At 37.7% G+C, this 60,948-nt stretch overlaps 2 protein-coding genes across 2 annotated transcripts in view; both read left to right on the forward strand.

The window, feature by feature from the left end:
• Nucleotides 1–5,247, forward strand: part of LOC146002019 (dehydrogenase/reductase SDR family member 11-like) — a 16,053-nt gene extending 10,806 nt beyond the window's left edge. Inside the window, exons 4-6 of the mRNA XM_083139727.1 lie at nucleotides 43–172; nucleotides 2,775–2,936; nucleotides 5,039–5,247. Coding sequence (XP_082995853.1) covers nucleotides 43–172; nucleotides 2,775–2,936; nucleotides 5,039–5,086 — 340 coding nt within the window. The 3' untranslated portion in view covers nucleotides 5,087–5,247. The remainder of the gene's footprint in view (nucleotides 1–42; nucleotides 173–2,774; nucleotides 2,937–5,038) is intronic.
• Nucleotides 5,248–16,631: 11,384 nt separating this feature from the next.
• On the forward strand, nucleotides 16,632–60,707 carry LOC146002219 (dehydrogenase/reductase SDR family member 11-like). Its single transcript, XM_083139937.1, has 6 exons — nucleotides 16,632–16,795; nucleotides 38,062–38,233; nucleotides 50,047–50,176; nucleotides 53,450–53,579; nucleotides 56,734–56,895; nucleotides 60,327–60,707. Exons 1-6 carry the CDS (start codon nucleotides 16,655–16,657, stop codon nucleotides 60,372–60,374), a joined length of 783 nt encoding a protein of 260 aa, XP_082996063.1. The 5' UTR covers nucleotides 16,632–16,654; the 3' UTR covers nucleotides 60,375–60,707.
• Nucleotides 60,708–60,948: the final 241 nt, after the last annotated feature.

Here is a 60,948-nt window from a genome sequence, read left to right on the forward strand (position 1 = left end):
TTGCAACCTCTAAATATGCCTGTGAAATTTGGTTTCATCCAGTGTTGGAGGACATTATGTCCAACCTTTGATAACAGCCCACTTCTACATCGGAACAAAGCATGCAGTGAGAGCCTTCACAGAGGGACTGAGGCAGGAGCTGGCTGCTGCTGGAAGCAATAATCGAATCACGGTTAGTTAATTTTGAATTTGAATTTGAATTTAAAATTTTGGGTGCGTCAGCACTAAGGCTATTTTGCACCCGTCACATTATACGGGGTCCAGCCCCTTATCGTTACACATAACAACTCTAACGTTGCAGAACTAAAATCACAAAATATTAAAATCTTCTGACTTTTGTTAAAAGCTGAGGCTGTAAAGAAGCACTCAGCACAAATAAGGACAAAACACAGGACAACACAAACAAAATTATACTGGCCATGGGGCCAGTCGTCGGAGACTCGTTAGTCTGCAGTCTAGGGTGTACTACGTGGATGTGAGGTTGACTATTGGGTGCACTACGTGGAAGGAGTACCCCTTACACCCCTCACGGTTAGACAAATGATATTCAATCTACTGAAGACATTCATAAAATGTTCATTGCAACCAAACATGTCAACACTTCCATTACATAATAAGTTATTTTGACCTTTCCTTTCTCCGTCAACTGGTCTAGCAAGTTAAAATCTTCAACCTTTGAGTTGAAAATTGAAGGTGGCTCTGGAAACTTAACCAATAAACTTTCCACGTGCTTTTTTCTTAGTTACACCCATCTTGTTCCAAATTCTCCTTGGTTTCTGTTCAATTTCATATTTGCGAAGTAAATACATAAGATAGACAGGGAGAAGCATCAACATAGGAGAGCCATTAAAGAGTAAGATCGAAGAACAACATTGAGTGAGCATATGTTGACATATGGGCACAGGATTAAGAAAGTATAAATGAAAGAGAAGTGGGAAAATGGAATAGAGAGAAAAGTGGCAGAGACAAAGCATATCTGCATAAACAGGGGAGAGAAAATGAACAAGAATGAAGGGGAAATTGAAACAAAATGAGTGGAGCTAATAAAAAAGCATGTGGAAAGTAAATTGGAGAAGAGGAGGGAAGACAAGAAGAGTAGTCACAGGATGGAGGGGAGGGGAAGAAACAGCCAGTTATGACACCTGGTAGGTACAGGAAGGTGGGAAAACAAAAAAACGCAATGTGCTTACCAGGGCAGAATTTATTTTATTTTAAAACATAGAACTAAACGTTACATTTCTTCTTCAGACTTTGTACCAAATACAAATTAAATAAGGTATAAAACAGGAAGATATATATATATATACACACAAAAATCACTCCCTCCAGAGACAAGGTTATTAGAAAGTTGTTTATCTGGAAGATTTTTTTCCAGGTGTTCCAGCAGGTGGCCTTCTCCTGTCAACTGTTGTTTCACCTGACAGGCGATTTAGATAAACTTTTCCTTTCATCTGGAACGTGGTTGGACTTCTTAACTCGTGCTCTTTTTCCTTATCCTTTCTATCTTCATTCTTCATCCTTCTTTTCTCCTCCTTCGCTCCTGTCCTTTCCACTCTATCTAACACCTTCTTCCATTCCCTGTTTATCGTCAGTCCCCCATTCCAGTCCATTGTGTCTTATTCCCCTTTCTTTTCTATTTCCTTGGCCTCCTTCCATTTTCTCACTAGTGCTGTCTTCTCCCTTCCTATCTGCTTAGCCTCATCCCACTCTAAGTAATGTCTTGTTTCTATCGTGTGCTTAATTATCGCATTTCTCGTCACAGAAAGCTGCATGTTTGAAACAAGCTTGCATCAAACTTGCCGTAATCAACTAGATTTAATGAGCTTCAAGCTTGCTATCTTAAGCTTGACAACAAACTTTCGTGCTATCTTGCCAGTTAGGAGGTGATGTGATCAGCACCACACTCTGGTCACCTTTACCTCCCCTCCCCACAGGGTTGCCCCCAGGTACAAATTGATTTGAGGCTGCATGAGCCCCAGAGCCGCTTTATGCGAGAAGATGGCCAGAAAAATTCCGACCTTTCTGATTTGATTTAATTTATTTGCGTCCAAGCAGGGGTGCCCACCGGGAGGGATTCATGACGCGCCTGTGACATGGGATTTTTTGGGGGGATCATTTTGTTTGATTGAATTGTTATTGATTTTTAATTATGGTTATTATGTACAGTTTTTTCTACTCTACCTATCTGTGGGTGATCGTGGTGATGTGATTGAAATGAAACGCCACCTCCTTACAATCGGTTTGGAATGAGGGGGAGGGGTTTGCAAAAATAAAAGTGAGCCTAAATTACCTAAAGTAAACATATATTGCTTAAATTTTATGTCAGTATTCTATTGTTCTGCAAATTTTGTCTAACCAAAATAATTTTACTAAATAATTTGGCATGAAGGGGGAGCGGGAGGAATATTCTACCTTTTTGGAGGGAGTGCGTCATAGATCTTGGGGGAGAGAGGGGATTGGCACACCTGCATCCAAGGACTACAGGTTTTGTACAATTAGTTCAAATCTTAGTTCACCCACCCGGCGAATTGAACCTGGGTCTCCCTTGTGGCAGTCAGTCCTACCGATTAGACCACAGCAGCTCTGACAGTGTTGTGTTATACGTACACAGATTACACCTCTCTGTCCAGTGTAGTCATTGGGTATCACTGTACTACCTACGAGTAATAAATGGTGGACCATGAGTTGTGGTAAATTCTAAATTGTAAATGATATTGTATACTTTCGTGTAAGTTTTCCTCAGTTTATATGATGTCGTACTTTTCTTTGCACAGGCTATAAGCCCTGGAATGACGAGGACAGGATTACTTGACCAGCTCCAGGAGGCTGGAATAAAGATGGGAGACGTGGAATTCAGCAAAGCTAAAACTATCATGGAGTCCAAAGACATTGCTGATGCAGTCGTCTACGTGCTGTCTACACCTCCAACTGTTCAGGTACGACTTTCATAGAGGTGAAAGGATAGTCAAAGAGTCAAAATTACTGACATAACTGACTGAATACTAATTATTTTTTATGGTTGTAACATGCACAAAAACACAGCTTTGTTGTGACGTTTCAGGAGAACACACGCTCCCTTCATCAGACATTTAATTTTAGTGTGATTAAGGATACAGTTATGACAATGGTTAAGAATTTTTAACAAAGAAGAACCAGTTTAACAATGGATCTTGTCAATGTGACATTGTTGTAACGTAGCAACTTAACTGTGAAACAAGCAGTCTGTTTTATTATTATTTTACACGAAAATTTTTATCACGTTTTAAAATTATAAATCCCAAATATTGCAGGCAATTCAAAATCATGATTACAGAGATTCTTGATGCTTTCCCTTAAATTTTATAAATGGTGCCCTAACCCACTTGCGTTCTCCTGAAAAATCACAACAAGAAACTGTGTTTTTATGTGTGTAGACTGCAAGAGAAATAATTCTACAATTCAAGCAATGGTTGCATACAAGACAAATGAATACTAATTGCTGACCAATTTGATTACTACATATTATTTTAAAAGTGAAATTGAGATTTTTTTAAAAAAAAAAATAGAAAGTATTATCTGGCATCTGACAACCCCATAGATAGTCATGGTACAACTTTTTACTGAACACAAAACTGACATTTTTGTAAATTCAAGACAGTGTTTTCATTATTGTACAATACGCTTTCATTTTATACTAATGAATCAATAGTAATACACTGTAAATAAATGCGACTTGCCAACATAACATGACTAACGTAGTGGAAGCCAGAGAAAGTAGAATAAGTCCTCCAATGGTAATATTTGAATATTCAGCAATAACAGGAAGCAAATGCACAAGAAATATTCTCACAACTGTGATTCTTTATCAATACACATATTTACTATTATGTTAGAAAAAATGAGGAGAAGGTGTCTTATTTCTAATTGAACTGAGAAGTTGCTACTTACCCCTGAAAAGTGCGATAACAAAAAGAAAAAAGAAATCACAAATTGTAGTTATGAACATAATGTTTCAGCTTTAATAACGAAGCTTATTAAACAAATTGTAACTTGAGCATTATTAACTTATGTAGAAAATGACTCATTGAAAAAATCTTTTAGCCTCTTGAATGCTTAATTACTGAAGATGAAAAACCACTACATCAAATTTTAGAATCGTTTCTAAAATGTCAACAGAATCAACGTGGAATGGAAGTCCTTGAGATCTGTCCTAATCAACACATGTGTATAATTCCAATCAATGGCACATATTGTGTCATTATTGTCATATACTGTATAGGGACTATCATAAAGTTAGCTACTATCAGCTGACTCAAAGTAACGCTTTGTGGACTTAGTACTATTTCAGGACTGTCAGATAACTTTTGAAGAGGTGTAAAATTGTAGCATCTTAGTGGACACGACTTGGAAGTATAAACTCATTTAATGTCCGTCTAAATTTAATTGCGTGTCATCAGAAATAATGATTTCCAAGAATATGTTTCATATTCACACAGAAAAGCCTACTGTTTTCAGTTGATGAAATGTACTGCTAATGTTTTCTACTGTTTTTAGTAGTTCAACTGTGTCTCCTGTCTTAAGTATCTGAGCTGCACTCTTGATGTTTTCAGTAATATAATTGTACAACTAACATCTCTTATTGTGTTCAATATATTGCTATGTGAAAACATTACTATTATAAGTAGTGAAAACAGTACACATCAATAATGAAAAACTATCTATTTCTGGAGTTAATATATGATCTTATAACATATTGTAGCAAGTATTATGCATTATTATTCACATTGTTTTTCAGTAGAGTAGCCTTACTGTTGACGTACAGTAGCTGTACAGTAGAACTACAATTTGTTTTCAGTACATTTCATAGTACACAGTAGAAGGCATTAGAGAAAGTAGAATTTGTCTACTGTAAACAGTAGACATTTCCTGCAGGGAAGAATTATTTTAAATTAAACTCAACTTAATATTTTAGTCCAGCACAGAGCGTCTTGTCACAGGAATACATATTCAGCGGTGAAAGGATTAAGACAAACTAATTGACATTGTATTTTATTTTCAGGTTCATGACATTATAATACGGCCCACTCGTGATCCTTCAGTGAATTGACTTTATTTTTTGGCCGACGTTCAGCTGTTGCTATCCCCGAAGAACAAATCAAGATAATGATAAGGGAAGATGAAGAAGGAGTTTAACTTTATCTTAGGCAAGAGGTGTATACTAGAAAATATAGTTGTTTTCTCTTGTGAAGATAAATAAACATATTTTGACCAGAATTTGTTATTATGACCTTTTTTTCTCTGTATTAAATTAATGGTTTTCTTACATAGAAATATGTTGTTATACATTATAGAACAAATTTCGTGTGTAGCCACAACCTAAGAACTATAGCCCGGGCAATGGCGTATGCTGGTTTTAACGAGTGGGTAATCTTCGATCCGATTCATCCACACATGCTCCTGAAGTTTCCCTGCAAATTTACCTCACCATCTCTACCGGATTTATGAATATTGTGTGGAATATTTATCTTATTTTGGCGACCACTATCAATTAACTCTTCTGATCGGAGTTAATATATGTGTATAGTTTCAAATAATAAAACGAGAAAGTATCACAAAGCTACGAAAGTATAAAATGCAATATGAAAGGCATGTATTAGTGAAATAAAATCCCTCAGTATTACCTTGTTTCCCAAGTACCCAGTGAGTTCATCATTCCCGATTTTTGTTTTTAGACACGGAAAGATAAGTTAAAGACCTGTGGATCAAGAGAGAGTACTGGCCTACCTGCATTGACAATTTGCTATTCCTCTGGAAAAGATCTCGTTCCAAATGGTTTCACATGCAAATCTTCTATTATATCCATTGTCTTCAGCTTCGTAAACACAGCACAACTAATAAACCACTAACATCTAAACAAATAAAACTTTTCGATCGACAATATAGGAACACCACCTACCACACGCATTCAATTGGTTGCTAAAATCTTCTGTTGTGTTCCTTCCTGGGTGAAAATGAAATTCCCTGTGAATGCTAAAAAATGTCCTCTCCCAGCTTGAAATTCCCTGCGATGCCCGAGGTCCTACTAACTAGAATCATTGTGTTTGTTCTTTATATATTTTCCTTCATTCATCGTCCATCTTCATCATCATTATTAATCTAAAAAGGGGGAAAAGCCACTTCGGAATATTTTCTTTTCTTATACCTTTCCCTTTAAAAATTATTCAGTTCCATGAAAGATGTTCTCTCGCAGCTTGCGAAGGTTACAAAGAGAAAATAATCACGCATATTTAAATACAGAAATAAAGGAATGCAGCAAATAAATAGCTTAATTATTTCATTTATCCATTTATTGAATTAGGTTATTTTACGTCGTTTCTCTGCCACTTTTGGCTATGCGCGACGATGAGTATGAGTGATGATATGATGAAATTGATGAAGGAATATTCACAAAGAACATCCATGCCCAGGCCGTGATTTTAAACCGGGACCTATGACGTCGTAGCACAGCATCAACATCTTCAATGTATAAACCTTTCCATTTGACACAAAATAATTTCCTACCATTAAGAGGCCTAGTGCACTTTCTAACTGGACCGTATGTAAAGAGATTTGGGAAAAGGGAAACCGACAGGTGTCCGACGTGCATGAATGAAGTTGACACTCAGGAACACCGAGTGTATTTTTGCCCAGCGGCCGACTAGAAAATTGTGCTAGCCAGGCAAGCTTTACCGGACACGAACACCTTCCGATTGCTGCTTGCTCAGCACAAGCACAAGCTCAATGATCTAGCCGACCTGGTCTCGCAAGCTGAGTTACAACGATACATGAAAGAACAAAAAAGACGACCGTTACCGCCACCCTCGACCACACAAGGAAGCCAAGCAGAAGAGGAGGAAGCACCGGAGGGAGCGTCGCGACGTCGGGATTTCACCGCGTCTAAGGGGATACAGCGTAACGGGGAGACAGGAAGCGGGGGCTAGAGGGAGAACCTGAACACCACGTCTACCTGGAGAAGAGCACCAGCGTTACATTTAATAGATTCGGCCCAGATAAAACTAATTAAAAATTAAATAAATTAAACTAACAAGCATGTTTAAAAATTTAGAGTTTCTTGGGATAAAAATTTAAAAAATTAAACAAAGTAGCCACAAAAATAATACAAATACATGCAGACCCTCTATTATTTCGTATTTAAACAAATTTACTTCTAACTCCCGAAGAACGAAAATACTTTTTTCAATAGAGAGAACATTACACTGCCATAAAACATCCCAGACCAGATGCTGCAGAATACCGTTTTTTTCCAAGAGAATTAAACTCAAGTTAAATAATGTTCGAATCATATTGAAATATATCATTAAACTGATATATATTCGCCCACCCAGCGTCGAATAACATGGGTACCTGGGGAAAACCTGGGGGGTAAAGGCGGTCAGGGGCGTGATGCTGATCACATCACCCCCACTCACGACCGGATCAAGAAAGTGTGGGGCGTTACCCCCACACCCCCTATACGCCTTCATGGCGTGGTGCTATGCACAGGGGAACACTTTACCTTTTTACCTTTATCATTAAACTGAGTAACCAAGTAACAGTAACTTAAATGAGTGCTCGTTGTATTTCATTCATGTAATTATTACAGCTATTTAGTGTAATTATATTCTTTGTATCATCATTCTGCAATATTAGACATAATTTTATCTATTTAAACTCAGATGTTAATATCTTATGCAAAATGTACGCAAATAATATACACCTCTAATATTAAAAATATATAATATCAATTTACAAATGTCATAAATCAATAAATATGACTCGTTCTGGACACCAGAATAGTCTGGACAATCTTATACAAAAAAAGAAATAAAAATAATAATAGACAGAGAGAGATTATAACTAAATAATATATGTAACTGAATTATCTATTCTTATACATATATATACTAACTAAACTAACTCTCTAGCCTTCTTAAACCCGAAGGTTCATGGCTGCAGCAACACAGGCCTTCCATCTTTTCCTATCTTGAGCAAGATCTATATACTCTTTTCCATCCCTACCGATTTCCTTTAGGTCCATCTCAAAGTTGTCCCTCCATCTTCGTCTTGGCCTTCCTACAGGTCTCTTACCATCAGGTTTCCCAACAAGAATTCTGTAAACTCCTCTTTCCTCTCCCATTCGTGCCACATGGCCTGCCCACCTAAGTCTTCTTGATTTAATTATTCTAATAATATCTGGACATGAATACAAATTATGTAGTTCTAAATTATGTAACCTCCTCCATTCACCTGTCTCCTCATCCCTTTAAGGTCCAAAGATTTTCCTAAGGATCTTATTTTCAAATACTCTCAATTTATGTTCCTCTTTCAATGTAAGGGACCAAGTTTCACATCCATATAATACTACAGGCAAAATTAGTGTTTTGTATATTTTAACTTTTAGTTTCTTAGATATTAAACGAGAAGACAAAAGTATATGAAGAGAGAAGTAACATGCATTTCCTGAATTAAGCCTACTTTTTATTTCCTCTTTAATATAATTTTCATTTTTTAATATTACTCCTAAGTATTTGAATTTGGAAACTGGTTCAAACGAGTTGTTATCAATAATTAGATTTTCATTATTACCTAACACTTGGTTTCGGTCTGTAAGCATATATTTAGTTTTCTCTTTGTTAACTTCCAAACCTATTTCTTTAGCAGTTTTGAAAAATATTTTAGCGTTATTCTTAATTGTATTCACATCTTCCCCCAGTAAGTCTACATCATCTGCATATGCTAACAACTGAGTCACACCATTTAATTTTAGTCCTTCTTTAGTTTCTTTTACCTTCCTAACAGCATATTCTAAGGCAAAATTAAAGAGCAATGGAGATAATGCATCTCCTTGTTTTAACCCATACATATTAATGCCCACACGAATTTTACTTTCTGTTTCACTGGTGCATATTTTTATCATACTAACAAGCTTCTTAGGTATTCCAAACTCTACTAATATATTATATTATATTATTTATCTCTTTTGACCGAATCATATGCTTTTCTGAAATCAATGAATAGCTGATGGACATTTTGATTATATTCCCACTTTTTTTCAAGTGTCTGTCTAATGTGAAAAATTTGATCTGTAGTTGATCTGTTACTTTTAAATCCACATTGATAATCACCTATAATTTCATTAGCATATGGGGTTAGTCTTGTTAAAAGAATGTTAGACAATATTTTGTATGTTGTTGAGAGTAGAGAAATTCCACGGTAATTATTGCAGTTCATTTTATCACCTTTTTTAAACACAGGAACAATTATGGATTCTTTCCACTGTTGAGGGATTTCTTCTTTATTCCATATTAAACAAATTAATTTATGAATTTGACATATTAATGAATTTCCAACATATTTAATTAACTCAACTGGTATTAAATCAATGCCAGGTGCTTTGTTATTATTCAGCCTTTTAATAGCATCTTTAACTTCAGTCAAGTTAGGTTCTGGAACTAAAGGTTCTGCTGTGTGTACTTCATTTACTTCTGATTTATCTCCTACATGGGCATTTAAGAGGTCAATAAAGTAGTTCTTCCATCTATTTAGAATATCGCTTGGGTCAGTTAGAAAATCACCGTCTTTATCTTTTATCAAGTTTACTTTCGGTAATTACTTTACACCGCTTTCTAAACTCATTAACACCTTTATATAAATATCTGATATTTTTATTTTTGCTGTTTGTTTCAATTTCGTTAATTTTGCTTTTCAAACAATCTCTTTTTTTACTTCTAAACGTGCGGTTAACTTCTCGCTTTATTCTATTATAATTGTTTAGTTTGTATCATCAGAGTTATTTAACCACCTAAGTCTAGCCTGATTTCTTATTTCTATTAGATTATGACATTCATTATCAAACCATGGCTTACTTTTTCTCGGTTTATGGTATCCTATACTTTCTTTAGCTGCTGATTCTATTGCATTACGTATGTGCTCCCAATTCTTATTTACGTCTGTTTCATTTATATTTTCATCATCATTTAAATCCTGCAAAACATCAAATCTATTTGACAGTTTAATTTGGTAATCTTTCTTAATTCTTTCATCAGTAAACTTTCCTGTATCAAATTTTAGAACTTTTAGATTTTGTTGCTTATGATTTATCACTGAGAGTCTTTCTCTTAATTTAGCAATTACTAAATAATGGTCACTGGCACAGTCAGCACCTCTATGTGTACGAACGTCAATTATACTAGTATGCCTTATCTTATCAATGAGAATATGATCTATCTGATTATGAGTTTTACCATCTGGAGAAGACCAGGTATATTTATGGATATCTTTATGTTTAAAAGTGGTACTTTTCACAATAAAATTCTTTGAGGTTGCAAAAATAATCAATCTTATACCATTATCATTACTTAATTCATGAAGACTTTCTTTACCAATCGTGGGTTTAAATGTATCTTCTTTGCCAATCCGTGCATTACAGTCACCTAACAGAATTTTCATATCATACTGAGAAAATTTATCAAAGACCTGTTCTAACTCTGTATAAAAATCATTTTTAGTATTATCATCTTCATCTTCCGTTGGTGCATGTATGTTTATTAAAATAATTTTACACCGCCTACCCTGTAAAACTGCATATGATATCCTATCATTAATAAATTCTACTGTTTTAAGAGCCGAGATAATTCTATTATTTATGAAAAAGCCTGTTCCAAAATTATGATTTTCAGTACCACCATAGAAAAAACTATAATTTTTAGTTTTACAATTCCCTTCTCCTGGCCACCTAACTTCCTGGACAGCTACTACATCTAATTTATACTTAACTATCTCATTAACTGTACACTGAAATGCCCCAGGCCGGTAAAGGCTCAGAACATTCCAGGTGCCTAATTTAATATCCTTATTCCTAATGTAGATCTTATCCTTAGTTTAGGGACCTCCCAAAGTAGTCCCCACCCGGAGATCCGAACGGGGGACTATTTTACCTCTGGAATATTTTACCTTGGGAACATCCATGGCCTTATATTGCTGTTTCTTGACATTTTTTTACAGTGCAGAGTTGTCAGCTCTACGCCTAACCCCCAATATATATATATATATATATATATATATATATATATATATATATATATATATATATATATATATATATATATATATATTTCTTTTGTTTTGTTTGATGTACGTGTATGTATTATACGTATTATAAATAAAGAACAATAAAGAAAGCGGGGGAACAGATCAATTCGGAGCAAGAGACGTTCTAGTTTATTTAAAGACACCAGGACAAAAGCAGCGCATACCCTCGAATGTATGAGGGTGGAGGCGGGCCTACTTCGGGGGTTTCCACCCTTTAGTTCCGTTGCCATTATAAATAATCAAACATAACTCTGAAACCACATGACATAGAGCAGGACGGTTTCTTGCAAATTGTTCTACAGCTCAAAAAGTTTATTTGTTGTTGTCATTTGTGTTCTAGACCCATTTTTCTTAATTGAGGACTGATTACAGGGAACATTTACTGCTATATGGTTCAACAGTACCTACTCCAGGTAGAGGAGTTGCAGCCATTCATTATTTTCGAACGAGGTGGAGCACCCCCACATTGGTCTCATGATGTTCTGGATATTCCGGATAGACATTGCCCTGGAAGATGGATAAATCGTGACTGACCAATCGCCTGGTCCCACAATCTGCTGATATCTGCTGGATTTTTTCCTTTGGGGTTACATCAAGGATTGTGTACACCAAACCTCTGTTACAGATCTTGTTACACTTCGCAGAAGGATGGATCATTGCAGCTATGCAAACAGTTGATGCTGATATGCTGCAGTGTGTATGTATAGGAGTAGAATAGCGCATTGACATCCTGATGGCAACCGACGAGGTACTGACGTACAAGAAAAAAAATTTGCGCTGTAGAACATTTTGCAAAAAACCGCCCTGCTCTATGTCATGTGGTTTCAGAGTTATGTTTGATTGTAGTGGTAACGAAACTTTAGGGACTCCCTGTACTTTCACTAATTAAGGTAGCAACTATCTGACAGTTTGAGATGCAGGTCTGTACACTATTAAACTGGTACAAATATCCAGCAGCTGAGTTAGCTGTTAAGTTAATACCAGCTGCTTTGTCAACCGACTGAATCTGTTAAGAATCTGAATTCAGCCTCTGAACCTGAATTCGACCAAAACGTACGACAGTATTTGCTGCAGCAAACGAGAAAAACTGTTGTTGTTGCAGGATGTCTTTGTTCTTTCTGTGAGTGTGTTACTAGAGATACAATCACAGTGCCTCGAAAGTGTGTTAACCACCCAAACACTTTCTGCCACGTATGTGGTTCCTTCACAACAAAAGCCCAGCGACGTGCAATTACACCGGAACTGAATAACATGTATCTGTTGTTCTTTGGATGTCCATTGAGGGATCAAGGCAAGTGTTGGGCACCACACATTATGTGCACATCATGTTCAAATGGATTACGTGACTGGATGAACAAATGGGAATTTACAAAACAAACGTCCTCTGCACATAAAACTTGGGTTAGTAAAGTGCTTGGTATATGCACTGGCAAAAATAACTCTGAGGCGTTCCAATACCTTACTGCTAAATTTCCAAACATAAGTACAGCTAAATTGAAAGAAGGGATCTTCGTGTGACCTTAAATTCGAGAAATTCTAAAAGATGGAACGTTTATGGAAAACATGACTGCTGAAGAAGGAGAAGCTTGGACAAGTTTTCATTGGGTTTGTGAAAATTTTCTAGGTAAAACCAAGTATGTGGATTTCATCAATGGCGTAGATAAACTTTTGCTAGCATGCAAGGAAATGGGATGCCGGATGTCAGTTAAACTACACTTCCTGCATTTCCATTTGCATTCTTCCCTAAAAACCTTGGCTATGTGAGTGACGAACAAGGGGAGCGTTTCCACCAGGATGTAAAGTCAATGTAACAACCCTACTAGGCTCTCGGGAATGACTCTATGTTGACAGACCACTGATGGATGTTGTATCGTCATGATCCTGATGCAGTGTACGACAGACATGGATATTCATCACATTTTTTAAAAATCTTTACTTGTGGTGCTGAAATCCATTATTGTTATATTTGTCAAACTAAAGACAGTTTTCATTCTAATAATGAAGGTTGTTCTGAAAAACTGGTGGGTGTCCATCCGAAACAGCCACAAAAAAGGCGGGAACGCTTTTAGCACCAATAACTCTTTTGAAAAATATTGTACTGTCTTAATTTTTTCTAATGTTTTTCGTTGGCACCTCATCATGTCCTCATTGAAGGTCGTCTTCATGAAATATCACGTGGTTTTTATTTAATGAGAAAAAGAATCACACATCTGGTCGGTTGGTTGATTTGGTGTTTTAGGTCCACTTTATGCACAGTAAGGCTAATCGGGACTGGACCTACAGTTTAAAGTATGATCCGAACCACTATGTGCCTCCACCGGGTATCGAACCCGGGACCCATTGATTCGGATGCCCGAATCACACATCTGACACAATGGCATAAAATGATTTACTTATTAGATCTGTAGATATTGTAATAAAATACGAAATTACAATAAAAAGTGTACAAGAATTGTTATGGGTGCATAGCTAAATTAGTAAAGAAAGAAAAATAAGTTTGTCGGTATTGCACTGGGACACCCTGTATAATGTAGTTCTGTGGCGAACTAAACGGCGAGACACGCGGCAAACGTATGCAGATAAACTTTCAACCCAACGAATATAAACTTTAATATTTCTTTTAGACTGACCAGTCACATGATTTCTAAGGGATAAATGAACTGACAAGTCGGGACAATATCAGGTCTTTTATTTCACAAAATGCTATTTTAGTTTCTAATAGTTTTGCAGTGTAAACGTTTGCAATAAGCTAGTAGAGGGGGATGAACGAATATTACCAGGCATTTTTTCCATCAACGTTTTCATTTGTATGAACATTTCTCTCTGATACCCTGTGTACTAATGACTGCGTTATGGACATGTTTTAATATTAGAACGTGTCATTGGGTGAATCGAATGAGGTAGAAGATCTAGAGTGGTTGAATCGGTCTCCCACCTGAAGGAAATTGAATGCGATGTTGACTATGTTTCGGATGGGAAGGAAACGGCTATTGCCGAAGCTACGTGACTTCCTTACGCAGCTGCAAGGTGTGTGTCATTGTAATGATGGAATAATTACATGATCCTTTTTATTATTTTATATGTATGTGAATATTATTTTCTGTTTAGTGACAGTAATACATTTTTTATGCAGTTTTCAATGTAACGTGTTGTAGGGCTGGCCTACGTAACGGTGAAAGTCAGCTTGCAGAAGGTGGTTAGTTTTAAAATCTTGCCCTTTCAAACCTGAAGGGGGTGGAAAATTACAATGTACTGGCTTTTTTGGAATCTCCTATATAAGGGAACCGATTGAGTAACGGGGGTTGACAGTCTTACGTTTTTTTGGGCGAGAGGGGAGGCCTTGGAAGGTTCTGTCGATGCCGGCAGAGTGGCTGTGGCTAGTCATGGGGCTAGCGGTAACGATTCAACTTTTTTCATGGAAATGTAAAGATTTAAAGTCCTCGAAATTTTTGATTCGTTTGGGGACAACCCAATTCTTAGTTTTCGGAGGATAATTGTTAATGAATTTTAGAGAAACGTCTTCGGAGCCTCTCAAAGGGAGATATTTCGTAAACAAGAAACGGTGGATTAAGGGACGCGTTAATTTTTCAATATAACTATATCCGTTGGCGAGGAGCCAAGCATAGTGAAACCACAAGCAAAAAAAAACCTACGCAGACCGGCGACTCCTGTGCACCGTTCTCCTGCGTGGAGGGAAATGGCAGAGTGGAGCATGCTTCCTTATGGTCCGAGTTGAACGGAAGAAAGGGAAGTTGCGCGGAGACTTTTGGGCGAAGGTTCTTTTCTTCGTGGTATACGTCGTTTCTCGTTCCGTCGTACAATGTTGTGGATTCAACACTGTCAAGGTGTCTTGTTTTTTGTTTAATCGGGTAACAAAAGGAACAATGGCAGAAATTAAACCGTTTGCCTTATTTAATACAAAGTTAGTATATTTCTGGGTGGCTATTCTTATAAACACGAAAGAGAGGAAATTAGAGAAACAGGTCATGTATACAAGTGTCAGGCTTCAATGTATTTTTGAACTAGTACTGCTGGTCTAGGGCAGCGTACGAACCTCTCCTATATATATTTCAGATAAGAATTTCAGTGTTTTAATCAAGGAGGATCATGTACATTTTTTGTGGGTGTTATTTCTTTTGTAACTTATTGTATATATTTAATAAAGAAATACATAGGCTTTTTTAAAATATAATCTTAAACTGAACATCTGGGCTATCATTCAAAGGGGAAAAAACTGACTTTTCCCCTCATATCCATGGTAAAGAATATGGTAGTTATTCTACGTCTCTTAGTTTGATCCAACCGTTTTCTTATTCTTGATTGTGTAATGCAGATAATTTGCCTTGGGAAGAAATATAAACCCATAACAGGTAGAGCAAGGCTGGTTACTCTGCCCTGAAGGGCAAGTATAGCATAACACGCCGCCACACGCTATCATAAATAGTAATGCAAGACTTCGCGTTCAATTTGTTTCAACAAAAGAAGATACATTTCAGACTTCATCTCTCATTTGATCTAGGTATCATTCGCGCCGAAACCAGGTAGGCCAGGGTCCCGCCTCCAGTTTTCGTTTGGGCCCCCTATAAGAGGCCCAATTTATAAGTTTCAGAATTATTTCATCTTGCAACAAGATATTATTTGTGTGAAGAAAATTTCGTATATTTATTGAGAATTCTGCGCGATAACATTTTAGATCATTATTCCCTGAAGTTTCTAACTTGAATTATTTACTTTGCATACAAAGAGGTTGTAAATTACGTAGGATTCTAGTCTGAAATGGGTACATACGACGAAATATCACCCAGCTCAATCTTCATGCATTCCGGTATGCCTGTGCGTTTACTCTATTTCAAGTTTTTCTTCTATCGAGCACACAGACCCAAATCAATCAATCGCTCGCACGCACAGTGAATTAAGAAAAACACAGGTATATTATCATTATGTGAGGTAATAAAGGAAGAAGAGTGGGAAAAAATATAGTCATCAATAATCATATTCTGAGTGTGAGTCAGTCAATCGAAAAATTCAAAACTTCTTTGTTTTTCTAACGAATGTAATCTACTTTTAACGTCCGTTGTCAGTGTCTATTTTCGATGTATCGGTCTCTTCATATTATGAGCCTGTGAGGCGAAAGTATACGAAAGAGACACATTAAAAGAACGCGAAAAAGGAGATTTGATAAGCACTCAGATACTAAATGAACTCAAAAGATATACTCATTAGCTAATTAATTATAATTATAATTTTCGAAACGAGAAAGAAAACGTTATCTATGGTTTACTTAGTTTTGTCTCCCAACCTGCAATATCAGAAGAAATCGACTCCTATGGACAATTCGTCTGCTAATATTCTTGCATTCCACTGTACCAGATGTTTATTTAGTGTTACTCCTTCGCCACTCTAAAGTCTCATCTGCACAAATACGTGTCTTTATCTTATCATTGCGTTTTTAAAGATCTACTCCAGCTGTTATCTCTCGAGTGCTCCGTTGACTGCCAAAGACCATTTTCTTACATAACTTGAATCGCCAAAGAAGCCTGAAGCCATGCTGCGCTGGGAAGGACGTGTGGCCCTTGTGACGGGGGCCAGCTCTGGGATGGGGGCCGCGATAGCCCAGGAGTTGGTGAAGAAGGGGATGAAGGTGGTCGGATGTGCCCCCACCACCCCAACTGTCGAAACAATCCAGGTGAGCTCAGTGTTGCAAACTTTAGTCTTATTTATTTCAACTTTCTTCATACTGGCTCAAGATAGGGATGAGCGATATCGAAAATTTGATATCGCGATATATCCTTTTAGATAATATTGTCACAGACGACATGCCCTTACAATATCGCTAAATTATCGTGACAATATATCGCCAACACGATGTATATCGTCGATATATCGCCCACACGATATAAATCGCCAAAATATGGTGACGATGTATCGTCTATCGCCTGGACGATCTTTTTCGATATCGCGATTTATCGTGTGGACGATAAATCGCCCAACCAGGGGCGGTTACTGATATTGTTGCTGTGTTGCACAACGACCGGATATTTTACAACAAAATTTCATATTTTTTGTTAGTATCTTTTTTCATTTGTTTTCCTATTAAATATATTGAACATAAACAAACAATTTTGCCCTTCATTGCTTCATAAAGCAAATTTCATTATAATCTGTTAAAAAAAGGAGGCAACCTGCGAGATTTCACAGTGTATGAGTAGACACACAGGTACGCGTTGCGACCTCCCCGATGGCGCAGTGGTAGCGTCGTCGCCTTGTAATCAAGGGGTCCCGGGTTCGATACCCGGTGGAGGCACAAGTTGTTCGGATCCCACTTTAAACTGTAGGTCCAGTCCCGATTAGCCTTACTGTGCATAAAGTGGACTTAAAACAACATATCAATCAATCAAGGTACGCGTTGCAAAGCCGGAGCAACGGCCTGATCTCTACAGCGAGGAGTATTGGAGAGAAGTTCAACGCTGTTCTTCCTATCCCCTGCTTCAGTCGGCTTGGTCGTTGCAATGCGTTTACATCACACCAAAGTCAGGCGACCCTTTTCGGACCCCCTGACGGGTGAGAGAAGAAGAGGACGAACCAACAACAAACGGTTGATTGCTAATCCCTTCATACACCTTTAGAGAGCAGCAGCTAAGTTCTCACTGCCCTGTGTCGTAAGGGCAACAGACAAAATGTCCACGTTAAGCAAAGATAAATATTTTAATTTGGGGAGAATCTTAACCTAATTTAAATTACGCTTGAAACTTATAACAATTTGATTTGATTTGTTATTTTTTAAATCCACTTTATGCACAGAAAGACTAATCGGGACTAGACATACAGTTTAAAGTGGGATCCGAACAGTAAAGTACTTCTTATGTAATCACAAAAACACAATTTTGAATGCTGCCGAATAAATGGAAACTTCAAATTTTGTATGATGATTATTAATTGTACTCCTCGAAAGTGTCACATGTCAGTCAAATATAAATTTATAAATACATATAATTACATTATAAATATATATATAAATTAAAGTTATATATATATATATATATATATATATATTTGCTGCAACCACCAACATTCTGAACCACGAGCCGCCACTGCGCCCAACACAACTCAAGATCACGCTTCTCCCATTCCAATTCTATCTTTGTTTTTATCTCTCTCTCTCTCTCTCTCTTTTCCAGTATCCCTCTCCCTTTCTCTCCAGAAGCAATGAGTGAACAAGCTGGAAAGATATATATATATATATATATATATATATATATATATATATATATATATATATATATATATATATATATATATATACATACACACACACAGGGTGTTTCTAAAGGTCGTTTACAACGCTTGGGAGGTGATTCCTCACACGAAAACAAGCAAAAAGTGTGAGTTCCATTTTTACGACTGAGGCTTCGTTTCCGAGGTAGGAGGCTCGCAAAAGGTGATAAAGTGAACGTCACACCTAACTGGGACGAATACTATCACAGATAGAGAGGCGGTTCCAAGGGAATCATAAAGGAATCGTTTGTGCTCAGTCCGGAAGTCACTACGAAAAGTTCACTGCACGCATGCGCAATGGAGTTCTCAAAGGAATTGGGGAATTCCAGCAAGAACAATGCATGGAAATGGTATGTAACGCAGCTAGATGAACCGTGACAATGAGAAATGTGTTAAAGACAACACATCCCGACCTCAAACATCAAAACATGAGCACGGAACACAAAATGAATGAACGAATCATGTCATGTGGCATACGAGAGACACATTACTCCACCAGGAGGAGGGAAAGAAAAACACAATAATATCAGATGATTGCGACAACGTGTATTTTTACACGCGACAACTACGTAATATCCCCCCCCACACACACACAACAAACAACAAATGCTACAATGTCTTACGCACAGACAGGGCGTGTCACCGTACACCAACTGAAGATGTCACTTTCACCACACAAAGGGGGTGGGGCTCAATACCAAGAGTGTTCGCACACGATCACTGTGACGTAAAAGAGACCAGTTTTGGAAGCGTTGCGCAGGTAAGTCTGTCTCTCGTAGTCTAAGTTTGACCTTCATGACTGCTGTACCCGCGAGAGGAGCTCGAAGGGTTGGTTCTCTCCGGCAGTCGTCCCAGTCGTGTTGCAGGTGCTGGGATATCATCAGCAGTTCGCTCTAGGTTGTCATACGCATTGAAGAGTACTAGTATGTTGTATTGAAAGAAGTTGACGTGGTGGAGTGGGCAAGTCAAGTATCGCAACAATTGGTCAGTGGTGTTCGTACGGTGATACGGCCAATTTATGCAGTGTGCCAGTGTTAAACAAAAACGATACTTTGCAGTTCCAGCTCCCTATTACACAGATGGCTGCGTATACGACCCAGCAGCTAGCAGACATGCATCTCATGTATGGGGAGGCACGTGGTAATAGCAGTGAGGCAAGGCGTTTTTATGGAGATCTCTTTCCACATAGACGTTTACCGTCTCACGCCTTCTTTCAGGTAGTGGACAGTAGACTGCGTGAAACAGGGTCAGTGTTACTACCGCGGCAAGAAGTTGGAAGACCCCGAAGTGTAGGCACACATCAGTTTGCAGAAGATGTGTTAACAGCGGTCGCAGAACATCCTGGCACCAGTACGCGAGTGCTCGCTCGGACACGAAACACGTCTCAGCTGGACACAAACCCTCACTTCGGGGCAAACGTATTGTGGACAGATGAAGCCATTTTCACCATGATGGATGTCTTCAATAGTAGAAACAGTCATGTATGGGATGCACAAGTGCACACATGCACTTTTTGTGGCCCATCACCAGCACAGGTTTTCAGTGAATGTGTTGTGCGGGATAGTACATGATCATTTAATTGGACCATACATTCTCCCTGTTCGCCTGAATGGTCGCACGTATCATGCATTTCCTAGTGAGGTTCTGCCTGAACTGTTGGAGACCGTACCTTTGGCACTGCGCCAAGAAATGTGACACCAACACGATAGGGCACCAGCTCATTTCGAACGTAATGTACGACATTACCTGCATGACGTGTTTCGCAATAGGTTCATTGGTAGGGATGAACCTGTGCCTTGGCCACCGAGGTCGCCAGATCTCAACCCACTCGATTTTTTCTTCTGGGAAGAAATGAAAACCTTCGAATACGACACACCTGTCACATCAGCTGAGGACCTCGTTGCTCGCATCCACGTCGCCGCCTCGACGGTAGCAGATGCACTTGACTTGTTTGTTCGTACTCGACAGTCCTTGATTCGTCGCTGTCATCTCTGCGTAGAAGTGAACGGCAGACATTTTGAAAACCGTGTGATTATCGCCCCGGCAAATCCCAGTGAGAACACTCTTGGTATTGCTCCCCACCCCCTTTGTGTGGTGAAAGTGACATCTTCAGTTGGTGTACAGTGACACGCACTGTCTGTGCGTAAGACATTGTAGCATTATGATATTATTGTGTTTTTCTTTCCCTCCTCCTGGTGGAGTAATGTGTCTCTCGTATGCCACATGACATGATTCGTTCATTCCTCGCGTGTAACTGGGGTATGCAACCGTGCTCAACTTTTCGGATTTTGTGTTCCGTGCTCATGTTTTGATGTTTGAGGTCGGGATGTGTTGTCTTTAACATATTTCTCATTGTCACGGTCCATCTAGCTGCGTTACATACCATTTCCATGCATTGTTCTTGCTGGAATTCCCCAATTCCTTTGAGGACTCCATTGCGCATGCGTGCAGTGAACTTTTCATAGTGACTTCCGGACTGAGCACATACGATTCCTTTATGATTCCCTTGGAACCGCCCCTCTATCTGTGATAGTATTCGTCCCAGTTAGGTGTGACGTTCACTTTGTCACCTTTTGCGAGGCTCCTATCTCGGAAACGAAGCCTCATTCGTAAAAATTGAACTCACACTTTTTGCTTGTTTTCGTGTGAGGAATCACCTCCCAAGCGTTGTAAACGCAAAACTCTTTCAACAACGCTTGGGAGCTGGTAGATATCATAAAAACAAGTAACTTTTCCCTATAAAGTTTACCTCGAAAGCGCTTAGTTTCTGTGCTATAAGCGCTTAAAGTCTATCCTGTACGTATGCAACCCAACACAGCAAACGCTTGCTCTGACATAACTAGCAGGGGCGTGTGGCAGGGTTGCCACTAGCGTTCCTCGTTAAGCCTCGGCTGGATGTTTCTCTCAACAGCTGAAAACTGCTTCTCCTTCTGTTGACAAAATCTCCTAACATATACCTCCAATTTCGGTGATACTCTGCAAGGCTTTTCTAGAATGATACACGGAGAGATGTAATGAATAAAAAATCGAATTGGGATTCTAGTTTGGCGTACAAAAAATTGGAAATGCAGCATTAATTGGATGTGAAAGCAGCTTTAAATGGGACGTTTGAAGAATTTTAAACCATCTTACGATTTAGGTTCAACATTGTGCATCTTAGTGTCGTGAATTTAGATAGATAATTCCAAGCGTTTGCACAATATCTTTAACAGAAATTACATAATTTTATTACAAAAAATACAAGTATTTAGTTCCCACGCCTTCTAGAAGTTCGAGGATTTTCCGCTCATGGCGCTGCTGTCGCTTCTGGGCAAGCAACCCTCTGAATGTGTAATCTCCCATCTGCGGCACCGGTCATGTGCCGCTCGGAGCGGAGGAGGGGGGGAGGGTTTCACACCTCAATTTGTAAACTTATCTTGCTTTGACATCTGGTTTATGTTTTGTCCGCGCAAAGACCTTGGAAACTCAGGGAAGTGCATTCATTCCTTCAGTGGGTGGCTACTTTCAAAATACAAGACAGACAGTCTTGCAAGTCGAGGAAGTGAATCGCCATCACTTAGTTTACACAAATTACGTCGGTTTACAAGTCTGATCCAAAACAAGAAAGCCAGTTACTTCGTTGACTTACTCTGTGATGCTCTCCGATTTTTTTTACATATCTAGGTTATGCATCATAATGGGAATTGAAGAAAATGTAGGATGGAAGAGAGTGGTTCAGAGATTCCCATTTTCGCGTTTTGACTTTTTTTTACCTAATACAATTATATTACTTATACTAAATATTTTGCGGCGCGGTGAGACCCAAGAACTGATTTATTTTAATTTATTGAAGCTCAAAGTAAATAATAGAATAAAAATTTAAATTAACATTCATCATCTTATTATTATTATGATCATCATGCGTATTATTATTATTATTATGAAACGTATAAAGCGCAAAATTTAATAGGACGACAATGCTCTGTGTGAGTTTGGTGTGAAGTAACAACATTTTAATAAATTTAATTCCAAACCATGAATTTCATCTGAAATTATTGCTCCCCGATCGCATAGTGGTAACGTCATCACCTTGTAATCAAGAGTTCCCAGGTTAGGGTCCCACTTTAAACTGTAGGTCCAATCCCAATTAGCCTATCTGTGCATAACATAGGACTTAATACAAAAATTAATGTAATATTATGTAAAAATTGACAATTTTGACTGACGTGTCGGCGTTAAATGAACCTAAAAATTAAAATACAAATTATACAAAAATAACAGAAAATTTACGAAGGGGAAAATTTAAGTTACTGGTTTGAAGATGTAGAGGCTGGGGAAAATGAGACAGGAGACACTTTCCTGGAATCCCCTTCAATTTGAACAGTGACTTGACATTGGTAACATTAACTAAGGAAGCATTCATTCATTAACTGACATTCGAGCCTATTGGACTTATGACTTGGCGGTGCATCACAGTCAGAAATCTGGTGAAATCTTAATATTTAGTTTCAAGTGGGATCCAAACCACTCCTTCGGGAGCGGCGTTCCTTCACCGGCTATTGAACCCGGGGCCCTCTGATTACAAGTAGGCCCTCCTTGGTAATGGTGCATAATATTTGAATACAATTGAATTGTATTCCTTTTCCAGCAGTTTAGCGAGTAAAATTTTAAAATTTCGTTTACACTCGAAACTAGGGCGACTTTTTTTTTTTGGCCTCATTTGAGCTGGAATGAGACTTGGGAGAGTCTAGAACTTGTAATACAGAAAACTCGATTTTATTTATAACTCTTTTATCTCTCTCTATGTGTGTAAAACCATAGTATCTTTTTCACGATTAGGTCTTGTTCCATTTTCCCTCCTGCGTTCTTTGCTCTCTCTCCCTGGCTCTTCAGATATAGAGCATCCTTCATTTCTTGCCCTTCTCTTTCTCTCTCTCCCTCCACTTGCTCGTTCTCTATTTCGTTTTCTACCTTTTGTTTCTGTTTCTCATTCTCTCTTTCTATAGATTTCTCTGTATTCCTCTCTTTTTGTTTCTCTTCCTTCCTTTATCTCTTTATCGTTCTGTACTGTTTCTTTTCTTTGTTCCTTTTCTCACTCCATCGTGAGAAATGTTTATCTTCATTTCTCTCAATCCACCCCTCCCTCTGTTATTATACAACTAGTCTGTTTTGGTTGGTTTTCCACTTCCTTTTCCTCTCTTTCAGTCTGTTTTGCCTCTTTATTTCCACTGGAGGCACATGGCACAGTGGTTCGGATCCCACTTTAAACTGTAGGTCCACTCCCGATTAGCCTTTCTGTACATAAAGTTGACATAAAACCACAAATCAATCAATCTTTATTTTCATTTTCATTCTCTATCCTTTGGTTTTTAAGCATCACGCTCCAGCCTGCTTTAGCCTTCCCCCGCCCCTAGGGGTGTCGTCCTCCACTGGTACCTATTTATTTGAGAATGAGTGAACCCCAGAGCCGTTTTATGCAGAGAGAAGGCCGCAAAAATCCGACCTTACAAAACACGCCCAGGAATCTAATCTTAGTCTCCTGCAGGCCAGTGAGACGCCCAGCCGACTTTACAAAGGGAAAACTTCCCTGTTATTGTCCTTCAATACTTTCTTTTTTTCAAATCAACTTTAATCTCTATTTTCTCATTCCAAAAAGAATAGTTTCGGAGAATTAGAGATTAGAAAAAGGAATTCACCTTGGCTTTTCTGTCACTTTTGAGGCGAGGACTATTTAGGGGAGGGAGATCCAGAGGGCACTGGCATGCATACGCAGAGGGGGTGCTGAAGGATCTACAGCCCCCCCCCGAAATTTTTAGAAAATAAAATATTCAAATGAAGGTAGTAATAAAGTCGAAAAAACTCAAAATGTCCCCCAATAACAATTTTTGTGTTTGAATTACTTTTAAAACGAAGGTTTAAAATTTTGAGCTCATACCAAATGAAAATAAAACACCAACACTGAAATTGATTTACGGCAATGTATTCTATCATTTAACCAAATATTTAATCTCCCTCTGTTCAGTAAAGGTTAGATTCATGGCACGGAACCCGCATTCACATTCAGTTGTAGATATTGGTACAATTTCAATTGAATTCACATAATACTTGAGTGAGGTGAAAATGTGTTTTGGCTGACATGACATGTTTCCTGACATGTTTCCATAAAACACACGTTCTTAATCATCTAAATGCCATGTGTGTGCATTTAATAGGACTATATTAAAAAATAAACCTGTCTTCAAAGCGGCCATTCATACTGTGCAACGAAGATTGAAAACAATGCTTTCAAACGTATGGTTTTCCTAGATCGGGGACCACCTCGACTTATTTTTATAAAACACAACAAAATACTACAGATCTCAACAAGCTCTCGAAGAAGATTAAATGACCAAGCAACTCAACATACGTCAGATACACCCCCCAGTTTTAGTGTTCGATACAAGAATACTTGTGAATCACCAGAAGTCTGAAAAAATACCGAATACATGGCATTTAAAAGAGACAGTCAGGGGTGCCAATTTAAAAAAAAAAACACTGGGTGGGCTCAAAAATTTGAATTCACAAATCACATAAATTATTGGGTGGACTCGGGTCCCACAGACCCGTATAAATTGGTGTCACTGTACACAGTCACCATAAATTGCATAACGAGAATTTTTTGTATGTAGCTATGGTGTGGTAAACTTAAATGAATCCAAATGGAAAACCATAAGTACGATATAGTTTACAAGTGGGTTGAAAATAATGATCCCAGGTTGAGATGTGTCACTCATAACTAGAAATTTGATGTTTCAAAACAAGACGGGGGGCAGAGGCGTGGCGTGCATGTAGCCGCTGTTACCGCAGGTTGTTTTAAGTCCACTTTATGCACAGGAAGGCTAATCGAGACTGGACCTACAGTTTAAAGTGGGATCCGAACCACTGTGCCATGTGCCTACAACGGGTATCGAACAGACTAATATTGAGTAATAGAGATCCCGAGTTCGGCGGTTATGTACAGAATGGTATTTTAAAGGGAAGGGGAAGTCCTCCATCTACTTGCTAACATTTGGTTATTTTGGGAGACTATATATGTACAATTTATAATATATCGATGCTTCAAGAGTAGTTGCCGGAAATTTTGCAAATACCTCACTCTTTACGTGCATCTATCCATTTTGGACACTTATCAATATCACCAACTATTAGAGCACAGCCAATCATAATTGTGAACTGATAGCAAAACGTTTGTTTGTTAAACTTGTTTTAAGACCAATTATATTCACAGAAAGGCAAATCGGGACTGGACGTATAATTTAAAGTGGGATCCGAGCCACTCAGTGGCGTAGCGCAGATGTTTGGGCCCACCTGCAAGTAAAATATTGAGGGGCCCCCTTAGTGCCAAAAAAAAATATGATGCCAGAGTGGGACGGAAGTACAATAGTTAGCTGCCCTCCCACCTTCGTTGTACAAGAAATTAACTTTTACCTCAAATATTATGCCTTCCCATTTTTTATTATCGACTTATATCACTGTAGTACTTTCTTGAAACTAAATCAGGATGGGCTGAATCTCTGAAAAATAACTGGAAGAAGAATCTGGAAATATTTTCTCTACTTCAACGCAGCGACACAGCCAGGAATCACTTTTGGAGGAGGGGGAAGCTTCCCGCTGCCAAATATTTTGTTCGTGATGCTTTGTATTTTTGCTTGAAATATTTTTTATGAAGTTACATATATTACACAGATATTAAAAAATACTGTTTTGGTGGAATTGTAAAAAAATAGTAAACATTCCTCTTTTGGACTTTGAGGTGAATGTGCCTTCAGCCCGTAAGCCATCCCCTGGTTCCTCCAGGCCAAGATTCAACGTAAGAGTCGCTTATATTAGCCTTCTAATACTGAGTGAGTAGCCCTAATATACTCAAGCAACAAACTTATCCTTCAGTAATGGGGGTTGAACCGGACATCTAGATTGTCGGTAGTAACCTATCACAAGGTAAATTTCCATCTGCTACGAAGAAATAACTGCGGACTCTAGTCTTTGAGTGATAGATAATAAAGCTGCGAAGGAACTCTATTCACTGAAAATTTATCACTCAATGAAATGTAGCTTCGAAGGACTGAGCCCATCCCAAAATAAAAGAAGGTTGCCACAGGTTAGTAGACCTCAACATCATTATTCATAATTTTAACGCTGCCATTCTTTTTTCGATAGACCAGTGATCATACTTTCTTAAAGACTTTTTCATGAAACAAGAACCTTTTTATTAATAGACCATCAGTGCTCGAATTTGCATAATCATTCTCCTTCATCTACTTCATTATCTTCAAGTTGCTCCACACAAGGATCCTTCCTTCTATCCCCAACGCGAACAAGGAAATTTGAAGCTAGGAATTTTCCCTTCGAACACTGCAGATAAAAAAATCCTAACACATTAGAAAATAAGAACTAGTTCGACAGAAATGTCCACAAAATGCCAAATTGTAAGAAATATGAACTTACAAAATTACACAAAATAATGGTCACATTCAACTCATAAGTTGTATACCCTGCGTGGCAGAGGATGGAATAATGGTCTTTACAGCAAAGGGATAATTTACTATGGGTCCCACCTTTAACTGAGGTTTTCAGCCCCTTTGAAGTAAAACGTAACAAGCGTATTTCAATATGAAAAGAATTGGGCCCCTCCTTGAAAATATTTGGTGGGAAGTTACATTTTAAATATCACGTGTAAAACTAAAAGGTTACGCATTAACAATTTTGATGTTTGTTGTAAAATAAGGATCGACTGGTTGAGCAACTGAATATTTCTACTGGATTCCTAACTGTAGACAATTGACACGCTACACTGCGTGTACGACAAACTGCGTAGATACAAAGGTATGAGATGAGGGATATTTTCCTATCGATTGACATCTGCGAGCAAGTAAGTTAATTCTGCATTTCGGAGGGGGACCCATATGACAAGTTACCGGGGCCCCTCTGGCTGAGATAATACGTCACTGCTTGTTATCGCAGACGTCGTATATGATGTTACTGGGAACCAGATTTCTGTTTCGTAAATCTATTTTTTTTATAAGCGACACTATCTGTGGAATTTCTGCGATTATATAAAAAAAATCAAGAGCACATTGTGGGGCTCCTACACCTCGCCCCTTCGTATTTTACTACATAATCCATGTTAGTTGGCCATTTTACTGTAACGAAATGAATGTACCGACGGAAACAAAAAGAAACATGCATCTTCACAGTGCATAGGCTGGTGATCTCAAAGGACGATGTGTAAGCTTTTTTTCAAATAAGGAAAGGAAAACAGTTATTCTTCAGGGTTCCGGAACATCTGTCAATGGCCAGTGGGTACGACCATTCCATTCTCCCCCTCCTTGCAAGATCGTAAAAGCAGCGAGGTAACGATGGTAAGAATATGGGAGGCTTTGTGGCTGGGAAGAAGGAGAATTTCTTGAAAGCGACGTCAGCGCCTCCCTCGTGTTCCCTTGGTACTGTTGTTAGAACGGAACTAACGACACCCTGGAAATTTGGTTTTCTTTCAACATCCAGCCGAGGCTTAAGAGAGACGACTTGAAAACAACAACTTGGGAGTCTTGCCTGAGCAAAATCCAAAACATTAATGATACTTGCGATGTTGTAAGTAGCATTGACAGTATTTATAAACTGACCAAGACAAATAATGGGCAGACTGAAATTCAAGATTACTCATTCTATTAAAATATCTCCATAATTGATTGATTGATTTGGTTTATTTTAATTCGCTTTTCTGCCACCTTTGGCTAATCGCGAAGATGAGGATGATATGATGAAATAACAAATGACACCAATGTCTAGACCAGGATTTAAACCCGAGACACCTGGCGCCGTAGCTAGCTGTGCTAACCACATCACCACGGAGTGTTTCGTACATCATTCAATATCAACAATTGCAAGGGACACGTGATATAGGGGAAATCCACGAACGAACAAATGTAAGCATGATGTGTTTGCTGCCTCGTTTCGAACACGCAGACTGTAATGTAGAAATTTTCAGTGAAAAATGCAGGCTCGACCAGGACTCGAACCCGGGTTATTACAATTTATTTGAAAATTATTCCTATCTGTAATAGCATTTGTCTCATAAGGAAATAATTGCGAGGCTCTTTTAATTTAATGATTGATTGATTCATTGCTTGATTAATTTGCTTTATTTTACTTAGCTGTTTGTGCCACTTTTGGCTAATTTACGAAGATGGTAATGAGTGATGATATGATTAAATTGATGAATGGACACTCACAAACATACATGCCCAAGCCGGGACTCGAACTCAAGACCCCTAGCTTATTTTAGAAAACAGTGGCAACATAAATTTTACCGACAACTGATATGCATGTAAGAAAAGTTATGTGTTTTAAAAATTGGTATCAAGAAAATTCCAACGATTATTTGCAATACTAGGAACATGCGAACATTTGTTCGTTCGTGGATTTCCCCTATATCACGTGTCCCTTGCAATTGTTGATATTGCATGATGTACGAAACACTCCGTGGTGATGTGGTTAGCACAGCTCGCTACGGCGCCAGGTGTCTCGGGTTTAAATCCTGGTCTAGACATTGGTGTCATTTGTTATTTCATCATATCATCCTCATCTTCGCGATTAGCCAAAGGTGGCAGAAAAGCGAATTAAAATAAACCAAATCAATCAATCAATTATGGAGATATTTTAATGGAATGAGTAATCTTCAATTTCAGTCTGCCCATTATTTGTCTTGGTCAGTTTATAAATACTGTCAATGCTACTTACAACATCGCAAGTATCATTAATGTTTTGGATTTTGCTCAGGCAAGACTCCCAAGTTGTTGTTTTCAAGTCGTCTCTCTTAACGAGGAACGCTAGTGGCAACCCTGCCACACGCCCCTGCTAGTTATGTCAGAGCAAGCGTTTGCTGTGTTGGGTTGCATACGTACAGGATAGACTTTAAGCGCTTATAGCACAGAAACTAAGCGCTTTCGAGGTAAACTTTATAGGGAAAAGTTACTTGTTTTTATGATATCTACCAGCTCCCAAGCGTTGTTGAAAGAGTTTTGCGACACCCTGTATATATATATATATATTGCAATAGTTTCGCAATATATAATAAATGCTCCACAAGGTAGTTACGCACATTCACAAAAATGCATTGGGAGAGTCAAAGGGTAGTATATTGAACGTACGTAGGTGCAAGCTGTAGGTGGAGGATACCCGGGCAGCGCCGAGGCATCAGCAGGATTTTTTTGAAGAGGGTGTGAGGCAATACATTTTCTCCAAAAACCAGCATAAGAAAAACTAGGGTCTTTGGTTGCGTATATCACTATTGTAATCCATAGATTATTTTCGTTTTTACCCATTATTTGTCAAAATTTCTCTGACTTTATAGCGAGAATGTCCTTTTTGAAGTATTGTGGTTAATTTAACAAAAAAATATAAGTTATTTCACTCAACACCATGCGCGCCGACTACGTGGGTGCTCCGGGGCTCGAGCACCCACATAAATAATCTTGTGGGTGCGCCGCACCCACAAGATTTTTAGTTTGATAAAAACAAAATAAGATAAATATTTCTCACTTGCCATTATCAATAAATAATAAGCAATTAAAACATTGAGATGGAAGTTAAAATTTCTAACGTCTGACATTTAATTGTTTCAAATGTGTTTGTGCAAAGGCAACTAAGCAACACATTTCCCCCTTCCTTGCCTGTCTCTGGCCAAGTCAAAGGCAGTCCCCACAATAACAATGGAAGCATATTGTATTGTGAATAGAATCCCGTCTTTTCGGCTTGCTTTGATGTTTCCTTACAAGTGACACACTACAATACGCCCACTCCATTCGTCAACAATTGTTTCAAAATAACTACTTGCCGATATTGAGCACTAATAAAGAATAAACCGAAACACAAGGAAGCCGATTGTGACCGACTACCTCAATAGTTGATTTTTTCTTCTTTCTTTTGTTTCAATCAGATAAGATCGGCGTGGTTTACGATTTCAGTGAAGTTGTTTTCATGTAATATGGATTGTTATCGTATTGTTTGTTCTCCGATAGACAATGGCTTGGAAGGACGCGGGAGCTTAGATTGTAGACTGGGAAGTTCTCATTTTCAGAAAAGAAGGGGTGTTACCGTGTTAATAGTTAGTACAAAGAAGAGGGTCTACTGACCGGATGCGTGGAGCAAAACTCTTCGCCGGGCAAAAATTTCGCAATTTTCAAACGTGGCACGGGACGCGTGTGGAAAGCTGAAACACAATATTAAGTATTGCTTCTTTACATACTTTCGAATTCGAACAGTAGGTTTGCTAGTCGCTATGGATAAATTCGTCATACGTTTGTCGTCGTCATCACAGGTGGATATAACTGACACTGAACTTAGTGAAAAGCATGTTCACAAAAAATAAGGAACCCGAGTATGTGTCTTCTGCCAGTTCCTGTAATACATTAGCAACAAGTGTCAAGAAATAGTCAGGCAGGTCATACCATGAAGGATGGAAAAATACATTTCCTTGGATTTATTACGACAAAGAATTGGACAAAGTGTTTTGTAGTGTGTGTAAAAACGCTTTGGATTCCAGTATAGTGCTTCCGTCGGCAACTGCTACTTCTGCAGACAGAGATTCCTGTAATGCATTTGCTCGAAATGGATTTTCCCAGTGGCAAAAGGCAATTGAACGTTTCAGTGTTCACGAAAAATGTACACTTCATCGTTCGTCCGTGACTGCTCTGGCAACTACGAAACAAGGAACCAATGTGTCATCTCTTATCTCAACACATAAATTAGGAGATATGAAAAATGCACGCAAGGCGGTTTTAAAGATAATAACGTCCCTCCAATTTTTAAGTCAGCAAGGAATAGCAATTCGGGGTCACACCGATGAAGCATCAAATATTCATCAGTTGCTGCTGCTTAGAGCAGAAGATGCTCCTGAGTTGAAATCTCGGCTGCAGCGAACTACATATAAGTGGGTTTCTCACGATATATTGAATGAAATTGTCTCTTTATTATCCAGCGATGCACAGCAAAATATTGTGAAATCTATTAAGGCGGCACAATATTTTTCTCTCATTGTAGATGAGACTTCCGACATATGAGTGAAGGAACAAATATCCATATGCTTCAGATATGTCGATGAAAATCTGCAAGTTGCAGAAGTGTTTATGGTCTTGTATGAAGTAGCTTCAACAAGTTCTAGGACATTGTTTGAAGTCGTCCAGGATGTCATAAGACTTTTATCTCTCGACATAAAATACTGTCGTGGTCAATGTTATGATGGCGCGAGTAATGTCAGTGGACATTTAACAGGATTACAAAGTAGGATTAGTCAGTTGGAGCCGAGAGCTATATTTGTTCATTGTTCGGCGCATAATTTGAATTTGGTTGTGCAAGATCCGATGCAAGGTATCAGTTATGTGCGAGACTTTCTGGTGATTCTTCGTGAATTAATATCATTTGTAAGACATTCGCCAAAGAGGCTAGCAGTGTTTCAATCGCTACAAGAAGACAACGAAGATGGTGTTGTAAAAAACATTCCCAGACTGACTTTGCGACCATTCTGTCCCACAAGGTGGTGTGTGAGGGTAAAATCACCCCAACCGTTGGAAAGTAATTATGACGTTCTCTTGAAATTTTTGGAAGATCTGTCAGAAGATAAAAGCGAAGTTGGTGGGAAGGCTACTGGATATTTGTCAAACCTACATCAATTCAGATTTCTTATTTTCCTGAAAATGTTAATTTCAGTTTTCGGCAGGATTGAACAACTTCATTCTTCATTTCAGAAGAAATCATTGTCATACCGAGAAATCAAAACTTTGGTGGAAACTTTGCAAGTTTAGCTTCACAAAGGGATATATTTTTTGAGTTGTGGAATGAAACCATGAGGAAAGCGAAATAATTGAACATTGATGAACCAGTTTTGCCTAGAAAAAGGAAGATGCCAAAACGCTACGACGAAGGTAGTGATCCTCATACGTATCAAACGCCGGAGAAAATGTACAGACAAATATTTTTCGAAATAATTGATGTATGTGACTGTGGATTCGCTAAATCGTAGATTTCACACAAAGGTTTTGGAACTTATTTCACAACTTGAAGTTTTTGCTATCGGTCAAATTGGTGCTGATCGAATTCTGCAGTTCTATGGGACAGACTTTGATAAAGACAAGCTAACATTGCACCGGGACATGTTTCTAGATGTGTGCAGAACGAACAAAGAAAAAAATGGCCAACTTGTCAGACATTACCAATATTTTTATTAGAGAAAACAGTGGTCCCATGCGTGAAATGCTCACAGAATTTGTGAAGTTTGTACGGGTGATTTTAACTATACCTGTTACTTCTTGTACTCTGAGCGGTCATTTTCAGCACTTAGACGATTGAAAACGTTTTTGCGGTCAACAATGACCCAAAAAAATTGAATGATTTGTCAATTTTGCATGTTCATAAAGAAATGACTAAAAATATTGACATTACCAAAATTGCAAACAAATTCATAAGTGCAAATGACGTAAGACGGAATGTGTTTTATATTGAAAGTTAACATGTCATGATTATTATTATTTGGTACATAAAGTTAGTCATTTTGTAGTTTCTGTTCACAACAAAATCCTTGCTTAGTTCTTTCTGCAATACAATTAAAATTATTTGCATTTATGAAGATTTTTTCATTTTAATTTGTATGAATGTGGTATATTCTTTTAGTAACGTGTTGATAATATCATTGCCTCGTGCAATCATTGTGCATGTAAGTTGTTTAAAGTATACAATACTTGATAATTACAGATCTAACCGCCATTGATATGCACCCACAGAAATTTTGGAAAGTCGGCGCCCTTGCTCAACACATTACAGTAGGGAGGAAATTCTAAATTTCGTGCATTACATTTGCCTGGGATGAATCCAAACAAAAATACATGTCTTAAAATCATACTTTCGCTATTCTCTCTTCCAAAAATATCACAAGGAGATTTTGGTGGTCTGGACACACCCACTGCTTATATTAGATTTAGAAACACACAATAGAAATACTACATATCCGAAAACACTCCCTTCACTGGTCGCGCGGATCACTATTGTGCTCAAATGAAATATGAACTCTAATAACAAGTCAACAATGGATATTCAAAATAACGGCTGAACGAAAATAGCCCTTGGACTGTTCCAGGAAGGTATCTCAAGAGTGTTGTCAAACGGCAGTACCACGAACAGTGGCGGAGGAACGAGGGGTACAGGGATCCCCCCAATAATTTGAAGAAAGGTACTGTACCCCTAAATCCGTAAATCGAGTTGTACCCCCTGTACCACTCTTTTGTACTTTGACAGCAGACGCAAGGTGCTACTGTTAATGGAACCTATTTTCAATTCGCCCAATAAAAAAAATGTAGGGGAAAGTCTTGCAGTACCGACCACCTTAAGTATTTTGATTATAACTTTTGTTAAAGTGAAAGAACTGTGAATTTCAAAGCCATTTTCTATTCTTACAGAATTCCTTTGCTATGAAAAATATATTATATGTTTTATATTTACTTATAAATAGCTACATATTGAGAACAATAAAACTGTATTATTTTCGACAGACTGAAAAATGTCGTCCAGTACCGACCACCAAATATGGACGACAGTGAAATACAAAACAATTATTAAAATCAATAAAACAAGAGACCTTTTACATTATTAATGTCTGTCCAATTCTAATAACTATATTTTGTAATACTGTGATATGTAATAATTAAATTGATGAGGTAGCTTTAGATGCTCTGCCAAATCATATGCGAATTTTAGGAATTCCTTCATCTACGGACACCTTCATAACTGCTTCCGCCAAATTTCCTATTTTCCTCTCCTTCGGTGTTGCATTTTCCTCTGCAATGATAAAAAAGGATCTGACCACTATCTTCAAATTAGACTACATTCTCTTCTACAGTTAATATTGGTCAGTACTGGACGACGATGGGGTGGTCGGTACTGGACGACACCTTGCAGGTGATGGCAAACCATGTAGTGAATATATAACATAACTTTTACCATAAACATTAACCTAAACACATGTACCTTTCACAGGCATTGCCAAACACATGATGGACTTACCTTAGAACTAACCAATGGTGTCCTAAAGATAACATTTCTCACTCAAGATATCGTGAAACTTATTCAACGCCTCGCAGTTCTCTCCCTACTGAACAAAAGACATCGCTCCCGTACTATGTGAGGTATGACTACAGAATCCCTCCACGTGTCACTGTAGTACCCTGCAATCTATCAGCGAAAGTGAGAACTGTAAGCCGGTCGGTACTGTAAGATGGTCGGTACTGGAAGACTTTCCCCTATATTGTTTATAGCTCATACGCATTATCTTCCTTACCACAGAAATTCAAACCATTGTAAACTTATTCTACTACATTGTGCTTGCTACTAGTTACGTCATTGACCTATGTTCTTGGAAACCTCTCTACGAAGAAAAAAAATGTTTAAAATGTGTGAGGAGGGTACGCATTTCTAAAGAAGTGGTGGCGTCGATTCGAAGATAAGATTGAAATCTTCTTCAGAAGTGTATATGAATGACCCCATTTTCTTTGGAATATTTAAATTGGAATTTTACGAAACGAAATACTTGCACGAACAAGACGAGACACGACAGACCAACTTGTACTCTTGTACATCTCCTATATTTTTCATAACTTCGTAAGTGGGTTTTCGGAAAACTATACTTAAACCTATATATTAATTTTTAAGATAAATAGAGTCCCGAATAGCCTATCTGAGCATGAAGTGAATCTAGAATAAGTTTTAATAACTTCAGAGTGGAGACCGAAACAAAAATAAGCCCAAACAAGAACGAGAAGGACCTCACCACACACGAGACGAGATGAGGCTGTGACAATTCTCGACTCATTCGCATCGCGATATCATTCCTAGCTAAAATGAAATTTTTCCTGGACATTTGAACAGGGTGCAATTTGCGATTTTAACAGAGGGGACTTATTTTTACCTATTTAGCTATTAAGTTTACTTATAATTGGATAATAATTGCTTAAAATCTAATTTTGATATCGAATGCAACACAAACACAACGCCATTTTATGTTAAACACTAAAGTCAAACTGTAAGAAATTGATATTAGTCGATGAATGCACGACATAAATTAGACTCGCTGCGGGTTCTATTGGTAGATTTTTGATTGGATTCACAAGGTCTTTGAGTGAGATGGGAAAGTTTGATTGATTTATTTTGTTTATTTTACTTCGCATTTCTGCCACTTTTGGCTAATCGCGAAGATGAGGATGAGTGGTGATATGATGAAATTGATGGACACACACAAATAACATCCATGCTTAGGCCGGGATTCGAACCTAGGACCTCTGGCGTCATAGCGCGCTATGCTAACCCCTCCGCCACGGAGGCCGGCGTGTTGCGAATGTGTTTTGGATTTTCCTTGTAGATGCGAAAATCTTTAACGGTGACTCGTACATGCTTTTGCTTACATTAAAGTTTACCTTTTCACATAAACGAGAAATTGACATGTCACCCTAAAACACGCGCATGTATCTGTACCTCTACATGCGAAAATAAACCTTTGCCGGCTAATCATATTGTTCACTAAAGATTGAAAAGAAAAAAAAACAACATTTGAGCGTATGGCTTTCCTTGCTTACTCTGAGATCTGAAGGTTTCGGTTTTGTATATATATATGTACGTACATCATATATATCAGTACTTGAAGAGGGTCATTAGTAGAGCCCGGAAGTTCAGGCATTTATTTTCGTTAAAATAGGCAGGCAAAAAGGCATTTATAATGCGGAAAATAGGCACTAAAAATGAAAAAAGGCAAAATAAACCGAAAAAAAGGCACATTTGGAAGTCGCTTACTTTTATCTATAATTTCTGGCAAAATGTTAAAATCTACATTGGGAAGAGCATTTCAATTTTCTCCGTCTTGATTGCTACACTACAAGGTGTTTTTTTAAGTTCTCAACATTCATTAATAGTCGTCTGTCAGAGAGAATGTTTTTCATAATAGAAAATGATCTTTCTACTTCCCCCACACCCCCTATACGACTTCATGGCGTGGTGCTAAGCACAGGGGAACATTTTACCTTTTTTTATTTTTACTTCGACAGACGTTATTGGAGCATACATATAACAAGCTAATGTAGCTGGACTCATTTTGGTAACAGCATTTTCACCTTTTAGAATATCACAATTTTTTTAAAATTGTTTCAAGTCCTTATTTGCACTCACTACCCGTTTGCACTTTTTCGCAACAGCTGACCCCTTTTCTCCTGGCACTTCCATCATCTGCTGCATAGATTCCTCGAAGATTTTCATGGATGCTACAAGAGTCTCACCTCTTTTTTCTACTTTTGTAATTGTCTCTGGCAATGCACCATAATGTGCAAAAATAAACGACAGTTAATTCTTCAGTTTTGAATAGCACAGGAGTTTTTTCACTTCACGAATTGAAGCCGCTCCATTTTCTGGAAGAGCATCGATCACCTCACTGATTTTTTCAAGGTTGTTAGCATAATATACAGCTGCTGATATCCAGGTTCGCCATCTCGTCAAGACTGGTTGCGGAGGTAAACTAAGCTCAGGCGCAACTTCCTGAAATTTTCGGGTTCGAGAGGGAGATTTCAGAAATATCTTCTTTGTGTTCGAAATCAACCTGTCCACTTCAGCAGTCAATCATGCACAAGGAAATGTTAACCGAAAGGCAATATCCGAACTCATCATGAAATACTTTTTTCTCACACTTTTCTCCTTCAGCAATGTTGAAACATGCGTGAGTTCAATATTACTTAAATAAGGCGAAAATTATTCACATAATAAACGGAAGAAAAATAAATGCCAACATTTTTTTAAAAAAAATGGTCAAATTTCATTGAAAAGGCAAAAAAAGGCATTATAATTAAAAATAGGCAGTGGGGTCCCAAATAGGCAAAATAGGAAAAATGAAAAGGCTTCTAAAACATTCGAAACAACATAAAAAACGTATATCCGGAAAAATGTTATCAATATATGCAGTAGATAAAAAGAGGCATTTTGCCAAACTTCCGAGCTCTAGTCATTAGTTACAGCTAATTATATAACAAATAAATGATTTGTCAAATGTTTCACAAATATTTCAAAGTTAGACTTCTTACGAATTGATCGGGTACCATCTCAACTCAGATTTCTTTTCTTTTTTAATACAACGCCCTATAGATGTCTGAGAAAATACTAAATAAATGGGTTCTAAAAGGCATTGTATGTGGCACACATCTGCCATAAATTGTTTAAAGATATTTTTATGTGAACTATGGGACTTTAAAATTACAATGAACTGAACTGAAGTGGGACTCTATAAGTATGATATATTCAATAATGTGGTTTGTATATCTAGTGGGTGGGAGATGATTCTTCCTGGTTGGGGTGGTTCAAGATCCTCCTCACCCACTTTAATCTCAACCTACATTAAAATGAATAGATGCATCTCTTTCGCAATTCTTACATTTCGAACTCTTTATTTTCTGTTCCGTTAAATCCAAATAAGGTCAGAACAAGGTCCAGAGCATTATATGTTTCAGAATTGTTATCTGGTTCTAAAATCTGCTTTAAAAAATATATAAATTATAATAAAAACAAAGAAAAAAATAGTTATGCAAATTTTGCATTAAATAACAGGACATTCGTGTGTTAATTGTGTTTTATTTACTTCAGACAATGGCTGACAACATGAAAGATCAACCTGGAAAGCTGTATGCTAGGAAATGTGATGTCAGAAATGAAAGTGAAATCCTAGATATGTTTTCCTGGATCAAGAAAACATTGAAAGGAGTAGACGTTTGTGTCAACAATGCAGGGATTATGCCTATGGATGATTCCCTCATGGGTAAGTACATCAGTTAAAATAACTGGGACACGATGGACACCACTTTATCAGTACTTGAAATGAAACATAGTTGTTGAACATTTATCTAGATTTAATGCTGTGTGATAATTATGTAACCTTCTCACGTCGAAAATAAGATTTTATCGTGTGCAAATTTTACAAACTAAGATTCTTTCATCATCACTATCAATTCATGTACATGAACTGTTGGCGCACTTATTACAGCTTGTCCATCCTTCAGTGGACTTCGAGTAAAAAGTCGTTGTTTCATCTTCACTTGATGACTCTGTTGTTTTCCTTGACGATGATCTGAATTTTGTTGTTTATTAATGCAATAACATACCAACATGGGGCAGAATGGAACCCTAGTCCATTCCACTCTCTCCTTCATATGGTTTTGTTACATAAGGTTATAGCGGGAAATGCTGGAGAAATATGCAATGGAATACTGTAGTACAAATATGTCTTTGACATGCACATTAGGAAAGTCATGTGTTACATGAAGAAATTTGTGTTACTTTCAGATTCGAGACGTGCAAAAAGTTACAAAACAAAACCAAAATCCCGCCAAAACGTCGTCGACACGACACTGGTCACTCAACATGACACGGACTACCTCTCAGCACCTCGCTATGGATAGTTTGTGGCAGAGTGGTTAGTACATCGCGTTATGACGCCAGGGTTCCCGGGTTCGAATCCTGGCTTGGGCATGGATGTTTGTGAGTGTCCATTCATCAATTTCATCATAACATCACTCATCCTCATGTTCGCAAATTAGCCAAAAGTGGCACAAGAAGCGAAGTAAAATAATGCAATTCAATCAATCAATCAATCGCTATGGATAGTTTATTAGCTCCAGAGACTCTAACATGATCCCCTTACAGAGAAATTAAGACGGGGCTCCGTTCCACCCTTTGGTTCCCTTATGTCTAGGGAAACACAATTGGAATCATGAGTTTAAAGGTTAAAAGAAGAGTACACAAGAAGGGATGTATTTTTAACAAGTCATCAAGGTGTCTCTAAAATATTTTCACTACATTTACATGCTATTCAACAAAACATAAATTGAGCAAAAGGGTTAATTTTGCGGATCCACCTGTCGGCTTCTCTGCTGGCATGATTCTGTTTACGCAGAGTACTAACGTCATGCTATCCGACAGATAAAATAAATGTTAGTGGCAACAAGGAATCTGTAGTGCAAGGCTGCATAGAAACACGATAAAATATTTTACTAGTGCTTGTCACACTTAAACAAGGCTTGAACTATCTATAAATTTATCAATAAAAGTTGTCTGCGTTGTATGTTATTCAGTGCTTCCACAAATAAAGTATACACTTTCAGGTTCCTTGCAAAATGAAACGATGATATAGACAAAGAACGTTTAAACCACAAACATATACCTCAAGTGAAAGTTTTGTTACACAGTCAATCAGTTAGTCAGTCATTCAGTATGTCTCCACATTACTCATAGGATATGCAGACTATAGTCCAGTTCCATCCATGAATGCAGCAGAATGTCCGGTGTTACATGACTGAAGGCTGCATTATTGTGTTGCAATACTTGGTGATACATTGTTCTAAACTTTCACTGCACTTGTTTTAAAGATGTTTACGCCACAATGATACACATACTTTTTTTCGGCGGAGATGCTATTTCTATTTATTGAACCCACAAGCGCCTCTAATTGCTGGAGTCCTGAACTAGTAAAACGTTGCCAAACTTTCGCAGTTTTTAATTAGTTCTCCCCTCACTGTGAAGACATGTGTAATTTACTTTTCATTCTACAGGGAAAGGAAGTTGTATATTGAATTAACTCAATTAAAAACACAGCTTATGGTGTATTACTATGGATATAAAAATAATAAGGTTGATAAGGCTAGATATTGGAATTTAAGGGCATTTATAGGTAAAAATGAAGAAAGCCAAACTTGCCGAAAATGATCACTTCACTAATAATTCCAATAATGAATGTAAGGCAGATTGGAATATTTTTTAGATCTAAGCTAGGCAAAGTGAAGTACATAACAAATTAGAATATCTCAATTACCCCAGACGAATTTCATTACTTCTTTGTCAAGTGTGGTAAAGGTGACCTCACAAAGAGCAACACTGCAAAAGATTGTAACCATGATGATGTAATTGATATACTAATATTACATGACAATAGTAGAAATCTGCCTAGATTCAGATGGTATCAAGTTAAACCAATGGATATTATTAAAGCATCACAAAAGTTAAGCAATTCAAAATCTGAGGATTTCTAAGGTTTATCAAACTTTGTCATAAAGATAATTATAGACATTAAGCACCACTTACTCTTATTAATTGGATGTTCGACTGTGGGTGTTATCCTACATGTCTCTAAGTCTCAGTTGTTGTTCCAATACACGAAAAAGGAGATAAGTCCAATCCAAGTAATTACCGACCAATATCACTTGTGCCTACACTGTCAAAAATTATAGAACACTGTATCAGTTTTCAAATAATAATTTATTCAGTATGCTCAATATGGCATTAGAGCTCATTCGTCTACCACGAAAGCTAATGAAAGCATTGTCTCAAGAGTACTGGATGTTTTTGAATCTAAACTTTCCGTGAGTGCAACGCTTGTTTATTTAATTAAGGCTTTTGATTCAGTTCCACACCAAATGCTAATAGAAATGTTACGCTCTTATGGTATCCAAGAAGCTGAGCTCTCCCTCATCAAATCGTGTCTATCAAATAGGCAGCAGATGGTCAGTGCAAACAGTAAACGATCAGATATACTAAATATTGAAAGCAGAGTCCCCAAAGCTCATGTCCTTTCTAACATTTTTAAACTCGTATCTACCCAGCTTCATACCCCATGAAACAGTTTTACATGCAGATGATACTACTTTCCTCAGAATTGGCAATAAAAATGCATATTTGAATAACTGGATAAAGAAGTAGAAGAAAAGTCCACTTTCTGGTTTGAAATTAATCAATTGTCTGTTAATCAAAACAAATCAGAGAAAATAATCTTCACCCTATCGGTAACCGGAAGTCACATACTCTAAATGGTTAGTTGTTCAACAAGGCGTCCTTCAAGGAAGTATATTGGGTCCACTACTATACATGATGTACGTAGCTGATTTCGACCGAGCTGTCCAATATTGCCACTACCATCAGTATGCTGACGATTCGCAAATCTATATTCAGTATAATACAGAAAACTACGATAATGCGATGACCAAACTTCAATTCGACCTTGATGCTATAACAAATTGGTCACGGAGATACTCTCTTCAATTAAATCCATCAAAATCTTGCTTCATGACCATAGGAACTCATGGTACCCTTAAGAAACTTCACAAAAACGCACCTTCTCCTCCAACTCTTGGCAGTATACCGCTAAGCGAAGTGGATGCAAGCAAAAACTTGGGAATTGTGTTCGATAGACACTTAAATTGGGAGCCACAAGTCGAATTTATTGTGAAAAACTGTATGGGGAAACTTAAATCTTTGTATCATTTAAAACATACTCTGGACGCTAATGTTAAAGATCGTCTTATGCAAGCACTCGTCCTATCCACATTAGACTATTGCGCTTCAGTGTACAGTAATATATCCCAGGGCCTAAACTATAAACTTCAAAAAATTCAGAATTGTTGTATACGTTTCATATTTAACCTAAACAGAAAGGAACATGTATCCCCCTATTTAAAGAAACTTTCTTGGCTAAGCATTAACAATAGAAGAAAATACTTAACACTCACCTTGATGCACAAAATACTTAAGAGTGGCTCCCCAAAATACTTATCCGATAAGATCTGTTCTCGTAGAACATCAGCCGAACATAATATCCGCAAGAAGCATAATCTAAAAATCCCCAAACATAAAACCGCCACATATAACAAGTCCTTCATTGTTACAGGGATCAGGGAATGGAACAAATTGCCTGCACCATTGACTAACATTATTTGCCATCAAAGTTTTAAGAAAAATCTGAAGAACTTACTATTGTCCCAACAACTTCATTAACCTTCATATGTTAACAATTGCACCTGCACTTATACATCATATAATGCATACCTAACCTAACCCCCCCCCCCGCACACACATTGAACTACCGAAGACTTATTACTTATCTTTACTCAACAGTATATATACTAATCTATTCAATGTATTATTTTATCATTGTATAATCTTTATATTATCTTTATTGTATTATCATGATCATTATGTGTTTTTTTCTTTCTTTTTGTTTTTATTCATTTATTGTATCTTTGACAAGGGTTGGTTGTAAGAACGGCCCATGAGGCCGAAACACGCCTGCTTAAATAAAGACCATTCTATTCTATTCTATTCTACAAATAAGGACCTTGAATGTACCTCGTGCAAAGCTTCTTAGTCTATATCTAGATTCAAAATTATCCTGGGATGTGCAAACAAACAAATTATGCTGCAAACTGGTCAGAGTTATATTTTTATTAAATAAATTAAGGTTCTGCGTAAGTGAGAATTTATTGGTACAATCTTATTACGCCTTTTTTCATAGCCACATAACATGTGGGATTTTATTAGGGGGCAACTCGTCAACTACTGCCAATGTATTCGCTTGGCAGAAAAAGGCAGTAAGCAATATGGCTCGAATATTCAACGAATCTGTTTCATGCAAACCTCTTTTCAAACAATATAAAATATTGACTGTTCCATGCCTATACATATATATTTAGCTGCCTAATGTTCATTAAAGAAAATATTAATAAATACCAGTGACGTGCACTGAGGAGTAGCTAGTCTAGCAGAGATAGATCAATCAATCTCACATCTCGAATTATATTCAAATCACAATATTTATTGTCTTGTTAAAGCCACCACAGCTCATATGCAACACTTTCTTTTCCACGCGCCTCTCGTCCATCGGTGTTCTCCGCGGGCAAAGCTGGCTGGATACCCTAGCTCGCTCTTCTTCCGCCTGACCAGTTTACAGGTAGAAACGGCCGCGCTTAAGAAAAGGAAGATTTCTACCTCTACCTCCCTTGCCCCCTCTCCCCGCTGCAATGGTTGAAAGCCCGTGCTTTCAGGTCCCCCAGTCTATCTCCTATAGGACAGATAGGGGATTGGTTTCTCATAGATTTTTTTGTAAATCCTCTAAAGAACTCAGGGTAAAATTTTCTGCAGTACTTATGTTCTCTGTATTTACACAACATTTTACACGTTGTACAATATGTATGTATAATATGGGATGCAGTTTTATTATTCATGAAATGGGAACGTGTTATGTGCAGACAATAATGTTATGCTCACTTTCTTTCATTTCAAGTATGGAATATATAATGATTAAATTACAAAAATGTGCTCGGGCTCTCTCTCACTTCTGTTTTCATAGTGTATTATTTAAATATACTACTCTTGGCCTCTAACAGTCATAAGTACATAGTGCATTATTTAAATATACTACTCTTGGCCTCTAACAGTCATAAGTACGGATGTATTTATTTGGGCAAGAGAACGCGTCTTCATATTGTTGTTGGTTTTGTTTATTTTACTTCGCTTTTCTGCCACATTTGGTTATCGCGAAAATGAGGATGAGTGATGATATGATGAAATTGATGAAGGGACCTCATATGAACAATCCAGGCCAGGATTCGAACCCGTGATGAGTGGGCATTCTTGTCCTATGTGTTGTACTCCGCAGTAATTTGTATTCATGTCCAGATATTATTAGAATGATTAAATCAAGAAGACTTAGGTGGGCAGGCCATGTGGCACGAATGGGAGAGGAAAGAGGATTCTTGTTGGGAAACCTGATGGTAAGAAACCTGTAGGAAGACCAAGACGAAGATGGAGGGATAACGTTGAGATGGACATAAGGGAAATCGGTAGGAATGGAAAAGAGTATATAGATCTTGCTCAAGATAGGGACAGATGGAAGGCCTGTGTTGCTGCAGCCATGAACCTTCGGGTTTAAGAAGGCTATAGAGTTAGTTAGTTAGCTCTGCAGTGAATAATGAAATAATTTGGAACGAACAATGTATCTCAGTACTCAAAAAGCCAAATGAATATTATTGAAGGAACTACAAAAAAGTGTGTTTTGTTACCTGTTTTGTTTCTGTGCATAAAGTGTACTTAAAACACCAAATCAACCAACTGTGGGGGAGTGGTTATCACAGTGCGCTACGACACCAGGATTTCCGGGTTCGAACCCCGTCCTGGGCAAAGGTGTTCTTTGTGTTTGTCCCTTCATTAATTTTATCGTATCATCTTCGCAATTAACCAAATGTGACAAAAAAGCGACACTAAGTAACAAAAATGAAGTGAAATTATTGATTGATTGCTTGATTTGGTTTATTTTACTTCGCTCTTCCACCACTTTTGGCTAATCGCGAAGATGATACGATAAAATTGATGAAGGGGGCACGCAAAGAATACCCATGGGCAAGCTGAGATTCGAACCCAGGATCTCTGGCTTAGTAGTGAAATCAAATCGTTTTTTTATTTTCGAATGTGGGTGGGGTTTACGTGTACTTTCTTAGTACTCATTCATCATTTTGCAATCTTTTCCTGTTATTGACATTCTTTTTTTTAGAAATACTGGGCTCTAAAGGGGGGAGGGGTGTGACCCACACCAACCCCGCCCCTCCTTGAGCACGCCACTGATTGCTACCCCAAGTGACGACGTCACCGCACGTCACTGATAAATACAATGAAAGACATTCTGTACGCGTCCCACAATTGGCAGAAGTGGAGTACGTTTGGTGGACTACAATGTGATCCTCCCAGCTAGATCCGAGGGATCCGCTGAGCAACGACAGGTGCGGTCCTCCATTCATATTGGGGTTAAGGCGTAGAGCAGACAACTCTGCACTGTAAAAAGACATGTCAAGAAACAGCAATATGAGGCCGTGGATGTTCCCAAGGTAAAATAGTCCCCCGTTCGGATCTACGGGTGGGGACTACTTTGGGAGGTCCCTGGACTAAGAATAAGATCTACATTAGGAATAAGGATATTAAATTAGGCACTTGGAATGTTCTGAGCCTTTATCGGCCTGGGGCATTTCAGTGTAAGGTTAATGAGATAGTTAAGTATAAATTAAAGTAGCTGTCCAGGAAGTTAGGTGGCCAGGAGAAGGGAATTGCAAAACTAAAAATTATACTTTTTTCTATGGTGGTACTGAAAATCATAATTTTGGAACAGGTTTCTTCATAAATAACAGAATTATCTCGACCTTTAAAACAGTGAAATTTATTAATGATAGGATATCATATGCAGTTTTACAAGGTAGGTGCGTTAAAATTATTTTAATAAACATACATGCACCAACGGAAGATGATAATACTAAAGATTATTTTTATGCAGAGTTAGAACAGGTCTTTGATAAATTTTCCCAGTATGATATGAAAATTCTGTTAGGTGACTGTAATGCACAGATTGGCAAAGAAGAGACATTTAAACCCACGATTGGTAAAGAAAGTCTTCATGAATTAAGTAATGATAATGGTATAAGATTGATTACTTTAGAAACCTCAAAGAATTTTATTGTGAAAAGTACCACTTTTAAACATAAAGATATCCATAAATACACCTGGTCTTCTCCAGATGGTAAAACTCATAATCAGATAGATCATATTCTCATTGATAAAAGAAGGCATACTAGTATAATTGACGTTTGTTCATATAGAGGTGCTGGCTGTGCCAGTGACCATTATTTAGTAATTGCTAAATTAAGAGAAAGACTCTCAGTGATAAATCATAAGCAAGAAAATCTAAAAGTTCTAAAATTGTACCTATACAGGAAAATTTGATGATGAAAGAATTAAGAAAGATTACCAAATTAAACTGTCAAACGAAACAGAGGTAAATAAGAATTGGGAGCACATACGTAATGCAATAGAATCAGCAGCTAAAGAAAGTATAGGATACCATAAACCAAGAAAAAGTAAGGCATGGTTTGATAACGAATGTCATAATCTAATAGAAATAAGAAATCAGGCTAGACTTAGGTAGTTAAATAACTCTGATGAAACAAATCTAAGCAATTATAATAGAATAAAGCGAGAAGTTAACCGCAGGTTTTGAAGTAAAAAAAGAGATTACTTGAAAATCAAAATTAACGAAATTGAAACAAACAGCAAAAACAAAAATATCAGAGATTTATATAAAGGCGTAAATGAATTTAGAAAGCGGTGGCAACCGAAAGTAAACTGGCTAAAAGATAAAAACGGTGATTTTTTGGCCGATCCAACCTATATTTTAAATAGATGGAAGAACAACTTTAATGACCTCTTAAATGTTCATGTAGGAGATAAATCAGAAGTAAATGAAGTACACACAACAGAACCTTTAGTTCCAGAACCTAACTTGACTGAAGTTAAAAATGCTATTAAAAGGCTAAAGAATAACAAAGCACCTGGCATTGATTTAATACCAGCTGAGTTAATTAAAAATGGTGGGAATTCGTTAATATATCAAATTCATAAATTAATTTGTTTCATATGGAATAAAGAAGGAATCCCTCAACAGGGGAAAGAATCCATAATTGTTCCTGTGTTTAAAAAGTTGATAAAATGAACTGCAATAATTACCGTGGAATTTCTCTACTCTCAACAACATATAAAATATTATCTAACATTCTTTTAACAAGACTAACCCCATTGCTAATGAAATTATAGATGATTATCAATGTGGATTTAAACGTAACAGATCAACTAAAAATCAAATTTTTCACATTAGACAGACAAGTGAGAAAAAGTGGGAATATAATCAGTGTGTCCATCAGCTGTTCATTCATTTCAAAAAAATCATATGATTCAGTCAAAAGAGATAAATTACATAATATATTAGTCGAGTTTGGAATACCTAAGAAGATTGTTAATATGATAAAAGTATGCACAAGTGAAACAGAGAGTAAAATTCGTGTGAGTATTAATGTGTCTGACAAATTTACAATTCATGATGTGTTAAAACAAGGAGATGCATTATCTCCATTGCTCTTCAATTTTGCCTTAGAATATGCTGTTAGGAAGGTGAAAGAAACTAACGAAGGACTAAAATTAAAAGGTATTACTCAGTTGTTAGCGTATGCAGATTATGTAGACTTATTAGGGGATGATATAAATATCGTACAATTAAGAATAATGCTAAAATATTTTTCAAAGCAGGTTTGGAAGTTAGCAAAGAGAAAACTAACTACATGCTTACAGGCCGAAACCAAGTGTTAGGTGATAATCAAAATCTAATTATTGATAACAACTCGTTTGAACCAGTTTCCAAATTGAAGTACTTAGGAGTAATACTAAGAAATGAAAATGATATTAAAGTGGAAATAAAAAGTAGGCTTAATTCAGGAAATGCATGTTAGTTCTCTCTTCATAAACGTTTGTCTTCTCGTTTAATATCTAAGAAAATAAAAGTAAAAATATATAAAACAGTAATTTTGCCTGTATTATTATATGGATGCGACACTTGGTCCCTTACATTGAAAGAGGAACATAAATTGAGAGTATTTGAAAATATTTGGACCTAAAAGGGATGAGGAGACAGGTGAGTGGAGAAGGTTACATAATTTAGAAGTACATAATTTGTATTCATGTCCAGATATTATTAGAATGATTAAATCAAGAAGACTTAGGTGGGCAGGCCATGTGGTACGAATGGGAGAGGAAAGAAGAATTTACAGGATTCTTGTTGGGAAACCTGATGGTAAGAGACCTGTAGGAATGTCGAGACGAAGATAGAGGGATAACGTTGATATAGACATAAAGGAAATCGGCAGGGATGGAAAAGAGTATATACGTGGTTTGTTAGGAAAGTAATGAGACTGGCAACACTGTGCACGAACCGGCAACGCTGCTGCCCCCACCTTCACACGGCAGGTAGGTGAACGCTTCCCGTTGACTCAGTACAAGTTTCAACTTGCTACAGTTGCTACACAATTGTTGAGAGCGTCTGACGTGAAGTTGTGTTTGTGAGGTGCGTTACGAAAATGGACTGGCAAAAGTTTGAACAACGTTGTGCCATCAAATTTTGTGTTAAGCTTGGCGAATCCGCTACTGTGACTTATGAAAAGTTACAAAGGGCTTATGGAGAACATACACTATCTAGGGCACAAGTGTTCAGATGGCACAAGTCCTTTTTAGAAGGCCGAGAACAAGTGGAAGACGAACCTCGTGCGGGAAGACCTTCAACCTCAAAAACGGATGACAATGTGGAAAGAGTGATGTCTTTTTTGAGATCAGATCGTCGATTGACGGTGAGAATGATCAGTAGTGAGTTAAATTTGAACGTGTGTACCGAATGAAGTCCTTGCAAGACTCAGGAAAAGGGTTGCACGTGTGCAACCAGAGATTGCACGCACTTGGATGCTGCACCACGACAATGCAGCATGTCACACGGCATTCTCCATCAATGAATTTTTGGCAAAGAAAAGCATTCCTGTGGTTCCTCAGCCCACTTATTCGCCGGATTTCAGTCTCTGTGACTTTTGTTTATTCCCCTTGCTCAAAAACCACTTGAAAGGATGCCATTTTGATACTTTGGATAATATCCAGAAGAGCGTAACCGACGAGCCAAAAGGTATTCCAGCAGAAGCCTTCCAGCACTGCTACGAAGAATGGAAACAACACCTCCATCGCTGTGTAGCTGCCCAAGGGAACTATTTTGAAGAGGATAACCTTGATTTGTAAAAATAATAAAATTCAACGTTTACAGAAATCAGTCTCATTACTTTCCTAACACACCACGTAGATCTTGCTCAACATAGGGACAAATGGAAGGCCTGTGTTGCTGCAGCCATGAACCTTCGGGTTTAAGAAGGCTAGAGAGTTAATTAATTAGTTAGTGAAGACCATCAACCAGACTAAGCTAAGTACAAAATAATTACAAAAACATAGGAATTAAACTCTTCGACCTGCTGCCAGAGACAGCTCACTACACTTCCTTTACAAATGTTAGGAGGGAACTTCAAGACTGGCTAACAGAAAAGGTTTTCTAGCCAATAGATGAATTTATTCTCCACTGAAGAGATGATTTAAATTTCTAGAAGTCTTAAAACATGTAATACTGTCCTCTCGATACTCACTCTATATATTTATGTATATATGTTTGTGTTATTCTTGAATTATATTTTACATTTATATGCTTATGCTATTCTTGAATTATATTTTACATTTATATGCTTATGCTATTCTTGTATTATGTTTTATGTTTATACTATTCTTGTATTATGTTTCTTATTTTTACTAATGACGACATCTATTGCATTATTGTAATGCTTAATGACGAATAAACATATTGATATATCCACAGAAACAATATGTAATAAGTGGGCTGTAAGACGTAACCCTTTCAGAAGGTATCTAAATGTCAACCTCACTTCCATACATCCATATAGTACACTGAATTTTGGAGGCAAATGAGGTTCTAGTCAGTTCTCTGTTAGACTAGTGTTGTATGCTGTCCTCTTTAAATGATTTGTTTGTGATTGCCCTTGTGTCAATTTCATCTTATCAGTATTCATTCTCATCTCTGTGTTTAGCCAAGAATGTGAAGTGAAATAAAATAAATCAAATCGATCAATATGTAATAATTATGCAGTGACCTCACATTTCCTCACAGCAGCCCTGCACCCACCTCCACAAAGTGCCATCATTATCCATCATTTCGTTTTCAACTACTACCCTCAGATGAATGTATCAGAATCATAAGTCTTCACTTTCTTTTAAAAATTTTGTTACGGCAGAGCAGTTGTCATATGAGTATCTGTTGAAATGGTGAAATCACTATCTTAGTCATGCAGAAGTTGCAGCGACGAATTGATGTTGCAATTGTCTTTTCATACCTTTCAGATGGGAAGACTGAAACATGGAGAAATGTCTTAGATGTGAATGTCCTGGCACTCTGCATCTGCACCAGGGAATCCCTGAGGTCAATGAAGGAGAGGAACGTAGATGATGGACAAATAATCAACATTTGCAGGTGAAAGAAATCTTCATTTCAAATCTTCTTATCTTACGGTTAGGTGGTGGACCAAGAAGAGCTGAACTACATTCAGTAATAAAGTCAGTTCAATTCAATTTAATTCATTTCAGCTGCAGTTACTGACAGTTGAATTGAAGGGACTCTGCCCCCAATACCCCTGATTTTGAGAAATTATAAACACAAAATGAAAGCAGTAAAGTAGTCTGGAAAACCTAAAGAGTTAAATGCAAACTCTCTTAAAATTCTCTTAAATTCCACACCGGTAAACATATTGGTCTTTGCATAACTTTTAAATTATAAGTTGAAAATGGCAATTAGAGCTAACAGGGGGAAAAGAAAACAACAATGGTGTATCACGAAATTGATTTATGGCAATGTATTCTATGTTACAAATAAATTTCACTTGAAGTCACCAAAAGTACCGTTAACTTGAAAATTGCCGTAAATGTGGAGCACCAGCTAAAAGTGTTGCAACACTTAAATGATTTTTCTGACCAGAAAATATTACGTTTGAACCCATGCTCATATTCAGTTATAGATATTCGTACAATATCTATTGAATTCAGACTCTTTGACTGATGTGGAAATGTGTTTTGGATTTTCTTTTTAGATGTGAAAATCTATAACTGGTGACTCACTCATGCACACTTACATTATACAAGAATTGGAGGAGTTATCTTTCAGTGTCTTTAAGATATTAATAAATATGTATTATAAATTTATAGTTACAAATTCATATTGTTTGTAGTAATGGTTAATTAAGTTTATAGTTAATTAATAGTGCATTTGTAAAGAGTGACAATGTAAGAGGGAGAATCAAACGATAATCTTATTTTTTTATCTCCCTGATTCCTGCATGTAGGGTGGCATAGGCAGATCTAGAAATGTTTTCTGGGAGGAGGGAGAAACAACATGTTATGAAATATCTATTGGGTCTGAACCGGTCCTGATGCTAATGTATTTATATCAATATTGGTTGCAATTTATTTAATGATACCCACCAATACTTTTAGGATCGGGAGATGCGGTGATGACGAAGCAAAATAATAAAAATATTGCATTTTATATATTTTAGAGAAGATGTAAAAAGAAAGTCAGAATACTCGCATATTTGTGCGAAATAAGCCAAGTGACAGCATGAAACAGCTCGGAATACGCAAGGGATTCGCTAATCTTAGCGCATCGAAATGAGGCACCAGTACTACCCCTCGCGCCGAACCCTCCCGCAAACTTTCCTATTGAAGGCATTGGTGTTCGATGGTCCAGCTCGTCGCAGAATGGTGCGAGTCTCCCTGGTCTCTGACCGTGCTGAGAATAGCCGAAAGCTTCCGAACAGGAAGACACCCTACAAAGTTCAACGACCTGTACTTTCCCCCACTCTTGAATGTCTGGGTAATGACATGCTCTTCTTTCAGTCCCCATCCCCAGTTTACAGCCACGGCTTCTCTGGAGTCATCACGACTCTTCAGAGTGTCCAGTGGCGTGCTCAAGGAGGGGTTGGTGGTAGTCATAATACCTGCTTAGGCTCAATATTATTTTTTTTAAAAAAAGGAAGAAAGAAAAGGCAGGAAAAGATGGCAAAATGAGAAATTTAGGAATGACTACTAAAAAGTACACGTAACCCCTTCCCCTTCGAAAATCCTAGGCACATCACTCGAATGTCTGCTATTTCCACTTGTTAAGAGGAAAACACACATTGAGCGATATGAAATCTGCTTTTCATTATCAAAACAATTTGCTACGAACCATGGTTCGCGTGGACCTCAGCTTCGAGGTGCGGTAAGCGTCGCCGCGCTCCAGTCGCGTCGGGTGTGAAGAAACGGGACACTCACCACTACGGTTGCCTTCACCTGCCGGTGAACTTCAGCAAGAACCAGAGGTATGGCACGTTGACAGTAAATGAAGCAGACCTCGGTGACGCTTACCTCACCTCGATCGCGTGGACCATACCTTCAAGGTGAAGTAAGAGTCGCTCCAGTCGCGTTCGGTATTAAGGAAAACGAAAAAATGGCCTAAACAGCTGATTCTTCTTAACTTTAAAAGCAACATTTGAGATGTTTGCATTTCAGTTTCCATCATATTTAATAATTCTCGTCGTATGGGATAGAATTATGTCTTTTTTAGTCGTAAGGTCTGTGGTACACAGGCTGAGGGGGCAAGTACCAGGATAAACATACCAATATTAATAAGAGTAATAATAATAATAATTTTAATAATATTAATTCTAATAATTATCATATTAATAATAATAATATTATTATAACTGTATTTTATTATTATTATTGATTTGCTATATTTTTCCACGTCTTTTGTGCCAGTTTTGGCTAATTTGCAAAGATGGGGATGAGTGATGATGATATGATGAAATTGATAAATGGACACTCATAAACATCCATGCCCAAGCCGGGATTCGAACCCGGGACCAACATTATTATTATTATTAGTAGTAGTAGTAGTATTAGTAGTGGTATTGGTAGTATCAAAGATGATATTACCCTTATCAATTATGCAAGAAGAGGGTAGAAATTGGTGCTAAAGCATTTGTGTTTGAACAAAATATTGGAATTATTTTTTCAACACGTCTAATTTCACATTAATAATGAGAAACAAGCACACAAACTATTTTTGACAGACAGAAAATGCTTGATAAATGCATTCCAAATAAAATTCCTTTTTAGATTAGCATGTATAACTTTCATGCGCGATATGTGTTTCACATATATGCAACATGGAGCGACGTGGACACTAAATTGTGTACGTATTCAAAGTTTATTTAATACATATTATATACAACACATATATTGCGAGCGAAGCCCTTGGCCGTCAATGTTTGCCCCCTTGCCCCTCCTAGAATTGACTTCCGTCAAAGATTGCAGGGGGCAATGCCCCCCTGCCCCCCTGTGGTTGCGCCACTGGGGAGAGGAGAGAGGAGTTTGCAGGATTGTTGTTGGGAAACCTGATGGTAGGAGACCTGTAGGAAGGCCAAGACGAAAATGGAGGGCGAACGTTGAGATGGAGCTAAAGGAAATCGGTAGGATGGAAAAGAGTATATAGATCTTGCTCAGGATAGGGACAGATGGAAGACATGCGTTGCTGCATCCATGAACCTTCGGGTTAAAGAAGGCTAGATAGTTTGTTAGTTAGTTATGTATGACCATCGATATATGTACATTATTCACATAAATCCTTATGAAATAGATCATGCTTTTCTGAATAATTGACTTTTGTTGCAACCTCTATAATATGCCTGTGAAATTTTGTTTCATCCAGTGTTTCAGGACATTATGTCCAACCTTTGATAACAGCCCACTTCTACATTGGAACGAAGCATGCAGTAAAAGCCTTCACAGAGGGCCTGAGGCAGGAGCTGGCTGTTGCTGGAAGCAATAATCGAATCACGGTTAGTCAAAAATGATATTCAATTTACTGAAGACATTCATAAAATGTTCATTGCAACCAAAAGTTCCAACACTTCCATTACATAATAAGTTATTTTGACCTTTCCTTTCTCCTTCAACTGGTCTGGCAAGTTAAAATCTTCCACTTTTGAGTTGAAAATTGAAGGTGGCTCTGGAAACTTAACCAATTTACTTTCCACATGCTTTTTCTTAGTTACACCCATTTTGTTCCAAATTCTCCTTGGGTTCTGTTCAATTTCATATTTGCAAAGCAAATACATTGGAGAGCAGGGGAGAAGCATTAATTAATCTAGGAAATACATTAAAAAGGAAGATCGAAGAACAGCATTGAGAGAGCATATGTTGGCATATGGGCACAGGATTAAGAAAGTAGAAATAAAAGAGAAGAGAGAAAATGAAATAGAGAGAAAAGTGGCAGAGACAAAGCATATCTGCATAAATAGGGGAGAGAAAATGAACAAGAATGAAGGGGAAATTGGAACAAAATGAATGGAGCTAATAAAAAAGCACGTAGAAAGTAAATAGGAGAAGGAGGGAAGACAAGAAGAGTAGTCACAGGATGAAGGGGAGGGGAAGAAACAGCCAGTTATGACACCTTGGTAGGAATAGAAAGGTGGGAAAATCAGTTTTCCTAGAAAGAAACAAGGACACAAATTAGACATTAGGGTGCCTAGCAATGTAAGGTTTTGTGTGTGTGTGTGTGTGTGTGTGTGTGTGTGTTTATCTTGGTGTAAGCTTGAAAAAGTTCTGGGAAACCAGGACAAAACAACGCAGAAAAAATAAAAACCACTAAAAATTACTGTATTATATTATTTTTTCTACAACAAGTGGTTACGCGAAACTTTAAGACAAACATAAAATCATTCTGGGCATCTCCTTCAATGGCGGCTGACAAAGGAATCGTGAGTGACTGCAAGTTAAGAAAAGCTTCTACTTTCATTTTATCAAAAATGCTTCCACTATGTGCTGTGACTGAATTATTCTAAAATCAACACTGTTATATATCACTTATTTTACACTCTAGAATTTACCGCATACTCTTTAAAGTTGTCTTAACAGGAGAAAGTAATTTTTAAAATGCATTTTGACTCATTGCTCCATGGTTAGGAAAGCGTTGGCCCAACGTAAGACCAACTTTAACTTGCTAACCAACGTAGATCCAATATTTCCTACGTAAAAACTGCAGTTGGCCAACGGTTGTGGTTGCTTGGGAATGACAAGCTGTAAGCTTGCATAGGGTTGAATCAAGCCAACTACATATCATGTGTCAAAATTGCAGCAAAATTTACATGACATACTTGCACCAAGCTCGTCACAGAAAGCTGCATGCTTGAAACAAGCTTGCATGATGCTTGCATCAAGCTTGCCGTATCCAACTAGATTTCATGAGCTTCAAGCTTGCTATCTTAAGCTTGCTACAAGCTTTCGTGCTATCTGGTACCCTTTCTCTGCAGAAACAAACCTTCTAACCACTGCCTTGATGCATGCTCTTACACTGATAGTGCTGAGTACAGGTAAAAAGGTAAAGTTCCCCGTACATACAGCACCATGCCATGAAGGCGCATTTAGGAGGATTTGGGGTTATTGCCCCACATATTCTCGATCTCGGCCATTTAGGAGTTGATGTGATCACCACCACACTCTGGCCACTTTTACCCCCTCCCCCAGGGTTTCCCCAATGTACCCATTCATTTGAGGCTGCATGAGCCCCAGAGCCACTTTATGTGGGGAGATGGCCAGAAAAATTCCGACCTTTCTGATTTCATTTGATTTATTTGCAACCAAACAGGGGTGCTCACAGGGGGGATTCATGTCAACGCGTAACGTTCTGGCATGAACGTGGGATCAAACCAAGAACCATGATCATTTTGGTGTGTGATGTGACTCGCTGAATCAGTCATTCGTTATTTGAGCACTCGCTCCTCATGGTAAGCTTGATGGTAAGAAGCAAGAGGTACTAACTACACACTTGGGAGATGGAAAAACCCAGTCATTTGGATCTACACCTTCAAGTCTAGATTAACATGGTTTGGATAAGGATAATACCTGTCTGTCTCCGATGATGAAGTTCCCCGCTGAGAGCTGTTTGAATCAATTCATATTCGATCGCTCAATCTACCCAGTTGCTTCTCCTTCCAAGACTCAAGACAAAAGACCCCTCGCCACCAGTTGCTCTCCCTTTTGTTACTTCCCATCTCTCCATGGTCATTACCCTTCAATACCTGTTGATCAGCACCTTAACTCTAATAAACCAAAAAGATTTGTTAATAACTGACATGACATTCTTTGAATGCCTGAGAGAGCAACGGCCGGTGATTGAGGTTTATGAATTCTGGTTTGATAGAAGAGATTGATACGATGGGATCATGGGAATTTTTCAGGGGCACAAAATGTTAAACCATTTCTATATATCTTCACACAAAAATGGGTGATTGTTTCCTTTGATTGACTTTTATTGATTTTTAGTTATGGTTATTATGTACAGTTTTTTCTACTGTACCTACCTGTGGGTGATCGGATGGAAATTAAACGCCACCTCTTTACAATCGGTTTGGAAAGGGCAGGGGTGCTCTTCACATTAATGCAAGATTAGTCAAGCAGACAAACTGACAAGAATAAGGTTCAGTACACTAACAATGCAGTGAGCCTAAGCAGTTTTGTACATTTTATGTTAGCAAACATAAAAGTGAGCCTAAAGTAAACATATATTGCTTAAATTTTATGCCTGTATTATATTGTTCCGCAAATTTTGTCTAACCAATATAATTTTACTAAATAATTTGGCATGAAGGGTCGAAGGAGGAATATTTTACATTTTGGGGGGAGGGGGATTGGCACAACTGCATCCAAGGACTACAGGTTTTGTGCAATTAGTTCACCCACTCGGGGAATTCAACCTGGGTCTCCCACGTGGCAGTCAGATGCCCTACTGATTAGTGCGCAGTAGCTCTGACAGTGTTGTGTTGTACACTGATTACACCTCTCTATCCAGTGCAGTCATTGGTACCACTGTACTACCTACCAGTAATAAATGGTGGACCATCAGTTGTGGTAAATTCTAAATTGTAAATCATATTGCACACTTTCGTGTAAGTTTTCCTCAGTTTATATGATGTCGTACTTTTCTTTGCACAGGCTATAAGCCCTGGAATGACGAGAACAGGATTGCTTGACCAGCTCCAGGAGGCTGGAATAAAGATGGGAGACGTGGAATTCAGCAAAGCTAAAACTATCATGGAGTCCAAAGACATTGCTGATGCAGTGGTCTACGTGCTGTCTACACCTCCAACTGTTCAGGTACGTCTTTCATAGAGGTGAAAGATTATTCAAAGATTCAAAATTTCTGACATAACTGACTGAAAAAAAGGTAAAGTGTTCCCCTGTGCATAGCACCACGCCATGAAGGCGTATAGGGGGTGTGGGGGTAACGCCACATAACATAACTGACTGAATACTAATTATTTCTCTTGTAGTCTATGGTTGTTACATGCACAAAAACACAGCTTTTGTTGTGACGTTTCAGGAGAACACACGCTCCCTTCATCAGACATTTACTTTTAGTGTGATTAAGGATACAGTTATGACAATGGTTAAGAATTTTTAACTAAGAAGAACCAGTTTAACAATGGATCTTGTCAATGTTACATTGTTGTAACGTAGCAACTCAACTGTGAAAAAAGCAGTCTGTTTTATTATTATTTTACATGAAAATTTTTATCACATTTCAAAATTATAAATCCCAAATATCACAGGCAATTCAAAATCATCATTACAGAGATTCTTAATGCCTTCTGTTACATTAGGTATTAAAAATGGTGGCCTACCCTACTTGCGTTCTCCTGAAACATCACAACAAGAAACTGTGTTTTTATGTGTGTAACAACTGTACTGAGGTTGTTCACTTTATATCCGACCATTTTTGACGGGTACTCACCTTAAGAGATACCGCGCCGCCACCACCGATCATGTTCTATTGGACCCCCAGCATTGTGGACTATCGCCCGGCATCGCAGTTTCCTTTGCAGCAAGCTCCGGCGCAGGACAGGCATGGGAATTCTGTCCCACTCCTCCCTGCAAGCTTTCCATAGACCATCCAAGGTTCGCGGGCGGCGATGTTGAAGACGTCGTTTCAACAGTCCAAATGCGCAAAAATCCATTGGACTGGCATCTGGGCTTTTCACAGGAATGTCTTCAAACGGAATGACACGAATTCCTAATTCCTCTGCCATTTCCTGATATAAACGTAGTGATGTTCTGGCGGTATGACTCGAAGCATATGGATCATCACCTGGTTCGCGTCCATTTCATACAATTGTGGGATGTCTCTCCGATAGATAGGTGTCAGAATTTAGTCTTAGAAGTATCTGGCATTCACCTTCACGTTTTTGTCCACCTTGCGTATCGTCAACTTACCCTCATATCCGCATCCCGTCACAAGCATAAAGCCACGAGGGAGACGTTCCCTGCACTGACGATCAAAGTTGCTGCGTCCCTTAGCACTACGGGTGACACTTTGCTTGCAGCCCTTCTCCTGGTGGTTTTCGTGGGTGAATGTTTCGCAAGGAGAGCCTTTTGTGTGTAACGGGCCACAATAGCTTTCGCAGTAGTCACCCCGAGTGTTAACCCATTCTCCCGACACTGTTTCACAATGCGTACGTATGAAAACTTAGCATGGAAAAGGGCCATTACGTAACCCTCCCAATACCGGTTGATTTTCGGCGCCATTTCATAACATTCACTACCAACACTCACGTACCTACAAGGTCAGACACAACACTGCTCCCGTCAGCAGACTCATAGTTCCTGCATGATATGCCAGGTGGCAGCACCGAATCGAAAATGGTCGGATATAAAGCGAACAACCTTACTGTAGACTACAAGAGATAGAGAAATAATTCTACAATGCAAGCAATGCATACGTACAAGAAAAATGAATAGTACTAATTGCTGACCAATTTGATTACTACATATTATTTTAAAAGTGAAATTGGGATTTTGTTTTTGGAAGTGGAAAGTGTTATCTGGCATCTAACAACCCCGTAGATAGTCATGGTACAACTTTATACTGAACACAAAACTGACATTTTTGTAAATAAAAGACAGTGTTTTCATTACTGTACTATACGCTTTCATTTTATACTAAAGAATCAATAGTAATACACTTAATAAAATGTGACTTGGCAACATAACATGACTAACATAGTGGAAGCCAGAGAAGGTAGAATAAGTCCTCCAATGGTAATATTTGAATATTCAGCAATAACGGGAAGCAAATGCCCAAGAAATGTTCTCATAACTGTGATTCTTTATCAATACACATATTTACTATCATCTTAGCAAAAATGAGGAGAAGGTGTTTTATTTTTAATTGAACTGAGAAGTTATTACTTACCCCTCAAAAGTGGGATAAAAAAACCAAAAAAATGACAAATTGTAGTTATGAACGTAACTGCCCATTTCGAAAAAGGAGAAGACAAATTACAGACAAAGATGAATAAATTATTTTTTCTGACTGGAGGAGGTGAATGTTGTGTGGGGTGGTATGCATTTTTAATATACCCTTAAATGTGTACGAAATGTGCATAATAAATATGTATAAAAGTGCTCAATCACAAAGAATGAGGAATCTCATACTACTAATTCAATACTGAAGAAACAAGCATGTCGTTTTCTATGACGTAATGTTTCAGCTTTACTATCGAAGCTTATTAAACAAATTTTAACTTGAGCATTATTAACTTATGTAGAAAATACCTCATTGTAAAAATCATTTAGCCTATTGAATGCTTAATTACTGAAGATGAAATGCCACTACATCAAATTTTAGATTTGTTTCTAAAATATCAACAGAATCAATGTGGAATGGAAGTCTTTGAGATTTGTCTTTATCGACACATGTGTAAAATTGCAATCAATAACACAGACTGTTCCATTATTGTCATATAGTGTAGAGGGACCATCATAATGTTAGCTACTATTAGCTGACCCAAAATATCTCTTTGTGGGTTTAGTAATATTTCAGGACTGTTAGATAACGTTTGAGGAGGTGTAAAAATGTAGCACCTTAGTGGGCACCCGTTGGAAGTATTAACTCATTTAATGTCCGTCTAAATTTAATTTTCTGTCAGAAATCGTGATTTCCAAGACATCTGGATATGGTTTCATATTTACACGTAATGAAACACCTACTGTTTTCAGTTGATGAACTGTCTTCTACTGTTTTAGTAGTCCAACTGTGTCTCATGTCTTAAGTAGCTGAGCTGTACTCTCAATGTTTTCAGTAACATAATTGTACAACTAACATCTCTTATTGTGTTCAGTATATTGCTATGTGAAAACAGTACTATTACAAGTAGTGAAAACGTTATATATATCACTAATGAAAAACTATCTATTCCTGGAGTCAATAAATGATTTTATAACATATTGTAGCAAGTATTATGCATTATTATTCACATTGTTTCTTCAGTACAGTAGCCGTACTGTTGAAGTACAGTAGGTGTACAGTAGACCTACAATTTGTTTTCAGTACATTTCATAGTACATAGTAGGAGAAGGCATTAGAAAAGGTAGAATTTATCTACTGTAAACACTAGAAATTTTCTGCAGGGAAGAATTATTTTAATTTGAACTCAACTAAATATTATAGTTCAACATAGAGCTTCTTGTTCACAGAAATACATATTCAGCGGTGAAAGATAAACAAATTGACACTTTTTTATTTTCAGGTTCATGACATTATAATACGGCCCACTCGTGATCCTTCAGTGAATTGAATTTATTGTTGGGCGAGGTTCAGCTGTTGCTAACTCCAGAAGAACAAATCAAGATAATGATAAAATTAAAGATTATGAATAAATTAAATGACAAGAAAATACAATAAGAATTATATCATGGATCAATAACAACAATTTCAGCAACAAATGCGAAAATACGAGTACAAGATTAAGTGTCATGAAAATAATTTCTGGAAACTCACAGGAATGTTTGGTTCTTTATAAATATTCTGATTGATCTTGCTTCTGTTCGTTGATCATTGATTCATGGAAGCATGTCGGGAAAACGTTTGAAGTTTTGTTGTTTTGTGAATTTTGTTTGTGCATTCCAGACTTGGTAATTCTTAGACGAGAGGAGTTTACTAGAAATTATAGTTGTTTTCTCTTGTGAAGATAAATAAACTATACTATGAGTTTGAACAGAATTTGTTATTATGACCTTTTCTGTTTGTACAGTATGTAACATTGTTATTCGTACACATAGAAATTATAGTTGTTTTCTCTTGTGAAGATATATAAACTATACTATGAGTTTGACCAGAATTTGTTATTATGACCTTTTCTGTTTGTACAG

The sequence above is a fragment of the Lepisma saccharinum genome, chromosome 18 (assembly GCF_977018435.1).
Source record: "Lepisma saccharinum chromosome 18, izLepSacc3.1, whole genome shotgun sequence".
Lineage (NCBI taxonomy): Eukaryota > Metazoa > Arthropoda > Insecta > Zygentoma > Lepismatidae > Lepisma > Lepisma saccharinum.

What these genes read in the sequence shown, in the direction of transcription:
- LOC146002219 (XM_083139937.1), top strand. Translation starts at nt 16,655, where the DNA reads ATGCTGCGCTGGGAAGGACGTGTGGCCCTTGTGACGGGGGCCAGCTCT. An exon ending in CAACTGTCGAAACAATCCAG is followed by an intron (nt 16,796 to 38,061) that starts GTGAGCTCAGTG and finishes TATTTACTTCAG; the next exon opens with ACAATGGCTGACAACATGAA. An exon ending in GAAGCAATAATCGAATCACG is followed by an intron (nt 53,580 to 56,733) that starts GTTAGTCAAAAA and finishes TTCTTTGCACAG; the next exon opens with GCTATAAGCCCTGGAATGAC.